Genomic DNA, 72,089 nt, shown 5'->3' on the forward strand with positions numbered 1-72,089 from the left:
CCAGAAGAACTCTGGAAAGAAGATAAGAAAAGAATAGCTACTGGGGTCCAGTTTGATGGAAGCCATTTGACAATGAATAAGGTAGCAAAAAATATTCATATCACCATTGGTGGAGGAACGTTTATCATCCACACTCTTTGGCAATCAAAAGGCCAAGGATCATATTTCTTGTTGGGAAATGATTTTATTCTCCAACAAAGATTATTCAAGATGAAGAAGCGATAGGCTTCAGAAAAGGAGAACGGGTGTTCTGGGCAGATAGGCTTACTCAAGCCAAAAGTGTAGTAGGTCCAAACTTTACTACCCAATATCAGAGATCACACCAGAATAGTGGTGATCTTACTCCCTACAAGCCCAAATTCGAACCAATACTCCAAATCAAACAACAAGAAGAATTACTTGTTGAAGATTCTTCTTCTTCTGAAGAAGAAAATAGTAAAGATGAAGAAGCTAGCTTCATCCATGAGCACAACCTCAAGCACTTCCAGAATAAGCTTGAGTCTCAGAAAATTCCTACTCTTGATAAAATCAAGAAATTGCTCGAACATAATATAGATGTCGACCCTCAGAAATTTTGGGAAAAAGACCCAGTGGTCTGTGAATTGAGATTACATGATATGAATGCTATCTGTCATGTCAAAGCCATTCCTCATTACAAAGAGGAAGATCAAAAGGAATTCAGAAAAGACATTAAAGATCTCCTGAACAAGAGATTAATTCAACCATCCACTAGCCCTCATCATGCTCCAGCTTTCTACGTGAGAAACCATGCAGAAAATATCAGGGGAAAAGCTAGAATGGTAATTGACTATAGAGATGTCAATAAGAAGACCGTTAAAGACGGTTATCAAATTGCTCAAGTAAGAGTACTGATCAACCAGCTCAGAAGAGCTAAAGTCTTCTCAAAATTCAATGCAAAGTCAGGTTTTTGGCAAGTCAAGATGCATCGAGAAAGTGTTCATCTCACTGCATTTGGAACACCACAAGGACATTACGAATGGTTAGTAATGTCCTTTGGCCTAAAACAAGCCCCTTCAATCTTCCAGAGAAAGATGGATGACATATTTAAACATGTTGCTGAATTCTGCGTCGTCTACATAGATGACATCCTTGTCTTCTCCAAAAACAGAGAAGAGAGTATGAAACACCTCTATGAGGTTGTAAAGCTGATAGTTCAACATGGAATCATCTTAGGAGAAAAGAAAATCTTATTTATCTTGGATGGTTGATTTCCTAGGAATAAACATCAAGAATGGAGTGATAAAACTCCAACCTCACATCCTTGAGAAAATCTGGAAATTCCCAGACAAAATTCCTGATGCTAAGAGTCTAGAGAGATTCTTAGGAGTCATTAATTAGGGAAGATATTTCATTCCCAAAATCTCAGGATTAACAGCAATGTTATCTCCTAAAACAAGTTCCAAAAGAAAATGGAACTTCACAGAAGATGATGAAAAAATTATAAAGCAGATAAAAGCTCTCTGCAAAAATCTCCCTCCTCTTCAACAACCAGAGGAAAATGATGAAATCATTCTCCAAACAGATGCTAGTGATAATTACTGGTCCAGTGTTGTCCTGGCAAAAACGCCTGGAACTAACATTGAAAAGATCTGTAAATTTTGTAGTGGCAAGTTCAGCTCTGCAGAACAAAATTATCCTACAGGAGAAAAAGAAATTTTGGCTGTCAAGAAAACAATTTTAAATTCTCCTGCTTTTCTTGGAAAACCCTTTACTGTACGCACCGATTGTGCTAGAGTAAAGAATTTTAAAAATTTTAAACTTGATAAAGCTGCTGATAGAGGAAGATTAGCAAACTGGCAATTATTTCTTAACCAATATGATTATAATGTTGAATTAATTGCAGGAAACAAGAACTATCTTGTAGACGCATTAACCAGAGAAATGGCAATGTTCAGCCGAAGAGATGACGACGAAGGTCGCAATCCCAGGAACACAAGATCTGGGAAAGAACATGAAACTGCTGAGGGTCCTAAAGAAAAAATCCTCAAAAGATTTCTGCTAAGTCTAAAAGGACTAGCCACAACTGATCAATCACAGGGTAAAGGATTGGCTAGCCCGTCTCAAACGGCAGACGGTAAAGGCTCATCAAGACCGTTGAAGGCTGTTGCTTTGCCAAAAAGCAAATAAACTCCAACTGGAGTTATAAATGTTTTTAATTATGAACTAAAAACCTTTGCTGATCCTGTGTTCAGAACTGGCAGGAGGCTAGCATATCACCAGAAGACAATTTTAGATAACCTCTTATTCGCCTTTCAGGAAAGAAACAGTGGCATCATGTTCCCAGCTCTGTTTGCACTAGCTGAAGAACTCCATGAAAATGCTAGACCACAGTTTGAAGAAGTTCAAGAAAATACGCAGCAGAGTGCTATCCAGAATACGAAAATCCAGTATCTTGAAGATCCTGAAAGTGCTAGAGTTCCTGTTTTAGCACTAACAAAACCAGAATGGCATGACTTTCATAATCTTATTGGAAGTCAGAATTCTGCCTCATTTCCTCCAACTCTCTTTGTCATCCCTGGACCTTATGTTGGAAGATATGTGGTCAATGTTCAAAGTGAGCATCCTCAAGAACACAAGCTTTGGCTTGTTGAAAATGGTTTTGTCCATAATCTTTGGACTAAGACCAATGATGATCTCAAGGGTTTACCACCCATCATAGTCAATACAGTCAAAAATGTTAGAAAAAACGACTGTATCCTCAGGCTGAAATTCAGATCAACTCATCCAGAATGGATTCAGAACAAAAATGGTGAAGTTGAATATATTTCTTCATATCATTATGTGAGGATTATACAGGGAAGATATCTCAAGCCTGCCTGTGTTGGATATAATGACCAGCCAAAATTCTAGCATCCCCTGGATGAAAGCAATGTCCCTAGACTACATCCAAAAGATCATCGAAGAAGATAAAGAAAATACATTCCTGGCAGCAGGAGAGAAAATCTTAATTACTGCTTACGATCACTCTGACGTGATAAGCAGTGACCTTTTTCTGTCACTAAAGAGAAATGAAATCGATTCTACATTGGCATGCTTATAGTGGATCCAAAAGCTTGAAACTGACAACCATTATAAGATGTATGCAGATACAGACGTAGAAGATAATGAAGTTAAAGCTAGGATGGATGACAACTCTCTTGTCCTAGGCCACAATTCTGAAACAGATGAAAACATGTGAAGCAGCAGGTGTAAAAAGCACTGAAAGCAACTTTGGCTTTTACTAAAGATGCTTTTGCTTTTCAGAAAAGAACAAGGTGAAAAACATTTCACCTAAAGGAATCTGCTTTTCGCCAACTGACCTCCATCATCAGGAGCACTCACGAAAGCAGAAAATAATAGAGTTGTGTTGTACATTTTTATGTTTTGAATTATAGTTTGAATTCCGCTCCCTATATAAGGAGCTTTAGTTTCAGTAGGAAGGGGAGAAAAAAAATCCCACCATCAGAAAAAATTTCATATTAGTTCTAGATCAGAAAATTGAGCAGAAGAGTCTCCTCTCAAGAGTAGCAGTGTGCTCTTTCCTTTCTGTCTAAGTGTGGAGTACTTTCTTTTCAAGTAAGTATCTGTAAATCATTCTTATGGATAGCTAAACAGCTTCTTAGCTGTTTACCTAAGAATGAGGCTCTGAAGTTTTAGTCTGTAATTATGTTTGAATAAATAATTTCAGATTGCTCATCCACCTTGTCATTATGTTTTAAATTTTAGTTCGATGTTTGAATGTTTATATCTATTTCTGCCTTTATTTCTGTACGATTTTTAGGTTTAAACTTTCATGTTCTTAGAAAAAATTGCTTAGGCTTAAGATAGAAACAAGCAGCAGTGATTCCGCCTGTTAAAGTAACCGTTAGGCAGGGAGCCGTTAGGTCAAAAACTTGGGCATGTTGAAGTCTAGTTTTTTTTTTCTCAAAAGTTTGAACAGGATTTTCTAAGAAAAAGCAAAGGTTGGATCCAAAAGTCAGCATAGGACATATTAAGCACTAGTTTAGAAAAGACTACCCCTATAGGTCTTTTCTTCTAAGATTTGTGTAAATGGGCACAATACAAACTTGTTGGTGCAAGTGGGCACAATACATGTGATTTCTGGGTAAAAGGGAATTAACCCTTTTTTTTAATCAATATGGTCCTTGCACTTTTAATTTCCATCACTGACGTCCAAATTTCAAATTTGACTTCAAACATGACGTCACAAGCTGAGTTGTCCCCGACATGAGGGCCCACATGAAGGGCAAAACAAACATTTCACAATAAAAGATTAAAAAAAAAAAATCTCTCTAACCCCAAAAACCCAGATACCTAGATTTCTTCGCAGCTCCGCTCGACGGCCACTATGAGCGCAATCCAACCCTCCTCTCCTACCTGACTTCTCACTCTCAATCCTCTTCACTAGTTTTCCGACTACACATTCTCTCTCCTCTCCCTCATATTCCAATCTCCCCAAACCCACTATCTCTGTACTCTCCAGAGCCATCCCCACCACCACCAAAACCATCAAAACCAGATTTCAATTCACCTTCGCCACCCAAATCATCAAAACCATAATTCATCGCCCAAAACCTCCGATCCAATCCTCGACTTCAATTGCTGATTCAATTGCTCTTCGGAGTTTGGTCGAAACTAACAACAGAGTTCATCGATCGAATGATTGTAGTACCCGATGCTTCAACTTGGTCATCAGCCGAATCTCGGTGAGCTAGCATGTGAATTTTCTTTTTCTTTGTTTTTCTTCTGGGAGTCAGTACTGGGTCTATCATCAACGAAGACTGGTGCGATTTTGCCGCTGCAGATCTTCGAGTTCCGGTACAGGATGATGATGCACTTGCTCCTCCGGACTGATCTCCGACTCGGCGTCATCTATAGCGACGTCGTCTCCGCCAGTGGCCACCAAGGTTGAATCCTACATGAAGGACGTGATTCGGCTGTCGAACCGGCTGGGCGGCAAGCCGGAGAAGGAGGTGCAGGACCTGAGGTGGAACATATTTCCGACGCCGTTTCATTCTTCTTCGGAAGCACTTTCGAAGGCCTGTTGGAGCACACGGCGGCGAGGTTGAAGAGGGAGAAGAAGACGCTGAGGAACAGCAAGGCGATGAGGTGTAATTGCAATGTGAACTTTGTGTAAAATATTTCAGTTTTGCTCTAGATTTTTAGATATATTCTTAATCAAGGATTTGGGATTGGTGGGTATTTTGGAATTGGGATTGGCAGAGAGCAGAGGTGGAGACAGCGTTGGGAGTTAGGTCGTTTGGTGGTGATTTGAAGGGAGACAGGAGAAGAGATGGAAGTTTTTTTTTTATGCGGATTGAAGTAGAGAGTTTTTTTTTTTTTTTTTTAAATCTTTTTATTGTGAAATGTCTGTTTTGCCCTTCCTATGGGCCCTCATGTCGGGGCCAACTCAGCTTGTGACGTCATGTTTGAAGTCAAATTTGAAATTTGGACGTCGGTAATGGAAATTAAAAGTGCAAGGACCATCATGATTAAAAAAAAAAATCAGGGACCAAACTGATGTTTGCCCCAAAGTTTGACGGAGCAAACTGAATTTAGTCATTTTTTAATTTTTACGTTTCCTTTCTTTTGGCGTTGGGGATTCTCCAGACAAATGGAATCAAGCGTTTGTTAAGTCAATAATTATGTGCCTGTGACTCTGAATAGCAGTCGGTAATCCGGTGCTTGTGACTTGAGGTTGACTACCAACTTTTATTTCAAATCGGTGTCTGTGCTTGCAACATTTTCAATTGGTTTTTGATGGAGATGCTTTCCTTGGCTTTCGTGGTTCTCATGTGCGCACATCTTCAGTGACGCGTTGTTGATCTTGGAGAGGAGAGACCGAACTTGTTACCTCATCTAATGGAGCAGTCGTTTTTTAATGTAAAGAGTAGATCCCCGTGGGATTATATGCATACGCTAATCAAAATATAAAAGCTGAAGGACTGAAGAGGGAAACCGATTACACCATGTACTATTAGTAGACTCTACTGCCAAGGGTAGATTGCTTTTCTTTTTTCTCAATCGAATTACATGTCAATTAGAGACAAAACCCTGCATGGTCCCACACCAACCTTCGCATTATAATTTCCTATAGCAGTAGGGTTATTGCCACAGACGCCCAACCTATAAGCAGATCTACCTAAGTAGGATCTATAAGTTGCTGCTGACAAAACCCAGCCCCGTCGGGAGATGCACGGCTTGAATTCGTTGTGCGAGATCGAAACAGATCCCGCAGTGCTCACCCGCCTTAGTGAACGCAGAGGGGAAGCCCCATGGATCGACGCACAACAGTGGCGGTGCTACTCTCCTCTCTCATTTTTTTTCATCAAGTACGTACGTCTACTTAACTTTTAAACAATTTTTTTTCATTAACTACGTACGTCTACTTAACATTTAAACAATTTTGTTCTTAACATTAGCAGATAATTACTCATCACAAAATAAAATGATAGGGAAATAGTACAATTTCATTTAAAAAAAAAAAAAAAAAACTAATTTAACCTCTTGGGGTGTTCCTTGGTGCATGGATGGGCCAATTTTTTGGTATTTCTATTGCAATAAACGTATACTAGCATTTCTCCACACATGCTCTGCATGTGCAAGTTTTTTTTTTTTTTTTTTTTTTTTTTTTTTTTTTTTTTTCTGAAAATAAAAAAGAAAACGGTTATTGTAGAGGAGATAATGGGAGAGAAAAGTGGGTTGTGGGTTATATTTTAATTAATTTTTTTAATAAAAATATATTTTGTAAATGTCATAACTGTCCTTATGATTTAATTAATTCTCAAAGTTTATTAATTTTTTAGGGTCATTTCTGTCAAAATTTTAAATTTTGGCTAACAAACCCTCTTCTCTTAATAATAGTATAGATGAGTAAATTAGGCTAAATGAGATACAACAAACCCTAATTTCTCAACGCGCCTCTATCTCGAACAAGACCTTTGCGAGATTATCTCATCCGGAGACACCCCATTTGAGTGTTGGCCTTTGGCCACACTGATAATATGTGGTTCTTGTTGCCAGATGGGTGATTGTTTTCTATTGCAGGCTTAGGCTTTTTGGGATTGTTAAGCTTGAAGGTTGCGACAGAAGGGTCAACGTCAGGTTCCAGTTTGCAACTCTGAGGCTATGGAGGTCGCGGGCATAGATTCAAGGGATGGGTTTTAGATTGGGGTGGGTTTTGGTTATATTCCGAACATCGGTGGTGACATCAATGAGAGTTGATGGCAATTTAAGGCACTGTGGATCCGTATCCGGTTGGATTCGAGTCTGTTCGGCACGTCGTTTCGTTTCGGGTCTCTTGGGTGGTGACGTCGAGACAGTGGTATTCCTAGATTAGTGGTGATGGTCTCAACGGTCGCGGGATGTGCGCGCGTCTGCCTTATAGAGGAGTTGGAGCTTAGGCCTAAGTTGGGCTAGCTTATGTTGGGCCTTGGGCTAGGCTTTTCCTTTTGGGCCTTAGAGCTGCTTTTAAGTTTAGTTTTTTTTTTCTTTTCCAATAAATGCCTACATTGTTTGGAAAGCTATCAGGTTTAGTCCCGGTCCAGGCACTTAGGGTGCTTTCGCTTTCTTATATTCTAGTTGGTTACTAGATTAAGTGAGATTTGATATCAAACGAATGATACTATCTTACATACAATTATGTTTCTTATCTACTTCACTTATTGCTCTAACAGTGGAAGCGTATGTAATGTGCCGTTCTGGCCTGAGAATTATGAATGACAAATGAAGATGTTCATTGTTTCAATAAAATATGAGTAAATTTGGATTGATTTATTTAATGTTTCATCACTTATGTATTTATGATAGTTTCAATACTTCAGAGCATTACAGAACACCCTCCAATAAATTATACTTTAATAGCTAAAAATTTACTATGAGAAAACATAGAAACAGAAAATATTGAACATGAACAAACCTTATGGGCTTTCCTGAGTTTCCTCTTGCTTTTGGCCGATGATGGGATTGATGGCCATAAACGGACAACCGTCTAGACTTTTCGGGTTTGAACAAAAAAAAAACATTGACCGAATAATCATTTCTTCATTGACCGAATAATCATTTCTTCATTTTTCTCTTGATATAAAAAAATATTTGATACTCAAGTATAGAATCTCTTTCCTTAATGCATGAACAATGTGAACTTTTTTGTTTTTTTTTGAAAAAAAATGTGGACCTTCTGGAACAATATTAAGCATTTTCAAATGAATAATGAGTGGGCAGTACTCTGGGTATTTTAATAAATTGTCTATCTTAATACGTTATTTAAACAAATTAATAAAGCCAGAAACAAAATTGTTCGTTGATATCTAGGATTAGCAAAATCTAACTATAATATTAGTAATTAGATACACTTGTTATGATTTTTGTCCCGATGACCACCCTTTGGTCCAATAAAATAATTAGATACATGCATTCTCCCATCTCCATAGCTCTCACTGTCAAGGAACCAATTTAATAATCACAATCAAATTCTCTCTCTGAGAAAACCCTAAGGAGGCGGCTTCCAAATTTCCCCAACAATCGTCCGGCGGCGGCCCTGGCCTAGGCTGGCCTTTTGACCACGCTGAAGCCACATGGCTTTGCTGCTAGGCGGGATTTGATTGATTGCCTGAGTAGCTCTTAGATTGGAGTGTCTGGATCACGGTTTTTTGCAGGGTTGTTCTTGGCAGCGATTCCGATGGTTGCCTCTGTATTTCGGTAGCCGTGTTGCTTGAGATCAGAGGAACTCGTTTTGACAGCGCCGGTTTGCGATTCGAAGGAGGCGAGAGTCGTGGTGTTGTTGGAACGGGCAATTTGACTTTTGGGCGCGGGATGGATCGCAGCGGCGTGGTCTGGCTGATGGGGGTCGTGACGACGTGGTCAGGACGGTGGCAAGGCAGCATGTCGATGCATCAGAGGCTTCTGGTACGGCGGTGGTTTGCTGGGGTCATGTCAAGGCTGCCTTAATGGACCGTGGTTGGGTCACTCCTCTTTGGGCTGCCCTTTGGGCTGCCCTTTGGGCTGCCCTTTGGGCTCCTATGGTGGGCTGGGGTGTTTGCCCTAGACCCATCCCTATGTTTTAGCTTTGTCTATTTACAATAAATTCCTTGTCTTTCGGAAGATCCCGGAGGGCAAGGAGAAATTTTAAGGTATTTTGTTTTTAGCCTACAGAATAATAGTTGATTCTATACATCTAGGTGCAAAGTTCTTTGGTGTACCGCAATTGAGCGCATTGACACCGAGAACTCTGTCTGCTATTATTATAGTTTAGAATTTTGTTATTCTGCTAGGCTCCTGCATAAAGGAGCGGAATTGTTTTCAAGTGTAATGACACCTATCACTAGACCTGTAAATAGACCAGATTTGGATCGGATCGACCTAAATCTAAATCCGTTTACTTAAAAAAAAATTCAATCCAAACCCGCTCCGTTAACCCGGCGGATCATGATAGCTCGATCTAAATCTGTATCCGCCGGATTAATGGAGACCCGATCCGCTAATCCGACCTGTTTATAATTGCAAATATTTTAAAATTTTAAATAGTAATATTAAATTTATTTCATGATACCTAATAAGATATTAATAAAATATTAAAACAACATGAAAAGTATTACCAAAACTAGAATTACATTATCAAAATTCTTAATGCTTCTTGGAATCTTCGGTGATGGACTGTCCCTTAGATTTCTGCAAAAAATTTGTATTTAGAAATTCTTCATATTTTATATTTTATATTTTTTTAAAATAATAATATATTAATAAAAAAAATAATATTTTATTATTACGAAAACGGGCCGGATCATTAACAGATCGGATCGACCTAAATCCGTATTTGATCCGTTAAATAAACGGGTTAACGGATTCGGATCATTAACGGATCAATGGATCAAAATTTTCAATCCAAACCCGTTCAATAGCCACGGATTTGGAGCAGATCCGGATCAATATCCGATCCATTTACAGGTCTACCTATCACCGATCTATGTATCGTGCCATTTCTGGCCTGTGTTTGCTATGAATGAAATTGTTTCTTCAAAAAAAAAAAAAATTACTAATCACCAGCTTCATTATTCAATTATTATTGAACGTATAAATACCTAAAAAATATAGTACCTGGCCGGGATTTTTTATTTTAATTTTATATTATCTCTTATAAATAAACACTTCGAGTACAAATACCACATTCATGAACCGACATTAGTTGAACGAAACAACAAGAACGATGATGCATGCAAATACAAGCTTCTTTATTCTTCATACATAATTATATAATAGTACTCTATTTACAATGCAACAGATCCAAATAGCTAGATTGATCAGCAGCAAAGCAACACACAGATTAAGACAGTAATTACTATTAAACATAGATGATGAACCAGCCTCAAGTTCCAAACACACACTGGGCACACGGACACATACACATAACATAATGGACGGACTGATAGGCTTAAATGGTGGTTGCTTTCCTAATACACGAGCTGATGCTCACGACCGTGTGTAACCAGGTCATCCAGCATCCACAGGTCCACTGAGTCCGGCTCACCGATTCCGAGTCCACTCATCACCTCATTCGACGACACTGACTCATCCAGGCCCAGGAAAGACTCCAAGCTCGAGATTTGCTCTTTCAGCTCACACTCATGGTGATCAGCAGCAGTCTCACTCTTATAGTAGAACTCATTCTGGAATGAAGGATAGTAAGGCTCCATACCCATCATAGCTGGTGCAGTCGACTCGAGAGCCATGCACCGCTTCTTGGAGGGTGGCTGGAGCTGGGCCGAAGCCGGAGCCGGAGCCGGAGCAGGAACCGGGGCAGGTTGTGGAGGGAAGTTGAGCTTGGCCTTGTCGCCGCGGATGCGCTTGGCGGCTTCATCATAGGCCCGAGCAGCTTCCTCGGGTGTGTTGAAGGTTCCGAGCCAGACTCTTACGCCTTTGTGCGGGTCGCGAATCTCGGCCGCCCATTTGCCCCATGGCCTCTGCCTTATTCCTCTGTAGATGTTCTTCCTCACTCTCTTCGTCTTCCCATCCTCTGCAACTCCTATACTTGTCTTCTTCTCCTTAATTTCACTCGACACTGCAACTGATAGACATGTCACTGATTTCGTCACAACTTAATTGCTCTGCTACCTTACAGATTTCTTGAAACAGAATAATTAATAAACACAACAACCGGTATGTTCTTCTTTTTTTTTTGTTTTTTTGATTCAACGACCCGTATTTTGTTGTCTCATTAAATTTAAATTATTATAAGAAATAAATACTTGGGTGGGTCTTATTGCAGTTTTTAAATAGTTGCATATGAAATCAATAACGATCCTAAATTAAGGAGTTTTTAAATTCTGCATTTTCTTTTTCAGCAGTTTCTTTAGAGTGTGTTTGAATGAGGGAAAAAATGATGGAATTTAATTGAAAGTGAGGATTTCATAATTTCTAAAAGCCAATTCCCTCGTTTGGCATTATCAGATTGGAAATTTTAAATTTCTCTATGAAAAAAAACGAAGGAATTCGTTATTTAAATTTCTCACTTCAATTTCCACCAAAATAGGTGTCATTTACGAATTCCTTTGCAGTATTCAATTTTTATTTCCAAAACAAGACTTTTTTCTATTTTATATTTTTATTTGTTTCAAATTTTCTTAATTTATTACACATTTCAAATCCTAAATAGATGCAACCAAACAATAGAAATTGCAATTAATGGAATTTTAGATTGATGGAGTTAAAGATTCCATCATTTATAAATTCATACGGATTTTATAATTTTCTCATCCAAACACACCGTTAGGATTTTATTTTGAAGTATGGATTTCTTTTGGATTTAGTACTCTTCGTGAGCTTGTTTTGTAATATAAGGGGTGCTTGTACCCTTCATGCTTGACCGAGTGAAGTCGTCATGATTTCGATCAATGAATTAGTCTTCCGTTGCCCTCAAAAAAAAAAAAAATAATGATCCTAAATTAATAACTTCAACTAAAAGCATGGACATACAAAAAAAAAAAAAAAAAATAATAATAATAATAATAATAATGAAGAAGAAGAAGAGAGAGAGATTTCAGAAGCACCTTGTCAAACAATAATTTCAAAGAAAAACCCAAATTTTCATATAAATCCTAGATACAGACACCCAAAATTATATAGAACTCCAAAAATATCTGAAAAAAAAAAGAAAAAAAGAAAAGAAAATAAGGATCATGCAAGCTTTTAAGTTTTAGGCAAGTCTAGGAAAATGCTATGTACCTTTGGTGACTGGATTTGGGTCCACCTTTGCCTTCTGAGAGAGCTTGTGGTGCAGAACCTGGCGGTTGTTGTTGGAAGAGTCCAAGCCAAGGAGGTCAGAGATGGTGTCAAGCTCAGACGAGAGGCCCTCAGCGGTCAGCTTCCAGCCACGCTTGGCCTCGGTGAAGTCGGAAATGATAGCACCTCCACACATGTTTCTTGTGATTCCAGCACAACAGAAACTTTTTCTAACCCAGAAAAGCTACACGATAAAAACACAACCGAGAACGAGAAGAAAGGCTCTTCTTTTCTCTGGAAGGACCGAAGGACACACTAACCACAAGAGGATCGGCATTTATAGACCGTCTGTTTCGAGTAGCTTTCAGCGTAGAGACAAAAATTGCACTGTTTCCTGGGCTTTCTTTTTCGGGTACGGCCCACCATCGGACTGCACCGGAAGGGTCGGTAAAAAAGTCGAAAGTGAAACAGAAAAAAGATAAAAAGTGAAAGGATGCTGACCGTAGGATTCAGTGGGGTGGGGTCCGCGGTAACAAGACTGGCCTGGAGGTTGATTACGTGGCGGGTGGTGACTGGGGATAGTCAAAAAACGACGTTGAACTGAGACTGTGGCGCGGAAACAGCTGGTTTTGCTGGTGCTGTAAATGTAACGGACGTCGGATGGTGCCAAAGGCCCAAAACTTTTAACGGTTGCATGGGGCTGCCTTTGCCCTAGGTCATTTCGTGTGACAATGTTACTTAATGACTCTTAAATTTTGCATTACTCAGCATCTTAGCCAGTAGGTTTTTTTCTTTTCTTTTCCATAGCTACGTCATGTCCGGGTTATCACTTATCAGTTTGATGTTCGAATTGATTGATTATGAAAAGTTCTTACGTAGGCCGTTAAAGTTATATAATGATGCAGATCTAAAAATAGTACTTTCGGAAGTGTTAAAAACGTTTTTTCTCCATTACGCAAGTGCATTCAAACTCCAGCAACACGCGATCCGTGCTTACAAAACTGATCAAATTGCATGAATATGAAAAGGTTGTAACGTTTGAATAAAGGAAGAAGCTTTTATTCATTGATATACGGTGTCACTATAATTTAATGATGTTAAGCTTTTCAATTATAATTTTTTTTAAATGACAAAAATTTGGAATTTCAAATTAACTTAAAGTATATTTGTAACAGTCTGATTGGTCGAACAAGAAAACTTATTAAACGTGAGAAAAAAAAATTTCTTTTATATTGTAACTATGTTATTTATGAACTTTATAACTAAGAATATGTGTTTTTAAATAGTAATATAGATTTACAATAGTACTTTTAGATGATCTGATTCATAATCGATCATCCATGGGTATAATAATATAATATGAATGCCACTTTTGTCCGAACTATTCATTACTTGTTACTTAAAACAAGCTACTAGGTAGCTAACGGAGGGGTTAAGAGGTATATAGCTAATAATTCGGAGTTAGCCCAATATAATGGACGGGCTTAACAGCCTCGGAAAAACAGAGCATGGACCACGAAGCCTAAAGGAAATGACAGTGTGATATTATTGATGGAGGACCATATCATCTTCATGCCAGAATTGCACAGATAGTTGGCTTTTAGGAAAGCAGCTCAAGAAAATAGGGCAAAGTTGCGAAGCAACGCTTTCTGTCCAATGGAATTTTCCTAACAAACAAATAAACAAAGAAAAACCCATCCCATACTGTTCTCAGTTCTATTTTTCACAACTTTTAAGACCAGCCAGAAGATATTTTAAAACAGAGAAATCTCGTTCTTTATGAGGCGTGGAAGAAGCAGCTGAAACTTAAATGACTGATTTCTCTTGATTTGGTTGTGCCCAGGAACTCAGACAGACTCCCCTCGGAGAAACAGTGAAGATAGTAAAGAAAAATTGTCCTCTTCATAGCAATAGAAGAAAAAAGCACGCTTCGAAATTTCAAAGAAGAAAAGTCCATTATGGTTATGCATGGGGACCAAACAAATTAAACAACCAATCGAGAACCGGGTACGTTTCGACCAAAAAAATAATTAATCGAGAAGGGGGGTTGCATTTGGGATGAAATCTGCTGTCCCCAAAAATACTGTGCCAAACCAGTCCCCATGCATTCATTGGTCCACAAAGAATAAAATATGGAACAAAAGATTAAGAAAATATTTTCTTAATCTTTATGGACCAATGAATGCATGGGGACAGGTTTGGCACAGGGTATTAGAGACAGCAGATTTCTTCCCGTTGCATTTGGGTACTGAGCTACAGCTTTTTCATCCACACGATGATTTTATCTTAGTCACTGCTGATGTCAAACGTGCACTTCTTCATGCCCTTTACTCCTTTAGTACGATATGGTACGTGCTTTCCTTCTCTTTTGAGTTTGCTGGTTTCTTTCGGATTCAGTGGGCTACTCTAGTAGATGATACGTTCCCATACTTCGACTCATACAACTTGAGTACGTGCTTGTATATATCGTTTTCTTCCTACGTACACAACTTTCCCAGGTACGTTCCAACATGTATACTGTCATCTTATGTATAAATACTAATCGGTTAGGTTGCTCAACTTGCAGTTGCACCAAGCTATAGTCGTACACGAATCAGAGAAACTACGTACAATGGAACAGGAGAGGGGGCGGGAATGGGAACAAAAGCTAAATTTAGCATTCCTCAACTTCAATTCTTGGTTCCTGCATACATACGGATGGAAACATGAAGAGATCGAACAAAGAAATGAGTCAAGATGACTTGGGTACAATTACTGTACGTCTTGTCTCCTTTCTGTTAATAATTTTCGATCAGCTAACATGGATGGATTTGGTATACTTAAGCATATACAGCATAAAGTACTAAAACAATACGTATTCGATCAATTGACATACCTGCTCTTTGTGATCATGAGATAGAACGTCTCACGGCTGCATTGACCTGCTCGATCTTTGTTAACCAGTTACTTCTACTAAATAACTGTTATTTATAGCACTCTAATCCGACATATATATATATATATATATATATATATATACAGGCCCAATCAAGAGAGGACGTCCGCACTTTAGCCGGCGCTGCAGCCCCGCTGAGGCCTCGACGGCGGCGCGAATCGGGCCGGAAGGAGGCTGGAAGCATCCCAGACGGCTTTTGGACAGCGATCGAGGTCGGAGGAGGTTGAGGTTGCAGGTTTCTGGGTAGCAACCTCACCTGCAACTGCAACCTCGTCGCCGGTGACTCCACCCGACTGCAGATTGGTTCGTCCGACCCCTGGCCTCCCTCCGGCAACTGGCGCTGCGCCGTCGTGGCCTGAGTTGGGCTGCAGCGCAGTCGTCCGCACTTTAGCGAAAGTGCGGACGTCCTCTCTCGATCCGCTCCGTGTGTGTGTGTGTGTATATATATATATATATATATATATATATATATGGATTAAAATTTGTTTAGTCCCTGTACTATGACGCTGTCATCGTTTCAGTCCCTGACATTCTCAATTAATCTAAAAAGTCCATAACGTCACAATTTTCGTCTAATCGGTACAGTCCTTCCAATTGCTCCGTTTGTAAGCTTATGTGGTGGCAAAATGTTGGCCAACTCAGCTCCACGTAAGCCTTTCCAATAGCGAAATGTCCATAATGTCCATGCCCTCTATTGTGGGTGTTTAAGCCGAACCCAGAACCTAATCCTAAAACCAACCCTAAAATTCAAATTCCAGTTTCTTGCTCTCCAATCCCGTCCCAACCCCGTAATCCAAAAGCCCAGATACGATCCCATCGAAATTCAAAAATCCAAAACCAAATCCGGTCATGGCTTCCAGACCGTCGCTGGGAATCGACTGAAGATCATAGGCCCACTCATCCTTTTTATTGCTGCGCGCAGCCACCGTGTCGGGTTCGGGTCCCACCCGCGAAGTCTCCATCGATCTCAACTCCTTCAAGCTCAACCTCCGGCTTCTCGACTCCGACAGCTTCGTATTGCTGAGACGAAGAAAATGGATGCAAGGAAAGGTCAGGTCGGGTCTGGAAATACGGTGGCGTTTTGCTTCCCGATTTGCAGCTTGAAGCCGGGTTTAGGATGAAGACGGGTCTGAGATTCGATCTGGTGGAGGAAGGATTGTGTTGAATTGATGAGACGGGAAACCCCAAACCTGGCCGACTCAGCTGATTCGGACTGAGTCCGGCCCGATTCCGAACGATTCTCACCTATTCTTTGCGTTTTTTGACAGGTTCAACCATGAAATGTGGGAAATCCAGAGCCGCGACGCCGAAACGGTTGGAAACAAAGTGAGTTTATGCTTTATTTTCGTATGTTTTGTGTGAATTTGGCTGGAAATGGATGAATTTCAGCTGTTGTTCTTCATGCTTCGATATAGATTCTCAGGTATAGATATGCTTTTCTTTTATTTAATTTCATTGTATGCAACACTAGATCTGCAGTAAATTGTTTTTGTTCTGAAAAATCTGTTATCTGTTGAGCAGCTATGGTGAAGAAGCTTATTTCCAATCCAGAGAGATTTTACGCTTTGGAGCTTCTGTTGTGGATGCGGCGTTGTTTTTGATCTGGAGGTTATGTTTCCGGTGGCTAAAGGAGGCTGGAGCTCATGGAAATCAGTTATTCGGTGTGCGTAATTGTAAATTCATGAATGGGAAGATAGCGAGGAGTTTTAGGTTTGAATTGGGTTGAACAACTGTTGTAGAGTGGGGGTGGTTCTCATCAAGATTTTGGGTTTCATGATGTGGTGTAGGATCAAGGTTACGGCAGCGCCTTTGAAGAACACAATACTGGGAGTTTGAAAGGGGGAAATGGATGGGGTTTTTGGAGTGAAAAATTCACTCACTTTGGAGTTATTTTTTGGTGAAGAATGGGGGGTATATTGGACAATTTACAGATTACGTGGCATGCAAAATGCTGAGGTGGTGTGGCTTCAAGTGCCAGATCATCAAGTTAACGGCACGAATTGACGGAATGTTAACGGGGTGTATTAATTGGATGAAAACTGCCTTGGTTCTTGCTATAGAAGTCATGCATGAAACTCTTGTACGCCATTAGAAATAGGCAGGTTTACGTCTAGAAAATGAAGTTGGTGCATATGTTGTATGTGAGATATGGACAATAATCGGACCAGTATAATGCCCAGGTTTATGAGATTTTGGAGAAGTTTAAAATATTTAGAACTTTATTTCTTGTTAGTATTACAATGTAGTATGTAATTTACATTTTATTTCTTTGCAGTCGTCATTGACATGTAGTTAGTGACACGTGATCTAAGAGCAAAAGTAAATGGTGATGAAGAAAATATGGATGAGACTCTAATGATTTTTGTAACGCCTAAAGGGAAAGAAAGCAATTTTTGTTGTGCGAGCAATGAAGCCATTTAGTAGATAAGAACAAAAGAAGATTGAACATCACGGTATTAAAATTGATAACATGCAAATTTTAAAAAACTAGGTCGGCATATCAAGATTTAGGCTTTAGCTTCCGCATGGTACCTAAAAAGCAATTATAATTGTTTGTATTTATTAATCAGTGAAACTTCTACAATTTTTTTTTTGGGGACATATTTCCATATCTATCTACTCTTTAGCATGTTGATTGTAGTTTTGATATGTTATGAGCACCACAATAAACCAAAATAATTTATGTATTAACTCATGATCATAGAGCAGGACATTTCAAGCATGCATCCTGTTGTCATTTTTTCCTGGCACATCTATCATGTAAAAATCTTGTAATATGCCTGCATATCATATAAACGGCACTGTTTCTTGTTTCTTTGGGATGTCTGTTACTCTGTTGTGATTGTTTCTTCCATTCTGGTTTGACTCCTCTTGGGGGTTGGTTGAGCATGATCATCTACCACACTTATTACCACACTTTCTTAGTTTTTTTGGGGTGATTCTAGTTGGACCTCCAAATTTGATATTTAGACCTCCAAATTTGATATTTGGACCTCCAACTTTTTTCAATTATTAATATACTTTGTCAAGTCATATGAAAAGACAAATAAGGACAAAGAGAGAAAACTGAAAAAAAAAATACTCTTCTTAAATTACCTCCCTAAATATAACATTCAATTAAATTGATTTATTATTTTTTTTTTCCAGAATTTCCTTATATTGACATATAGTTTTAAAATTTACCTAAAATAATTAAATAAAAACAATAATTTCTATACATGGCCCATCATTTAATACAAAAATAAATTCAAAACAATCTGATTTGGAATTTCCTTAAACTAAATTCATTGAGTATTATATTACTCGATCTTCCAACCCAAAACCCTTGAAATTCCTTCTTTTAGCAAATTTAAAAGGATTCCAGCAACATATATATCAAGATCGAGAACCTCTAATTAATTTTGGTGGAGGAGAGACCTACTCATAAGAGAGCAATATCATGTGATTTTGATTTATTTTTCTTCTCATGTTGAAGATAAAGATAAAAAGTGGAGTAACATATTGTTGTATCTTATATTCAAGGGTGTTTTGGTAAAAATAAGGAGGTCTACTTAGCCTTTTAAGTATTCTAAAAAGTAAATTAGAGGTGTACTAAGTATGGAATGTCCAAATAGTAAATTTGGAGGTCCAACTAGAACCACCATTTCCAAAATCGATTTATATACAAACAACAAAAGAAATTTAGGCCTCAACAAATGCATTTTTGTTTTCGATCTACGGTTGATTTTTGTTTTCAAAGTTCTTTCGAATCTCCAATTTAATTAGCAACATTTTGTTCGTCACAAATTTCAACAATATGTCCAATTTAGGTCAGAATTGCTGACAAGGGATCCATCAAGCAGTGCTTGGAGGTGAAAGACTGGGTCGAGTAGTCGAGGGTTGCTAGAGAAAACCCTAGCTAGCACAGTGACGACCTCTTTCTTCTTTAGGGATAACTACAACTTATTTCCATCATAATTTTTTTTTTAATAGAAATTGATATAATTAAGATCAATAGCCGGCATTCAGCCAATGGCTAGAGTCTAGCTACACTTACAAAAAGATAGCTGGTAAGAAAATCCGAAAACCCTAATCTAAGCTAAGCAAACTCATTACAAGTCAATGATAAGCTCGCTATAATTAGCGAACTTATAAACAAAGAAACTCCATGTCATCTAGGGCAAAACCATTCACTAGCCTCCCATTAACCAATCATGCAATTGTGGTACAAACAGAAAGTCACTTCCTAGCCAACAAATAGGAGTACCTCCTTATCCATAAGCCGCTAGAAATACACCAATCACATCCAAGATAATTACCAACTTTCGAAGAAGTCATGATCCGAATAGATTGGCATTTGAAGACCATAAGTAGCCCTAAACATACCCAAGTAGGTCTGAAACTCTTGGGCCGGGCCTGCCCAAGTCACTAAGTAATAAGTGAGAGTGGCAAGGCACCCTCCTTGATAGCCCATGAACTAGGCCCAGCTAGCCCAAGCTCAGAGTCAAACCCAAAACCCCAGGCCCAACTCCAAGCCCAGGAAACTGCTATGAGCAACAACACCGCTGTTGCAAGTTTTGACGACCGTCTTCTCCAGAGGGCCATACTTGCCCTTATGTATCCAAGCAAACCGGTCCACCCGCAAGATCAGACTAGCTGGAAACCAGTAGAATCAGAACGCACGACCCCGATTTGCCTCCTAAGTTGACCTCGCCGATCAACTTTACTCTGAATACCTGGATCGCTGTCGACTTTAGTGCTTCAAACGAAACCCCGATTCACAGCTGGCCACACCAAGGAGGTTTAAGCCCAACCCTGTCTCCAAGGAACCTGTTGTCACTACTGCACCATATCCGATTCGAAGATGCACATGCACGGGGAAGCCGCCAAAGTCACCAGCCGGAAAAAAACGGCTCTAATCTTGACTGCTGCCGCTGCCACAATACCCGCGACGACTTGAAACCTCGTCGCACTAGCTCTGTCGGTCTGGCAAAGCCGCAATGGTCGCCGCCGCTTATTTCCATTATAATATTTTATGTCAATCAAAATAAAGTTGAAAACTTATTTCCATCATAATATTCCAACACCATTTTTTTTTTCTTTTGAAAAGGGGTTTGGAACCCAGCCTCTGGGAGGCTCATCCCAACACCATTCTTATTTCCAAATGCTTGTGCTATTTTTCAATGGTAAAGAAATATGTATTGATCATCAAAGAATAATAAGGTATCATTACATTACATGATTACATATGTGTGGATCTTCTTTCTACCATTTCAATCCACGTCGTCCCGGTTGGCCTCTTCAAGGCGGTGGAGTTTGTGATCTCTAAGGTCAAAGATCTGATGAACTAGCATGGCCCCGGCGTGGCTCCATTTGGCCCATGACCTTCGGCCTCGCTTGCTGCCCCATGACCTTCAGCCTCGCTTGCTGTTCGGTCGAGATACACCGGAGCTGCCTGCTACGATTGGACCTCTTACTATTTTAGGGTTTTGTATTGAATCCCAAATCTGTGTGTGAGATTGGGAGTCATTTGGAAAATTATATTTTGTCTAGGTTGAGCTCAATTTAATTAAACATGGTCATTGCCTCTGGTTTTAGAACTACAACAGTCTGGCGATGGAGGAATTCAGAAGGAAGTGGAGGTGGTATGTAAATGATATGTCTTGCTCACTCCGAAAGAATGGGTTATCCTGACAGTCAGGTGGGTAGAGGAAGATGAAGAAGGTAAGCAAAGAGATAAAGAAAAAGAAGAATTAAAAAATAATTGAAAAAAATATAGATTGAGAAAAAATGGATCTCACGGAGCTGCATTGGCATGGTACGGATTATCAGATCAGCTACTTAATGGAACTTTTGGACGGAGAGTTAACGGAATGAACATTTTCTGTGAGAATTGACAAAATAAGGACAATTCTGTTTAATTTAGAATGTGAGAGACTAAACTATTTTATGGAGCAAAGTACATGAAGTAACAAATATTTAATCCTTAAAACAAAACAAGGATGGAGATTTGGCTTGCAGATAGCTCCTAACAAGACTACAAAGCAACGTTTTATCATAAGTACCTTTTGTAGGAAAATACTCGGATACTTTTCTATTTGATACTTATTTGATTCAATAACATGATTACAAGAAGCTTATATTGACATCTTAAGAACTTTCAAGAGCCTGAAAAAAAAAAAAACTTTCAAGAGCCTGACTTTTCAACTTCTAATTACTCTGACATTAAACAAACAACCCTCTACCTACCTATTGAAAACTAAAAAATTATAATAGTAGTAACTGATTATTTTGCAACTCAAAAGACAATAACTGACAACAAACTCATTCTAGGAAAACCAAGAGCCACAAATCTTTATGCACTACCAAACTGAATGTGACCCCTTGAATTAGCAATGTCTTACTAAAGAAAGAATTGACAATTGACTCTTTTACCACGCGAATCAAACACGTTCAAGCCAAAACTAGCTACTGAAAAAGAAAAAGCCACGTTACATTCCACCACAAGGCCAAAAAGCAAAACCTGAACTTTAATTGGTCTATAAGGGCAAGTTCACCCGTTGGGTGACCAGGTCACCCACTATTCACTACTTTTTAGTGTTAATTTCGTGCCCTGGGTCACGAGCACAGTGTATTTCGTGCCCTGGGTCACCCGGTACAGTGTTCTGGGTCACCATGGTGACCTGCACAGTGTATTTCGTGCCCTGGGTCACGAGCACAGTGTATTTCGTGACCCAGAGAATGAAAATATACACTAAAAAGCAGTGAATAGTAGGTGACCCGGTGACCCAACGGGTGAACTTGCTCTAAGAAGAGATGGTCAGTATGCGAACTCCAGCAACTAATGGATTAAAGGCTCTCTTTGTTCATTCACTTACCATAGGAATTAAACCTAGGATCTACCATTCTACTGATTTGCAACAAAATCATGGGCATTGCACTAGTGTCCTTCTGTGCTAACATTCCCTTACCTTACTTCTCGAAATCTAATTGCTAATTAAGGAAAATCCTGCTTACTCGAGTGGATTATAACATTTTGCAGTTATTGCAACTTTAGGCCAACAACAACAACATCTACAAAAGGATCCAATCACCATAATCGCATTCATTTCACAATATAGGAAAGTAAACCAATCAAGGAAACTTATAAAATATATTGATTACAAGAAAGCGAGCTCGAATACGATAATAAACGGACAGGTCTGAACACAACACAAAGCACAAATGAGCCTGCTTAAAATGGGATTGTAACATCCCGTATTTTCACTTACCCGTTTATTAGTCATTTGGACGGTAAACGACAACTACTCTCACTTTTTACTCATATTCGGTATTTTAGTGGCCCTAAAAGTTGACTTTTTGATCGGGCCAAAATTTGAGAAAACTTCCTTCTTGAAAGTCGTAGAGGACGTTAAACCGAGTCCGTGGACATGTGATACACCTAAATCGGAGTTCGTATGCAAAAGTTATGAGTGAATTACGAAAATTACTGTTCATGGTAAATTTTTGATATATATGGAAAGTTACCCGGGTAGGTTTCCAAAACCGGAAACCCACCCCTCTTTCTCTCTCCTCTCCCCCGACTCTCCCCCTTTCTCCTTCGGGTTTTCTTCCTCCCCCCGATTCCTCACCGTCCGGCCATCAACCGGCGAGCAACCGGCCACCACAGGAGCGCCTCCTTCCTCCCTGCATCCTACCGGCCTTGGGTTGTGGCGATTTGGCCCAGAAACCTCGAATTGAGGCAATATCGTTCCCGGCTACAGTTTGGAGTTTCGCCGATTTCCGGCGATTCCGGCCACCTCCGGTCACCAGACGGACATCGAAGGCCGGGTTTTTGACAAGGATCATTTCCCCTAAGGTCTTGCAGTCCGATTTGCAGTGTAGAGGGAGAATTGATCGAAACCCAATTCTAGGGTTCTTGGAATTCTGGGTTTTCTTCACCGGTTCGATTCGATCATTTAAAGGTAAAATTGTGAGATGTTGTAGTTGAATGAATGGTTGGGTTTGTTGAGTAGAAGCTACTGTCCAAATTTGGTGGCCATCAGAGGTGGTGGCCGCCGGCGCGTGGGCCCCACTCGCCGCCACTGTGGGTGGCGCGTGGTGGCGCGTAGGGCTGACATTTAATTCCAATTTTTAGCCCATTAAATCCTATTAATTGTGTAGAGCTTGTATGTGAAATTTGGTAATTTTTGGAGAAACTTAGAATTATTTATGGATTTTGAAATTTAAGGTTTCGATTATCGAATTACGAGAATCCGACCGTCGGATATCTCTCGGTTCTGCCTTGGAACCTTTAAATTAACGAATTGGTATTAGTGGTATAATTTGGGCTAAGTCCGAGGAGAATTGGGAGGTGAAATTATGAGGAGTAGATTTTAGGAATTGTATTAAATTATTGAATAATTATTCACGGAATATAATTGTGTACAGGACGACGTACCGAGCTATTGCTCGATGACGGAACACGAATGCGTGATCGTCGGAATAGTACTGTGAGTGGACTTTTATTTTTAAATATTGATGCATGCATTTATTTTCTTAAATAATGCTCCAGTTTTATTCATATTACATTTTGAGCAAATGAATTAATTTTCGGAATTTGATTTCGATTTATATCGTGGTTTTGCTTTCAATAATGAGTTCAAAGGTTGGTTATGATTTATAATGTTATTTGACGAATTACTTGTTTCTGAGGTAATTTCCGGAATTAAGTATATTTCTAATCGCCGATTTAAGCTTCTGGAAGATTTTCAAGATGAGTTTCGATGGAGTTGGATTTTTCTCATTTATTTTTCGACTTTCGGTTTTGGCATTGGGAGTGCCTAATTAATGATTTTGGATTTGGTTTGTTTCTTGGAGATATTGAGAGATTTTTGTTGGAAATGGGATTTGCTTTTACTAATTTCCGGTTTTGGTTACGGATTTGAGAATATTTTGGCGTGTGGGACACGCCGTCGATTTATTCCTATTTCTCACTTATCCATTTTGAGATTGAGAGTAATCTTGGCGTGCGGGGTCACGTCGTTGAATACATGGTTTCTATCTCGTGTGAAATGTGGGGAAGCTACATGGATTTACTGGTTTTCGATGATTTTCTCCTCACCATACGCGGGTCATGTGATTAGGTCTCCTCCTCACCGACTTTGTGTTGGTGAGTGGCAGTTGAGGTAGCTTATTCTCCTCCTCACTTACTTTGTGTTGGTGAGTGGCAGTAGAGGTGATTTATTCTCCTCCTCACGTGGGTGGCAGTCGAGGTTATTTGGTCTCCTCCTCGCACAATCTATGTGTGAGTGGAAGTTGAGGTTATTAGTTCTCCTCCTCGCACAATCTATGTGTGAGTGGCAGTCGAGGATAGGTAGAGCCTGGGAGGCTCCATTACCCGTATGGTGATATCTCTTCCCCATATCCTATCATTTCTCGACTAGCGGGGCCTAGACTGATTTCCGTGTAACCAGCGGGGTTGGTCTTATCCTGTTGAGTATTGGAGTTTCGATCTTTTTTCTCAGTCGTTTCTGACTAGCGGGGCTAGTCGGTTTTTCTTGAGCGGAGCTTCTCGTGATTTGTTTTCTAAATCATTGCATGCATCGAGAGTTTTTAAGGAAATAAATGGGAAAAGTATAAAATCTCTTTCGTTTAGAATTGTTTATTTTTGTCCACTCACACTAACGTGTTTCCAATACTTTTCCCCTGGGCCCTTCGGTTTCAAATGCCCAGTTTGCAGGCGAATTAGTTGAGGTCGGGCGTACACGAAATTGAGGCATAGTCAGCAGCATGGCTTCCGCATCTGCCTTTGAATTAGGTTTTCCTCATATACCTTCCTGTTTGAATTGCTCTGATTACTTATGGGATTTATGTTATTCAAGTTGAGATATGTGTTTTGTGAATTGGAGATTGATGTTGATTTGGGGAGCAGGGTGGCTCCAGGAGCATAAGGATATATGATTTGATTGAGAAGTGTAAATGTTTTCCTACAGGTTTGGGTAGCCCATTTTAGGGGAAGTTCCGCCAAATTTTTGGCAGAATTTCTTCTAAGGTGGGCCCCGCAGGGTCACTTCGGATTTCAGGGTGAAATCCGGGGCGGGTCCTGTCTGGGATGGTCGGCTCATTTGCTACTTCTAAACTTTGGTGTGGGTTTCACACTTATCCGGTTATCCCTAACAAGCTTCATGTCATTTTTGCCTTGCAAGCCCATCCATCATGAGCAAGTTGTCTATGCACACCACACAAACTACCTTTATTTTTGCTATGAAAGTCATGTTCTTCCATGAGAATAAGTATCACAGGTGTTCAGTAGAAGTAAGTTAGTGCATGCGTCCATCAAAATACCCCCTATTCGAAGCATTTTGCCGTCACTGAGATATTGGAGGATATGAAATTTTATGACATATATAGTAACCAATATATATTAGCACTAAGTTAGTACATGCATCCATCAAAATACCCCCTATTCGAAGCATTTTGCCGTCACTGAGATATTGGAGGATAGGATATGAAATTTTATGACATATATAGTAACCAATATATATTAGCACTAAGTTAGTACATGCATCCATCAAAATACCCCCTATTCGAAGCATTTTGCCGTCACTGAGATATTGGAGGAGATGAAATTCATGACATATATAGTAACCAATATATATTAGCACACAATGAAAGGAAGTAGATAGTAAATAAGATTGTTATATGAGCAAGGAACAATAAAAAAGATGCAGATGCATATGTAGAGGCAGAGATAGATAAGAATAAAGAATCAATAATGAAGTAATGAATGTGTTTAAATGATCTAAATATTTCACATTTCAATTAAAATTAGTTGGTCCATCAGCAGGAGCCCCAGAAGCAATTAAGAATAGAAAGACATTTACAAGCATATAAAACCAGAAAATACAAGTTGATGTCTTAGAAGGTTATTTTAATTACGGTTATGACAATCATTTTTATTGATAAGCTCTTAATGTCGCTTGATCGATTGCGAGAGAGCGTCTGGATTGTAGAGAGTGAGAAAGATATTGAATTTGAATAAGAGAGTGTGAGAGTGTAAAACTGTATGAGATAGTTCAGAGGTAATAATAAATTTTGTATCAACTTTAGGTTTAGTGTTCTTTAGACCCTCTCAACTTGTAGGAAAATATTTTAAGATTTTTATTTTAGGTTTAGTGTTCTTTAAACACTCTCAACTTGTAAAAACACTATTGACAAAGGAAAAAGAAGGTTCAGCCTTCTCTCTAAACCCTACAGGCCGGCTTTTTTCCGACTGCGAGTTTCGTGCTCGTCCGGTGGCACCCGGGCGTCGGGGCTGCCCTTCGGGCTGTGCTGACGTCTTGGGATCTGCTGCCGGACGGGTTTCTATTGCCTGTGGGTCTTCGTCGAAGGGATGCAGGGCTGGGCTTGGCGGCTGGTATCGACTGGGCTAGGGGGAGGTGGTGGTCGTGCAACCAGGGAGGGAGATCGATCCATGAGGCGGGTTTTTGGATCGACGGCGCCACGGGTTTTCTCGTCGGTGGTGTGTGGTGCTCAGACCTGTGATTGGGATTTGATTTTCTCTGTGCTGGCGTCGGTCGTGGCGGTGAGGCCGTGGTGGTTTTGGGTCGTGCACAGTGAGCGATTGTGATCGTGGCGACTCGGGTCGTGGCGACAGACGGGGGACGGAGATCTGCCTGACTGTGTCGTACGGCGGGGATGGGATGGACAGGTGGACTGGGCCGGATCAGTTTGTTGGGCCCTGCGTGGATCTCCTTTGCTGGCTGCCCTATTTGGGTTTTTAGTTTTGGGCTGGGGTTTCTACCCTAGTCCAATAGCTTCTAATTTGGGCTACGGTTTAGGCTCTTGGCCCAAACCTATGTTTTTAGCTTTTGTCTAATTACAATAAGTTTCTTGTATTAGGAACCTAACGAGTGTAGTTTGGCTTGTCTATTCGCTATGTTTCCATAGCTTTTAGGCTCGCTTTTAAAGTGAGCGATTAGTTCGAATATAGTTGGTCTATCCTATGTACTACTGTGGCTCCTCCACGAAACCTTGATCTGGCCATTGTTATGTGTCAGCGGGTGAGTATGTAATGGCCTTCTTGGCATGCGCTATTATCAATGAAATTACCATTATTAAAAAAAAAACACTCTCAACTTGTAGGAAAATATTTTAAGATTTTTATAGAAGGGACATTTTTACTGATTTAGTCTTTGATTCTCAAATTGAAGACTTTTTTTTTTTGGGAATGGAAGACTGATCCATTGATATAAATCATACGACCTCACTCAGTCAAGCATGAAGGGTACAAACACCCCACATATTACACTCACTGCTCAAGTAGTGCACTGACTGCACATTAAAAAATGACTACTAGTCTAGACTACTACGCCTTGAACACCAAAAAGTCAGTACATCCGCCTAAGACCCTCATGGTGTACATCAGTACTGACCCTTGGGCACATTGTAACGTCCTAATGAAACAAGGTATATAGGGCCAAGGCCCACTGCACCCACCCGTAAAAGATGGAGCATTATTAGACAAAAACAAATAATAACAAATAATGAAATTGGGCCCAAAACAAAGCCCAGACCCAAAAGCACCAAACCCTAGCCAAACTCCAAGCTGTAGCAGCCACACACCTCCACCACGGTTACGAGACTCTAGCCACCGCCACAAGTGGCTGTCGGCGACCATCCACTCCTCCATTGTCGCCAGCATGCTGACAAGAAGCACCACCTCCCACAAAACACCTTCTCCCCGCATGGTTCCGAAGCACCCATATCAGATCGGAAAACTTCGATCCAAAGGAGCCCGTCGAAACCCCACCTCACACTATCCTGCCAGTCGCTGCCGATCAAGGGGACGGGATGCCGGTACCACCAGTTTGCTCCCGCCAGAGCCTCTAAACGATCAGAAGACGCAGAACCACCACAAGGCTTGCAAGCTTGTCAAGGTTTAAGCCACACTGCCGTAGCAACAGGCTGAGAAACAACCATCAAGAAAACGTCCCCGCCCGGCTGCACTCACCGACCAGACTAAAGCCTGGCACGGCACGGAAGCCGCCGGACAAGAGCCTCCAAGCTTACCCAAGGAAACCCTAGCTGCCCTCTTCTTTCTAGAGAGAGAGAGAGAGAGAGAGAGAGAGTCCCTCAGTTCTGCCTTTTTTGTTCTTCAAATTGAAGACTATTTGTTATCATCCATCCTTGAAAATTATAGACTTAATCAGCCTATTGAAGACTAATTTTCCTTTATCAAATCCTACAGAATAACATAGCTAATGAAAATTCATATCAATACCTATGGCGCCTCATAATATTACATAAGGCACACGAAGTTGAGAAAATATCAACAACAAAAACTTATGTCCTCATTAATATCTCATGTCTAACAAGCCAGCAGACATGGCTTTGATCAAAAGATTGACAAACACAGAACAACAAGAGCTGCTTTCCCACACATTAGGGAAATAAAGTACAGTGTAATTCAATCTCTATATTCCAACGCCACTCTCAAGTCCGAAGTAACAAAGAATCATTTCCAGTCATAAGCAATAGAAGAACCAAGATTACCACATACAAGTGAACAATCCAACATGGCAAGTATTCAAGTAAAAACGCTATCATTCCCCATAAATCTATGATGGTAAGAAGGGAAGGGGTATCAACCGAAATGAATTAAAGCTAGCATTATGAGATTTTGGAAATCCTCTAGTCTGCCAACTGTGTCAGGCGGTGAATGGTGCCTCTTGCAACCCTGTTACCAGGATCAATCTTCAGAACACTCCTCAAATCTTCTGCTCCAAGTTTGTACTTTTCCATACCTTCATACAAGAGTGCACGCTGTACGAGAACAGATACATTTACATCATCTTGTTCTAGAACCTGCACAAGACGAACATTCTGTGACCTCTCCCTTCTATAGAGAAACAAAGGACATGAAAAGCCATAATTTGATTTAATTAAGCTCATCAACACTGTAAAAGAACCACACATGTGTGCACTGCTGAGCTGACTACTCTGAATGTGACACTTTGAAGTAGCAATGTCTTACCAAAGAAAGAATTGGCAATAATTCTTTAACTAAACGAATCAAACATGTTCAGGCCAATAGCTAGAGAAAACGGAAATGCCATTTTAGTAGGGGGAAACTTTACATTCCACCACAAGGCCAAAACAGCAAAACTTGGACTTTATTGGTCTATAAGAAGAGATGGTTATTATGCAAACTCCAGCAACTAATGGACTAAGGCTCTCTTTGTTCTCTACTTTTTTTTGTTTTTTCACTACCAGAGGAATTAAACCTAGGATCTGATTCAAACCTGCAGCAAAATCACGGGCATTGCAATTGTGTCCTTTCGTGCTAAGTTGCTAACATTACATTACCTTACTTCTCTGATCTAATTGCCAGTTAAGGAAAAGACAGCTTACTCAAGTAGATTAGACCATTTTGCAGTGATATAACTTTAGGCAAACAAAATCAACAAAAAATCTGAACACCATAATCACAATCATTTATGGGAAAGTAAACTATTTGATGACTTCTAAAATGCATAAACCTCTTGAAGGAAAGCTATCAAGATACCTTTGTGCAGTCTGCCACCGCTTTCTTGTACTCTCCTACTTCTTTGTAACATGAAGCTCTGCTCGACAATACGTCTGAAAGGGCAGACCTATCAGCTGCTTTCTCAAGAAGCACTACAGCCCAAGATAGCCACTTAATAGCATCTGGATACTGCCCTTGCTTGTAATTATCCATTCCCTTACTCTTTGCTGCAGAAGCAGATACCCCAGCTGGAGGAGGTGGAAGGCCCTCAAGCTCAGTTGTGGAACCACCCATATCATCTACTCCACCTCCAAACTCCGTCCCCCAATCATCAATTCCAGAGGATTGCTGTACTCCAACTCCATTACTCGCTGCTGCAATACCAGCCCCAGAAGCCGAGGATGTGGGAAAGAACATGTCAAGCGGATCACTGCTAGTAGACTGAACAGGATTCTGCTTAGCCGGGGTCCCAAAATCACCAAAGCCCGAAAATGAATCCGACCCCATAAAACTGTTACCATTTGAGGAGAAGCCGCTAGCGGGAGATGCAGATGCCGCAGTAGTGGTACTTGGTTTTGGAGCATTCTGAAAATCCCCAAATGGATCATCAGCAACACTACTCTTATTGCTGCCTTTACTCGCCGTGTTAATCCCACCCGATGGTTTCGATGCAAGATCAACCAAAGAACCAAATGGGTCTTTCTTAGAACCAATTCCACTACCTCCACCAACACCAACACCACCAGCACTGCCCATATTTCGCAGCGACGGGCCTCCGAGGCTCGGACTCTTAGTAGTATTAGCATTAACCCCACTACTGATCTTACTACTATTATTAAACCCACTAGAGAAACCCCCAGAACTTGCAGAACCACCCCAATTTATACCACTCTGGACAGAACTAGTACCGGCGGTGGTTTTGGGCAACGAATCAGCCACATTCCCCATCGAAAACGAGCTCATATTCGAAGCAGGAGTTGCATTCTTTAAAGGAACATTGCTGCTACTATTAACCTTACCGCCCATAGCAGAGCTGACCAAATCGCCGAACAGATTGGGGTTCTTGTTGACGACCCCAATCGGAGTGGCCGAAACCGATGAGCCGGTGGAGGCCCAACTCTTGCCGAAGATATCTCCGACCATGGAAGTCGGGCCGTTGAGAGGCGGCTGGGCCGGAGCGGGCTGGTGGGTCCATGAGGTGGTCTTGTTGGGCTGCCAGGCGGGTTTGGACGGCTGCGGGGCGGTGGAGAAGGAGGAAGTTTTGTTCTTTTGGTCGTTGAGGGATCTGGGTCGGTTGGATCCGAGACCCAGATCGAAATCGAAGTTGGAATTCATGGTGTTTTGGTTTGGGATCAGAAAAGAAATCAAGAACAAAACTTTGAATGAGATCGGGATCGGATGAGAGTACCTGAGATCTGAGAAAGCAGAGGATGTAGATCACAGAGGGAGAGAGAGGTGCCTAATTGACGAGGGAGTCGGAACGAAACACGCAGCAGCTTTTGATTGTCATAATATGGTGGCACGGTGGTGCCAATTATACTTATACATCTGTTTTTTGTATTATTCCAGTGCCCATTGTCACCTTTCTATTTTGGGTCGGATCAATTGGGAAAACAATTTTTGTTTTTCTTACCAAGTTACCTAGTTACATGGATGCTGTTAAAAGGAGCTATTTGTTACAACCTCTCACTTACGGACATGAGATTTATTTCACTTAACCAAATAGTCGCAACATAATCAACTAGGACCTCCCGTTTACGAATGAGGAGATTCATGTCTCTAAACTAAATAGTCATGAGTAACACAACCTGATTTGAAAGAGGGATATTATTCTATGCAATATCAACGATTATCAAAGTAATGCCATTGTGTGTGGTAGATCACTTCAAGTCCCCTACTTGCATATTCACATTTAAATGAGGGGGCATAAACATCTTGAATAAGCATCATGAAACTGTAAAATTGATTAGCAACTCAAACCTCTGAAGTTCATAACTCAAAACAGTCGCAACCCATGTACAAAGTTTTGTGCCACATTCTTGCAATTCAATAGTACCTCTTAGTCTACCTAGGTCCATCATTATCTCTATCCAAAGAGAAGGTGAAACAAAATACCTAGTGCCTTACGATCCGATCCTACCTAGATGAATGAAGCACGAAGAAGAAGACCTTCGTAACTTGAGAACCAGACCGTGCTATGAAATGCTAAGCTACACAGCTGAGCTACATATTATAATCCCAAATCTTTTATCTTACTACTACTGCCCTTCCATGTCCTTTAAAAGAAATTGGAATCTCGTATATTTCGTGGACCTTGCACCTACTAGAAAATGAAACGAGTGCCTTTTCACATCTACCAACCCCAAGAAACAAGGAGCATATCCTCCAATTTTACCAACGCCGATCAGATGGAAACTTCTCATCTAAAACAACTCACCAAGTATCTTGCAGATCCTCTTCCCCAACAACTAAGACTCACCACACTGCCTGCTGCTGAAGAGCTCAATTCAAACATACATTTATATGGAAGATTAATGAATGGAAAGAAAGCAAGGCAGCAGGTTCAGACTAAGCAATAGAATGTTAGATAATCGAAAAATCAACTTGATAGATCATCAATCATCATAGAGTAGTTCCAAGACTCGGTGATTTTTCAATGCATAACTCAACATAAATAAACATGAACAAAATGACACAAATATTCACAAGTCTTATTTTCATAGTGATGATAGTGATATGCATAAGTCTGTCATGAAATATGGTTCAGGTGTAAATACACCAACATTCATCAGTAGAAATAAGACAGGGAATTCTGAGACTAGATTTTGAATTCTTAAACATCCCTTTTGTTGAACTCTTCTTGAGATGGTTGCTGCACAGGCCCTCTCTGATCCTGAACCATGTTCTGTCTTTGCACCGGCTGTCTTCTTTCAACTTGCATTGTTTCCCGGCGCCTATCATGTCGTGGGCGAGGCCTGTTTCGACTGTTGTTTTGCCTCTCAGTGTACCTATACTGGGGCCTAGGGATGACTTTCCCATCGATATATAGATCCCCTAAAATCCGTCAAAGAAACAAAACTTAAGATTCATGAAAAAGAACCAAAATTTGCAAAGCTATTATTATATTCAAACTAAAATCTTCTCAATGCTTTTCAAGTTGTAGACAATACCAACCTCCATAATCTTTGTTGGGCACATCAAGGTACGAATCCGGCAAAACCCAGAGAACACCCGGCAGCTCTATTTAAACAGAACAGAATATGCAATGAGAAATCAAAGCTAATTGTATACCACTCACACAAATTCGAGAGACTGATAAACAGCAGAATTCGAAACCAATACAAGTCAAAAACACCCAACATACAATGCAATTCTAACAAATAGTCATAATTCATACAAAGAACTATACATGAAATCTTAAACCCTAAACTATCACATTGCGAATGAATCAATCAAACACTCAAATTCCATACAAGGAACCATACAATGTTAGCTCCAGAAAAAAAAAAAAAAAAAAAAAAAAATCTAAAATTCAAGCATATTCCCAGACCTTAAACCCTAATCCAAGCACACAGAACCCAGCAACCATTACCTTTAACCTTGAGAGAAAGCTCTTCAGAAATCAAAGCCCCAAATCCAGTATACGTCGACGTCGAAACCGAGTATATCTTCTTCTTGGCCTCCTCCTCACTACAACAACAAATCCCCTAATATCAAAATCAACAAAATTCAAAACCGATAAAAACCCGAATTAAAGAAAACGGGTCAAAAACCGAACCTTCCGACGACCGAAGCTAGGGTTTTGACGTAGCTGTTGATCATCTCCTCCTCCGAGGGCTTTGGGTCGTTGAACTCGAGGATGATGAGCCAGTGCTCGTAGTCGCAGCCGTCGAGGAGGATGGTCTCCTTGGGCGGGCGGTTGTTCCAGTTGGGAGTGGCGTCGTTGAGGGGCGAGTAACCCGACCCGGAATGCTTGGAGCGGGTCGGGAGGTGAACCGGGTCGGGAACGAGCTGGGGTTGTTGGTTGTTGAGAAGAGCGAAGGCGAAGCGAGAGCGGGAAGAGAACGAGGGGTTTGAACGAGTGGAAGTTGAGGTTAGGGTTCGCGTGAGGGCGGAGGCTAATGTGCGCCGGGAGGCGGAGTACGCCATTTTCGCTAGTCTCTGGGGTGGGTGCTCTCTGTTGGCCTTGCTGAAATTCGAGACTGAACGAGTTAGCGAGTGACGGTGATTTCCACGACGTCGTTTGAGATAACCCCTTAAACCCGAGCAGTTACGACCTGTCGTTTGGTCACATAAGTCCTCGCTAAATTTCTTTTTTTGGTCAACTTCCTTGTTTTTATGGGTACAGTGGAAGCAGAACTGCAGAAGGCCCAGAAGGAAAAAGAAAAACCTAACTATGTAGCTGTTATAACAGATCTGGGATGTCAATGTCATCCAAAACTATTTGATTGACAAAGATAGGAGGGTTTGGTAAATGCAGAAGGCTAAAATCCATCTATGTGCTTCTCTTTGCTTAGCAATCAGCCACCATGTTCCTCTCTCTATGAACATGATAGATAGAGTAAGAATCAAAGGACAATAAAAGAGTTTTGCAGCTTGAAAATAAGGTATTAAGAGGGTGTAAACCAGTATCATTGCTATTAAGGAGGTTGGCCAGCACTTCAGAATTAAATTCAGTCATAATTGTTTTCTTTTGGTTAACTTATTGCGATGGCTATATTTTGGTGATTTGGTCCTTGCTAATTGTCTTTATTGCAATGGCTAACTTGAACTCATAATATTTTTGCGACATATCATGTTGGATTGTATTTGTGTCATGTTATATTTGAGATTTTAAGCCATGAGTAAATACTTTAAATTCGGCAATGCAATAACTTATGAAAATAAAAATTAAGAATCCCCTACAATAAAATAACAAATTAATAAACTGCGAGGGCAATATTCACCCACTTACGTCAAACTATCACAAGACACCATTTTTATTTTTTATTTTTTTTGCTCAATAAGACACCAACTTAAGCGCATTCTAATAATTGAGAGAAAACTCTCTAGGGTTTGAGAGAAAGCCGCCCTTATGGGTGGTCGTTTTTGCAACTTTCTCCATCTCTGATGGAGAACTATGTCGGCACATCCCTTGGTGCCGTATACCTTGAGTGCGGTGCAAACCGTCTCTTCTTTTCTTCCAATTTGCTTTTCAAAAGTGTGGTCTAATACTCCTCTTGCGGCGGTAGATTGCGATGTTTTCCCTCTCTCTTAGGTCATCACAACTTGGGATTCAAGGCTGAGTTCGAGCTGGGTAAGTGGGCGGCGACCTTCCGATGGGATATCGGAGGTTTTGGGTCGGATCCGGATCTGGGATCCAGGGACTATGCGGACTTCGAATTTTGGCCGTGACTTCTTGGAATCTATGAGAGTAGGGATGTGGGAGGGGCTCGAGATGGGCAGGTTTTCGACCCAGATCGGAGTGCAGTTGCCGGAACGGCCGCGGGTGTCGGAATTGCTTTCTGGTCCCCAGATCGGACCAGAGGGAGTTCGCGACCAGAGACTTCATGTCAGAGACCGACGGCGGTGCAGCAGTCCGTGGGTGGTGGAGCTTGGAGTCGTGTGGACGAAACCGGGACGGGAGATTTCCAGCGTTGCGGATCTAGAAGGGTGGTCGGACGTCGGGTTGAAGCCAGGGTGCCCAGATCAGATTATGTTGGGCCTTGGCTTTTGTCCAGTTTGACCGGTCAGCCTTGATCTTGGATTCAGGCCGGATTTGGATCCGCATTTGGGACCCAGGTCGTCATCAAATCCGGATCTTGGATCCGAGACAGCTGCTCATTTTGATCTGGTATTTGTTCTGGTTCTTGGGAGTTCGATTGCTAATTTACGAGTTTCTGACACCCTCGGTTACTTTCGAACTCTCGGTGAGCGAATCACCTCTCCTAGGTGATCATATCACCGGTTATGGCTACGGTTACATTTACTATTACATTTACACTGCTCTCGTGACATATGCAGTGCAGCGATGTCGTTCGGCATCAAGTCACATGGTTACTTTTCATTCTAGATGCATATGTGCATCTTGTTATCTTTTATTGTTTTCCTACATTATAGATGCGTCTGTGCATCTTGTTATGTTTTTTTATTTTTCTTTCGATGTTTTTTGCATCGCTCCATGTACTTCTCAGTTTCACTTAATATAGTTTGTCGTCTTTCCCTTAAAAAAAAAAACTTAAGCACATTCTGAACTTGGTTTCCCTCATGAAAAATAAGTGACGGATGACTAGTACCTAATTTATCTTAGCTTTATAGATGAGATTAATTAATTCATATCTTGTGATGCTCTGGTCAAATATCTACTGAGTACTGACCCTTTGTCCAAATATCTGATACTAGGTAATCTGATCAGAGCTGCTACGTGCCCACTTGATCTTAGAGGAAACACAAAAGAATGTAAAAGGTGAAACAATATTGGGCTTCCACTATTATAAAGCTTTTCATTTCATTTATCCTTTTGTGTTTCCAGTTCATGTTACACTACAAGAGAAAATGTCATCAGCGACAACCCAAAGTTGTCGTAAAAAGTCTAAATTTCTCGCTGAATTGAAAATGCGACGACTTTGGGTTGTCGCAACTAGTTGTCGCCTTATGTGTTTTACTGATTGTCAAAAGTGACGAAATTACATGGTTGTCGTTTTTTCAATATGCGCTGTAATCGGTTCCTCGCATATAAGAAATTGTGAGAGACACAAGTGTGTTACCAAAAACTATATGTGAGACTTTATATTTGTTAATATTTGTAATATACGAGACTTCGCTTACGTCGCATATTCCATTTGCGAGGCTTGTATATTAGTCGTATTTTCAATATGCGACGCAATTCATTCCTCGCATATGACATCTTGCGAGACACGCAAGTGTGTTACAGAATGCTATATGCTAGACTTTATATTTGTTACAATTTTTAATATATGAGGCCTCGTTTACGTTGCATATTTCATCTGTGAGGCTTATATGTTTGATCAAAAATTTATACGTGAGACTTTTTTTTGTTGCAAAAAATAACTGCAAGGTTTTATTTTTGTTGCATATATTAATATGTGACACATACGTATTTATTGTAGAAATTTATATGCGAGACTTCTTGTCTGTCGCATATAATGTCGTCGAGGAACCAATTACCTCGCATAATGAGAAAACGACAACTGCGTAATTTCGTCGCTTTTGACAATCAGTAAAACACATTAAGCGACAATCGGTTGCGACAACCAAAAGACGTCACATTTTCAATTAAGCGAGAAATTTAGACTTTTTACGACAACTTTGACTTTTGTATGCGAGGTTTCATATCGTTGCAAAATATAATTGCGAGGCTTTGTTTATGTTGCATCTAATAATTTGCAATGCATATATTATTGTTTATTACATTAGTTCTTCTTAAAGAAGTAGTATATCTACAGTGAGCAAAAAAGGATTTATTGGTAGAAAAAAAAATTATCATTGATAATAATAAGAATACAAGAGTAAGAGAAGGGGACATAAAGCCTAAACTTCTCCTCGTAGAAGAGAAAACAAAAGAACAAAAATGCAACTACTAAATTAATACAAGAACTATATCAAAGCTAGCCCCTATGAATATCAAAAATCACTTGGGCACCAAAGAGATAAGCAGCATTCAACAACCGAAAAAGAAGCAAACGAAACTAGTAGATCGAAAGCCACATCAGCATATTGCTTGATAAGAAAAGAAAATAACTCATGCTTCTAACTAAAAACTGAACTGTACGTCTTGAAGTAGCTACTAAACTGCAACAAATAAAAACCAAGTAGTAGCAATTAAACCAAAGGAAAAACAGTTAATATGAAAGTAGCAGAGTACGTACCATTCTAAGGGAGGACTGGAGGAGGCTATTTTCAAGTGTTGCCCATATACAAAACTACCAATTGCAATGATTAAAGAAGAAATCAATATAAAAAAACAAAAAAAAACAGTTGCAATCATATATATATGTAGTTCAAATATTGCCACCCATACTAGACATGAAAAAGAACAATAAGCATGTATACAGAAGGAGTACGAATTGCAATACCTCACCTACAACTGAATTGACTCTTCTTGAATGGCTCTTTTACTTCAAAGCAATCCACTCTGAACAAAATATTACGATATAAAGTTCAAGACATAATTAAGGAATCTTAATATAATAGGTCTATATAAAATGCAAGAAAAGATTTGTATTTTATCAAAAGACACAGGCAAATATTATCCTTTTATTTCATTGTACATGATGGATTTCTTTGTTTGAGTACGGAGAAAGATTACTCCCTTAACACCCAAAAAAATGAATGCAACGCGCTTGATCAAAAATATATAAGAAGAAAATATTATGTAGAAACACCAAGGAGTACAAATAGAAAGATGGTGTACCTTAGGCTTGCTGCTGCTAAAATAAAGTAGAACAAAATAGAAAGATTAATAACAAACATCATAATTATTGCCATTTCAATGCTTCTTGACAAACTCTACGATCCTAGAAATTAGAAATTAAACTCTAAGTTTAGAAACACGTGCCTGGCTTCATTTCTGCCGCGAGAAAAAAAGCATGAACCATTCCGAGAGACTCAAAACTGCACACCCTGGTTAGCCTTCTTCACTCATAATATTCCACCTGAGCGTCCTTAAAGATGTCCCAACGAAAATAAGCACCAAAAACACATAAGAAGAAATATGATATCACTAAAAATAATAGTTCTAAGATCTAATTGAATAAGTAGGGAACTAATTAGCTGTCAATTCTCACTGCTCTTTGATCGTCTTCTTCTTTTTTCTTTCTTTAGCCTATTTTCAGCCGCGGCTTATTGCTCTTCTCCTGTCCCTTTTTTTTTTCTCTCGTTTCCCCTCTTCACCTAAACTTAACCCACTAAAGACTCTTATTAACCCTAATCTTATATGAATCTTAGCCATCCATCTAAAACAAACAATTTCAGCCATATAAATTGGTGTCGGCCTAAACAAAAGGAAAATAATAACTCTGATAAAAAAAAAAGGAAAATAATTATGTAAAAAAATAATATCAATTAATAAAAAAAGGAAAATAGATAGCAACTATATAAATAGTGTAGCAGCTAGCTAGTAGCAAACCTATTACCAATAATAACGATACACTAAATTCACTATATGTGTGTCTATATATATATGGTTCTTCTATTAATATATATATATTTTTTTGTCATTTTAAGAAATCATTTGTGGGACTCATATTTCGATCACGTATTGGTAAATTGATTATTCAATTTTTAGGTTTCTATGAGTAGATTACTTCTGCACACTTTCAGCCAAATTGATAATTGTTAAGGTGACAAACTAGATTGAATCAGTAGACGTACCGAATATGTCTAACCTTAACCTTTCATATTCACTTATGGTAAATTAGTGGATCCCATAAGCTATCCCTTAAAATGGCAAAAGAACAAAAAAAAAAAAAAAAAGGATCCCTTAGTAGAGACGACTCAAGAGGTGCAATAGCTATGAGGACAATGAATAAGAACTCAAGAGGCACTTGAACGGAGACGATTCAAGAGGTCTCATAGATTGAACCTAAGATAAGAGGTCTCTTAGATTGAACTCAATAGGTGACTAGAATGAGTCAACAAGATTGAAGACCAAAGATATCCCGACGCAAAAAGACAAAAGAGTCATCTTGAAACTAATGTGCTAGTCTCAAAGGGATCATTATGCATAAACTAAATCAAATTTGAGATTTTTCAGTTATCAGTGATTCAAAGAAACAGATGGTTAATCTTAGTATTCTCAATTAAGCGAAAACACATATAAGTAGTCACGTAATTGTTTTTATGTCAGAAAGCTTGAGTTGTATAACAAATATCCGAGAAAGTTCAAGTAGTCGCATACACAATAAGCGACAACACATAGACTTGTTGTCTAATTTGGTATTCTGTGAGGAATTTTCACTTGTCACATAAGCATAAAGAGACAATCAGTAGAAGCTGTCATTTAATTGGTCTTTTGCGTGAAATTTAAAGTTGTCGCGTTTAATTGTATGCGAGGAATTTCAAGTTGTCACAAAAACATAAAGTGACAACCCGTAGAGGTCGTAGCCTAATTGGTCTTTTGTGAGAAAATTAAAGCTGTCACATAAACATTAAGCGACAACTTGTAGAAGTCGTCGCCTAATTGGTTTTTAGTGAGGAAGTTCAAGTTGTCACATAATCATCAAGCGACAACATGTAGAAGTCGTCGCCTAATTGGTCTTTTGCAAGAAAATTAAAGTTGTCACATTAACATTAACCGACAACTCGTAAAAGTTGTCGCCTAATTGATTTTCAGCGAGGAAGTTTAGGTTGTCACATAATCATCAAGCGACAACCTGTAAAAGTCGTCACCTTATAGGTTTTTTGCGAGAAAATTAAAGTTGTCACATAAACATTAACCGACAACTAGTAGAAGTTGTCGCCTAATTAGCTTTTAGTGAAGAAATTCAAATTGTCACATAAACATTAAGCGACAACCTATTAAAGTTGTCGCCAAATTGATTTTCAGCGAGGAAGGTAAGGTTGTTACATAATCATTTACCGACAACTCACAGAAGTGGTCACTGAATCAGTCTTCAGTGACAAAAATCTAGTTGTCACTGAAAGATTAAACGACAATCCGCAGAAATCGTTGCATAATTAATCTTTTGTGAGGAAGTTAAAGTTGTCACACAAACATTAACCGGTAGTTAGTAAAAATTGTCACCTAATTGACATTTTGCGAGGAATTGGGTGTCGCATAATGTCAAATGGGCAACAACTGTCAATTTGTCGCAAATACCTACTTTATGCGACAAATTGGTTGTCACGGATGGGATTATGTGCGGCAACTTAAATTTCCTCGTATTTGCCACGTTTTTGCGACGATTTTTGGGTTGTCACAATGAAATTCCTCGCTTTTGCTATTTTCTCTTGTAGTGTTATAAATGTCTAAATGGTGCGAGAAGCAGGGACGTAGCCACGTGATGGGCTGCTTGGGCTACAGCCCAACCTAAAATATTTCTAATCCTTTACATAGTATAAGTGTGCTCCTTGAGCAATCCTCCTATTTTGGTTTGGTTGGTAAAGTGTCAAGCATTTTGACTCTTTCTAAATTGTAGACCTGGGTTCGAATCTCCTAGGGTTGTTTTCTTTGTTATTAACCTTCTTTTTCCCTTTTTGGCATCATTTTCTTCTCTTTAGTTCCTTTTTTTTTTTCTCTCTTCTTCTCTCTCTCTTTCTCTATCTCTCTCTCTCTCCCCCCATTTTCTCCTCCCATTTCCCCCCCCCTTCTGTTGTTACAACTTTTGTATTAATTTTTCCTATTAGTATTTTTTTTTTAAATTTCTTCTCTCAAAGGCAAATTTTGTCTGTTTTTCTTTGCTCTTTCCACATTTTGTTCTCCTTTTTTTTTCTTTACTTAAAAAATTCTCTATCAGTTTTTCTTCTAAAATTTTTGTGGCAAAATCTAGGGCTGGGCGCGGTCCGGTCCGGTCCTGGATTTTTGTGGACCCGAGACCGAACCCGACTAATCGGTCTCGGTTCGGGCTTGAGTATTGACAGTTCTAAAACCGACTGCAACCCGAACCGGTTATATTCGGTCCGGAATTTCGGTCTGTCGGTCCTGTGACACATGAATACAACAGATTGAAAGCTAGCCCAGATTTCCAGCTTATGCCTTCTAGGAAATGGCCTTTTTCCTGTTTTCCAACATCTTCTTATGGCAATGCAACAGAATCACAATGAAATACATAATTACATTATTAGTTTATTACACAACACATTACATGATTATCCATACAAATTACAATGCAACATTGCAACTGAACTCAGAATAGCCATAGTGCAGAACAACAAAACAGCCATAACTTGACTCACAGTCACATCATTTCATAATCCAAAGTTCCAAACTCAGAAGTGACAAGTACTCCCAAACTGAGAAGGCAAATTACTACAAATTATAACTGAGAGAAAAAAAAATAGAACAAATTGAAATTGTCCAATTGAATTTAAATCAAATAACGACAGGAAGAATTGCAGTTCAATCAAACAAAGTTTTCAAGAACTGCAGAAGCCATGCTCCAAGCCTCAAACAGATGACATCTTTCCAACAGCAACAATGCAGCAATTGGTCAAGCCTCCAACAGAAATTCTGCATATTGGACTTTAACAGAAATTCTGCACATTGCATTTCAACAGAAATCGATCACATTATCACAATGCTGCTATCATTTGGATTACAACATAAATTCAGCAAAATATTGCTATCATTTGGATTTCAACATATTGATAGTTTGATACATTTTCAGTGAACAGAAATTCATACAAATCTCATCACCAATGAAAAAACAACTTGAACAATTCATAGCCTTTCCATCAACAACTTATCAAATCATGAAAATTGCACATAGAAGATAATCTATTACATAACATAATTCAAGTTGCTCAATTTGTTCCATATTACATCACAATTATATCAATGTAGCACAAATGCACAATAGCACATTGCTGCAGACAAGTCAACACAGTTCACAAAAAACACATTGCATCAGTCCATTAGACAAGTCAACACATTGCACTGATTGCAGTTCAACATCAAAATTGACAAAACACATTGCATCATAAATAAATAAATGTAAAAACCAACTAAAAAACATAGTAAGTAACCTGCAAGATGAAGTATTTGAAGCCCCTGCTGCATCAAGCAGTCAAGATGAAGTATTTGAAGCCCCTGCTGCATCACAATCAATTGTTATCTTTGCAGCCTTTGAGAGCTTTCCTGCACGAGCCTTTTCACTTGAGGCAGTATCCTCAAGTTGATGTTCTGCACCAAAATTGTATCACAATTATTTCACTTTAATGCAGGCAAAAAAATTTTACTTTACAAGTAATGTACTGAAAGTTTGAAACAATCACGCACCTTTTTCCATTTTTTCATAGAATTCAAACTCTTCGGTAGTTGGAAAGTACTCGATCTCGGATATACTGGTAGCATTGATCCAATTTTGCATGCATATTAGGGCTTCCACAGTTCTTGGAGTCATTGAACTTCTATAGGGATCAATTACCCTACCTCTAGTACTAAAGGCACTTTCAGAGGCCACTGTACTAACTTGGACAGCAAGCACATCTTTGGCCACAAGTTGCAGATTTGGGTACTTCACTCCATTAAGCCTCCACCACATCAAAATGTCCCAATCCTCTTCTTCAGGTGGATCTTCGATTGGATCAAGACAATATCTATCCACTTCATGTTGCACAACCACCTCTTCTGATTCCCTCAACTCGGTTTTCCATTTCTTCAACATGTCAGCCCTCTTGCCACTCAACGTCCTTGTACTAGAGCTGATGCTTCCAGTTTTTCCACTAGTAATGCCACTCTCTGAACTTGTTTTACCTTTCTGAGGTCCATTTGAAGATGCATACAAGTCAGTAAGCTGCACAACTAACTCCTTCAGTTCCTCCGATGCCTTCTTAACTTGTGAACCATCATATCCAAGCATATCTCGACAAGTACTGCCAAAATTCCTAAGCTTATACCTAGGATCCAGCACGAGAGCTACCAAAAGAAGCTGGTTCATGTCCTCCAGCTTGGCAAAGTACTTCGTAAACTTGGCTTTCATCTTCACAGCCATCTGATGAAGGGTTCTGTGTGCTTCATGCTCAAACTCTTCTTCATCTCTATCAAACAAGTCCTCTATTTCAGCTTGAATGCTTACAATGTCATGGAATGCTCGATGTGAGGTAGGCTTGTTTGATGCACTAACCCTCAAGGTTACCTCATAGAAGACTTTTAAGAACTGCACAAATATTCCAGCTTTCTCCCAATCACGTTCATTTGGTGGTCCAATCCTCTTTTTGGTCTTCGGGTCGACAACTACAAAACCATCTTCAAGCTCCCCATCATTTTCTTCAGGTTCAGGCTCATCAAAATAGCTCTCGTACTTGCTGTCCTCTTCATCAGCCATCCTATAAAAGGCTTTCTTCAGCTCTAAGGCAGTCTCCAACATGATAAATGTTGAATTCCATCTAGTTGGGACATCTAAAACACATATTTTCTTGGATTCCAACTTCTCTTTCTCAACACACTTCTTGAACACCTCAAGCCTCGATGAACTACTTCGAACATACTTGACTGCATTCCCAATCGAACCCACTGACCTATCTAACATTGTGAGTCCTGATCTCACAATGAGATTGAGGATGTGAGCCAAACACCTCACATGCAGAAACTTCCCACCTAAAACCGGCTTCTTCGACCAATCCACCATTTTCTTCCTCACATATTCAATTGCATGCTTATTAGCCGCAGCATTATCGACACTAATTGTCAAAACCGTCTCAATACCCCATTGAATCAAGCATGATTCAATAAGCTTCCCTATGCTATTGCCCGAATGATTACTAATTACACAAAAGTTGAGAATTCTCTTGTGCATCTTCCATCCATAATCTATAAAATGTGCAGTTAGCACCATGTAGTTTATGTTTTGCACTGATGTCCATGTATCAGTGGTTAAACACACACTATGACTCTGCAATTCCTTCCTCAGCTCCACCTTTTTTGCATCATACATCTTCAAAAACAATTTCACTATTGTTCTCCTAGATGGAATCTCCCACTTTGGGACAGCCACTGAACAAAAATGCCTAAAACCCTTCCTTTCAATTGCGCTAAATGGCAATTCATCCATCACAATCATCTCAACTGCAGCTATCCTACACCGATCCTGCGACCACAGTTTAACAGCTAGACTAGGTTCACCACTGACACTTACACTCCCATCACTACCCAATAGTGTCTGCCCTTTCTCTATGTCAGCCCTACCCGGATACTTCTTACAGACATCTTGAATGTGTCTCCTAAGAGAACTCGTCCCATTTTCATATGGATCACAAGCCAAATCGGTTGAACAATACTTACATTGGGCACGAGTGACAGTTCGAACTTGCTGCATCTTCCCATCAACTGTTTCGAACACAGGCTTCTCAATCCTGTCAAAGTATAGCCAAACATCGGATCGAAACTTTCCAGGCTTGTCACCCTTCTTCCTTTTCCCCTTCCCTTTCGGGTCAACAGGTGGTAGAGCTGTTGAACTTGCCGGATTGGACTGACTTGCTTCCGCTGTTGAACTTGCCGGAACTAAAGCATTTCTGGCGCCCCCCGAAGCCATGCTTGTTGCTGACTTTGCTGTTGTATCAGGTGAGGCCATGCTTGGCAGATTTTGGGGAAGAATTGAAGAAATTGGAGACTGAATCAGATTGGAGAGGGAATCGAAACCACAAGAGAGAAGATGGAATCGAACAAACACTGGATAGAAGGAAGAAAATCACGAAATTGGGGAAGAAATTGGGGAAGAGTAGTTTGGGGTTTTGGGTGCTAGGGATTTGACTCGGGGATGAAACGAAGAATGGAGAGGGAATCAAAACCACAAGAGAGAAGAGGGAATCGAACAAACACTGGATAAGTGGATAGAAGGAAGAAAATCACGAAATTGGGGAAGAAATTGGGGAAGAGTAGTTTGGGGCTTTGGGTGCTAGGGATTTGACTCGGGGATGAACCGAAGAAATGAGGTCGAAACTGACTGAGGTCGTGTTTAGACTTAGGTTTAGGACTAACTAATGACCAATTAAAGACTGACACGTATAGAGGGTGTTATAGTCGGGCCGGTTCGGGTTACCCGAGATTAGAAGTATTAGAAACCGAGACCGGCCCGTTCTCATAGGTTTCGGTTCGGTCTTAGCCCGGACCGGCCGTAAGAAATGGCTGCAAAGACCGACCCGACTTATCGGTTTCTCGGGTTTTCGGATCGGTCCCTCGGGTTTTCGGCCTCAAATGCCCAGCCCTAGCAAAATCTATCGGATTATTATCGACAAAGAAAAAAATTCTTCTAAACAAGCTTTAAATTAGCCTAACCAAAATCTAGATCCTGGCTACGTCCCTGGCGAGAAGGGCTGAGAGTTGAGATTTATACACTTTTATCAGCACTAACAAAAAAACAAGAGAGCAGAATTAGTTTGTGCATGCATGTTCATAGAAGCCAAAGAATAATGTTTATATCAAGGAAGCAAAGCTGATGGCAGGCTGTGCGTGATGGCCTTCTCTTATCTGCAGTCTCCTGCTCGTTCAGTTTATCTGTGCTAGTTCTTGACCCAGATGACCGAAGTTCTAACAATGGCAAACTAGTAGTAGTCTAACTAGTTTTTAGAGCCTTAAATCATCTCTCTGGCTGCAAAAACAACTAGGCCAATGTCAATGAGGGTCACTCATTGGTATATAGTGGACTACAACATATGTGGCTAACTAGCAAGAACATACAATAATGCAGCAGTGACACTGGGGTGTGCCCTTCCGTTTACTTTTGATCAATGTCACTAGTCCATAGCCTACAAAAGTGACTGGGAAATTTGAACTAAATTTGGCAGGGTGCGCCATCCCGAGTGGTAGTGGAATGCATATATAGGAGATGCGCGTGAACCCTAGTAACAAGCTACTATATTGGATCTGGCAAGTCGTGATGATACTAAATATTTGCTAGTCATCCCCAAGTATTCAACAGTCAATATTGTTATGATATAAGAGAGGCTGTGCCCAACTAGAATCTAGCCAAGAATGCTACCCAGGCTCTCCATTTAGCTATAGAGAGGATTACAATTCCAGGCCACGAATGCTACCCTTTACAAGGAAGTTATTGGGTGTCTGAGTTTTATTTATTGGTTTTGTGTAGCTGAGACTAATGTCAAGAAGCTGGATGTTCACGCAAAGGAACACGGAGCTGCACACCAGTATCACTGCAAACTTGTTGTTATAAGTTCCCCAAATGTTCTTCTTCTTCTTGTAAATGTCACTCAGCTTCACTAGAGATGCTTGACAAGCATAAACAACGAAACATCATTAGGGTTTTGGAGGCCAAAATTCCTTTGCAACCGCCAACCAGTAGTGTGCTACTTACTGATCTAGATTGGTGCAAGTACCATGAGTACAATATTCTTGGTCTATTATACAATAGGCTTTGAGACATTAAAATGTCCTCAGACACCAAATTAAACGCCTTGTTTACCGTAGATCCAGACCATGTCTTGACTCCAACGCCATTCTCAGTGCCATTAATTGATAGTGCAGTTTCTTACACTGATCCCAACTACATGCATGTTTCTCATTTTGGTACTTGCCGAGGCTCCCCGCACTGCAATAAGTAGAAAGACATTAAGTTTTTCTTGTCAGAATGTTAAATTAGGAAAATTCTATAATACATATCCGTATTTCATACACACATTTATAAATGTGACAACAAATTTGTTGTCAAAGTGGTAATGTTGAGTCTTATTTTATGTAATCTTAGTTCTAATAATGGTAATGACACCATTTACGACCTTGTTACAAGTTTTTGAACAAATTTATTGTCAATGTTGTAATTTTTGTTTATCTATAAATAGTGTAAATGAATATGGTAACTTTGTTCTCAATGTTGTAATTTTGATTCAAATAATTGTAATTTTTGTTCAAATAGATGTAAAATGAGTATATGGTAAACATCACAGTACCATAGATTGTCTCGTTAAATTATTGCTAATCAGAACCATTAATCAGCTAGAATCAATTGTAGATGTATGAACCTGATCCATAGTTTAGCGACATAAACAATGCTGGATATCTAGTAAGAGAACACATGCATTGAGCCATAGACAACTACTCAATTATATATAGGCATGGATGCCTGATTGATACCGTGTCCCGGACCACAAGTAATGTTAGAAATTGAAACATTGATCGATGCTGCCTTCTCCGATAGAAATACAATCGTCAACAACTCCGATGGTCGAAGAAGTAATGTTGATGTTGCTGGACAGAGTGACAGACTAACATGGATGCCGTCAGTGTATGTACGTTGGGACTATCCCACGGAGCAGTAATGTCAACATTATAGATGCTCAACATGGAAGGCTTTACTATTTGACTGACCAATGCTGCTTATCGTCCCATATGACACATTGTTGAGTTTCAGTGACTGCATTAGTTAAACCACACTCACATATATACATACATGACCCAAATTAGATAGAAAATGTGTTTGATACAGTGATACAAGTTAGAACTTACAGTAGGGAAGTTTTGGCTGTACTTTTCCTTTTTGTGGCAGGTGGCCTTAGGCCAAGTTTCTGAACCTTGGGCCATCGAAATTTCCTGATCCTGTGAGAGTGAACCTATTCAAATGTTTGAACACAATCCAATCATGAGAGTGGAAGGTAGTGACATTGCTAAGAGCCTTCAGAGTCCCTCTGATCGATCTCTACCCTTATTGGGTGATTATTATGGCAAGGGCCATCAAATAAGATTGGACCAACAAAGAATGTCCCATTTGGAATGAACAAGTGGGATTTCCAGCCTGCAAGGTACATGCATCTTCCCATGCGGCTAAGAAATACGAAAAATTAGAAGGAAGATGGGTTATAAAGAACCAAATTCGAATAAAATTCCTGGGTAATATGCTAACTAAGCCTACATTTCAACATTTGTAATTTGTTTCCTATCGATCACTGGTCCTTTAAAGATATGTGTCGGTTTTTCATTAAGATTTATATCGCAACATACACACACATTCCACCACTAACCATTTAATCTATCTCGCACATAATGAGATCAAAGAAAACTATATATAACTGACACATATAATTATTTTTCTGGTCTATTCTATTTTTAATTTTTTTTGACTCAAATCTGTTGACTTGTTGATATAAGAACAGTGGACAAGTGGACAACAAACCAAGGTATATATTAGTGGTGACCCCATCAGCAAGCGCTCCATAGTCAGTGACATCGTATATTACTCCTGCTTCTGGAGGTTCTTTATCAAATGGTTGAGGGGGCTCAGCTGGGACAGAATCTGGGAGAGGCATCGGATCCAGTATATGTGACTCGGCTTCAAATTCTTGAGCCTGCAGGTGTAGTACTGAAGCACAGATATGCCATGACAAGACCCGCCCCGAATTCCACCCTGGAATCCGAAGTGGCCCTGCGGGACCCACCTTTAAAGGAGATTTACCAAAAATTTCGGCATAACCTCCCTTAAAAAATGGATAACCCAAAATCCTGCGGAAAACAAAATTCACTTCTAATAATCCAACCACAAACTCCTGGAGCCACCCTGCTCCCAAATTCCACAATCCCATCTCAAAGCTAACAACATCACACATAATTTCCGAAAGGTATAAGTTACTACAATCACCAAAGTTAGGTCATAGACCTCAAATATAATTCATACAAGTTTGGGTCACATATCCCTTAGTAATCAGAGCATTCTAGAAATATAAGTTTAACATAGAGTACAGTAGGCTAAATGAATAACCTACAAAATATGATGACGGAAGCGGATGCGGTCACTATGGCTCACTCCCGAACGCCGAGCAGCAACACTGAAAACTGGGCATTTGAAACCGAAGGGCCCAGGGGAAAGTACATAAAAACGTTAGCGTGAGTGGACAAAAATTAACAAATATAAACCAAATGGATTTTATACCTTCCCACATTTTTCGATATATATATATAAAATCCGGATGCATGCAACATTTATAAAACACTTAAGAAAATAATTCGAAAAACATTGAACTCCAGAAAACCGACTAGCCCCGCTAGTCACGACAGTAGAGTAAAAGATTGAAATTTCAATACTCGAAAATATAAGTCCAGCCCCGCTGGTTAAGAAAACTCAGACTAGTCCCCGCTAGTCAAAAATAGTATAAGTAGGGGAAGATGATAGCCATACGAATAAGCCACGCAGGCTTGGTTGGGTGATAGCCTCCCAGGCTAAAGAACTCCCATAACTCCCGTAATATACCCTTACGCCACTAAGTGTAGCGATAGGATACTGGGCTACAGAATTACTGTCACAGAGACAGTAACCTGCGCCACAAAGGCGGAAGGGCTACGGTGATCCCATCACCGCGCCACAAAGGCGGAAAATCAATGCTAGCATGATAAAATCACCCCTCAGTATGGCACAGGGAAACATAACCGAAAATCCAGTAAATCCAAAATACATAAAGCTTCCCCCAACTCTCACAAATGAATTTCCAACGACGTGTCCCACACGCCAAGAATATCTCAAATCAATAGCAAAAATGCGAGAAATAATAATAAATCATAATCTCCATAATTCGAAACAAAACCAATTCCAAAATCATCATCAAGGCATTCCCAATGCCAAAATCCGAAAGTCGATAAATAAATAAGAAAGATCAATAAATTAACGGCGTGTCCCACACCAAAAATAAACTCATATTCAAAAAATAAATAAGAAATAATTCCATCGAAATCCCATTTCGAAAATCTTTTAGAAATCTCAAATCGATTAATGAAATTAAATATGAAACTCCGGAAATCAACATAAATCACAAACTCGAATCCGAGCATAACGAATTAATATCCGAAATTCATGACCGAGGTAAATCATAATCCATCTCAGAAAATCATTATTGAAAGCCAATCCATGAGATAAACCAATAATCAAATTCCGGAAACAAATAATATGCTTGAAAAGTAATATGATAATTAAATAAAGAATTAATTCAAGAAATAAACGCATGCATCATTATTTAAAACAAAAGTCCACTCACAATATATGCTCAATCCTGACGTCGCTCGGTATTTTCCTCGTATGGAGACTCCTCTCGTCCTGTACGAATAACATTCATAAATATATATTTACAGGACGGAAATTAACTTTATGATAATTAGAAATTGAAATTCAAAACGTCCCCCTTCAAAATCCAACTTCTCAATTCACATCGAATCCATCCGTAATTCTCCAATAATATTCATTCATCGATATATAAATTCTAAAGTGAATTCGAAAGAATTTCGGCGATCGAATTCACGTGAATCAATAATCAACAATTCATGCTCAATCGTAACTTCCTCCAATTTCCATCAAACTTCATGTATAAGCTTCCAATATCATTAAAGAATTTATGGAACTAAAACGGTAATTAAAATGTAGTTCTACGCGCCACCACGCGCTACCTACAGTGGCGGCGCGTGGGGACCACGCGCCGGCGGCGACCTTCTCCGATGACCACCAAATTCCGGCAACAACATCATCTCAACAGACCCAAACAACTTCTCAACTACAACATTGATCAATTTTACCTCTAAGTGGCCGAATCGAGCCGGTGAAGGAAAGCCCCGAAGCTTCAAGAACCCTAGAAATGAAAAATCGTCAATTCAACCTCTACAATGCAAATTGGAACGAACTACCTTAGGGGAAATGATCACCATCAAAAACCAAACCTTCGATGGGAATATGGCGGCCGGAGGTGGCCGGAATGGCTGGAAACCGGCGAAATCCCAAAACTGCAGCCGGAGCAATCTTGCTTCGATCCGGACTTCCACGGCCAAAACTCCACAATCCAAGGTCACTAATGTCAAGATCGGGTTGAGGCGCTCCTGTGGTGACCGGTTGCACGCCGGTTGGTGGCCGGAAAGTGAAGAATCGAAGGGGAAGAGGAGAACCCGAAGGGAAAGGGGAAGAATCGGGGGAGAGGAGAGAGAAGGAGGGGTGGGTTTCCGGTTTTGGAAACCTACCCGGGTAACTTTCCATTTTTATTCAATTTTTACCATGAACAGTAACTTCCGCATTTTAAGCTATAACTTTCACATACGAACTCCGATTTTTACGTACCACATATGCACGCGCTCGGTTTAACGTCCTCTACAACTTTCATGAAGGAAATTTTCTCAAATTAATAACTCATAAAAAGTCAATTTTTAACCCCCTCCTAAACGTTAAAATTTAAAATCGTGAACGGTAACCAATAAGAATTTCGTGTAACTCGGTAAAAAGACATATCAGGTGTGGGGTGTAACAATTCACCCCCCCTAAAAAAATTTCGCCCTCGAAATTTACGTACCTGTCAGAACAGATGGGGGTACTGTCGTCTCATTAGATCCTCCGGTTCCCAAGTAGCTTCTTCCACTAGATGATTACTCCACAGTACTTTAACTGAAGGTATTGTTTTGTTTCTAAGAACCTGCTCTCTTCTGTCGAGTATCTGGATCGGTTCCTCCTCATAAGTTAGATCCTCCTTCAATCGAATAGGTTGTTCTTCTAAGACATGAGAAGGATCAGCAATATACTTGCGGAGCAGGGACACGTGGAAGACATCATGAATCTTTGATAACCTCGGAGGTAGTATTAACTTATAAGCAACTGGGCCAACTCGCTCTTTTATCTGAAAAGGTCCAATATATCGAGGACTGAGCTTCCCCCGCTTTCCAAATCTTACAACGCCCTTCCAAGGGGACAATTTCAAGAATACCCAATCACCTTTTTGAAACTCCAAGTCTTTCCTGCGGTTATCCGCATAACTCTTCTGCCTACTTTGAGCTGTCCTGAGTTTCTCTTTGATCAACTTAACTTTTTCGGTGGTAATCCGCACAATCTCTGGGCCTATGAGCTTCCTTTCTCCCACTTCATTCCAGCACAAGGGAGTACGGCACTGTCTTCCATAGAGAGCTTCGTAAGGAGCCATGTCAATACTAGAATGATAACTATTATTGTAAGCGAACTCAATCAATGCCAGATGACTATCCCAACTCCCTCTGAATTGCATAACACAGGATCTCAACATGTCCTCCAAAGTTTGGATAGTTCTCTCTGATTGTCCATCAGTCTGTGGATGAAAAGCAGTGCTAAAACTCAATCCGGTACCCAAAGCCTCATGTAGACTCTTCCAAAATTTTGATGTGAAACGAGGATCTCGATCAGAGACAATGGAAACGGGTGGTCCATGAAGTTTCACGATTTCATTTACATAAAGTTCCGCCAGCTTGTTCATCCCATAAGTCTTGTTAACAGGTAAGAAATGAGCAGACTTGGTGAGTCGATCCACAATCACCCATATACTATCATGACCATCGCGAGTTCGTGGAAGACCTGAAACAAAATCCATGGTGATGTGCTCCCACTTCCACTCCGGAATAGGCAACGGCTGTAGCAATCCTGAAGGTTTCTGTCTTTCTGCTTTTACCTGTTGGCATATCAAGCACCTACTCACATACTTTGCAATTTCCCTTTTCATATTCCGCCACCAATAATATGGTTTTAAAGTTCGATACATTTTTGTCCCGCCAGGATGCATAGCGTAAGCAGAACTATGAGCCTCCTCCAAAATTTCTCGTTTAATATCCGGAAGATTAGGTACACATATTCTATTCTCAAACATTAAGGCTCCATCTCCTCTAAGAATAAAGTCCGTTCTAGTGCCATCACTCACTGCTTCTTTTAATTGTCTTAAATATTCATCTTCATCTTGTGCCTCCCGCACCTTATCAATGAGATTCGGCCTCACATGGAAGCTAGCTAACAATGCTCCAGACCCTTCTTCAATCGCCAAATTAACTCCTGTAGATCGCAATTCATAAAGTAAAGGGACTCGAACTGCCTTCAAATGGGCTAAAGAGCTAGAGGGCTTTCGGCTAAGTGCATCAGCTACCACATTGGCTCTTCCTGGATGGTACTCAATAGTGCAATCATAGTCCTTAATCAACTCTAACCACCTCCTTTGTCTCAAATTTAAGTCCCTTTGGTTAAGCAGGTACTGGAGACTCTTGTGATCCGTAAAAATCTGGCATCGTGCTCCATAAAGGTAATGTCTCCATAGCTTAAGTGCCAAAACTACAGCAGCAAGCTCAAGGTCATGAGTCGGGTAGTTCATTTCGTGAGGTTTCAGCTGCCTAGATGCATAGGCAATCACATTTCCATGCTGCATCAACACACAACCTAAGCCTTGTCTTGAGGCATCACTGTAAATTACATACTCCCCGCTATCATCAGGCAATGCTAGAACCGGGGCACAAGTTAAACGTCTTTTGAGTTCTTGGAAACTTTGCTCACACTCATCCGACCAAACAAATTTAGCACCTTTCCTGGTCAATTTAGTGAGGGGGGCTGCAAGCTTAGAGAAATCCTGCACGAACCGTCGATAATAACCGGCTAAACCCAAGAAACTACGAATCTCTGTCACGGTGGTGGGTCTTCCCCAATTCAAAACCGCTTCCACCTTTTGAGGATCCACACTAATACCTTCGGCTGACACCACATGGCCCAAGAATCCTATGCTGTTAAGCCAGAATTCGCACTTACTCAACTTAGCATAAAGTCTAGCCTCCCTCAAAGTCCGAAGTACAATCTTCAAATGCTTAATATGAAGCTCATCACTCTTGGAGTAAACCAGAATGTCATCAATAAACACGATCACGAAACGGTCCAAGTATTGGCGAAATACTCGATTCATGAGATCCATAAAGGCTGCAGGAGCATTGGTTAATCCAAAAGGCATCACCACAAACTCATAATGACCATAGCGTGATCGGAAAGCAGTTTTGGGTACATCAGACTCTCTTATCCGTAACTGGTGATAACCTGTCCTCAAATCAATCTTAGAAAAGACTTTGGCACCCCGCAATTGATCAAATAAATCATCAATTCGTGGTAATGGGTACTTGTTCTTCACTGTGACTTTATTCAATTTTCTATAATCAATACACAATCTCAAGGTGCCATCCTTCTTCTTAACAAAAAGCACCGGAGCACCCCAAGGGGACACACTTGGCCGAATGAAACCTTTATCCAACAATTCCTGTAACTGGGTCTTCAACTCCTTTAGCTCGGCTGGGGCCATTCTATAAGGTGCCTGATATATAGGTGTAGTACCAGGGAGCAATTCAATGGTAAAGTCTATTTCTCTTGCTGGAGGCAAACCAGGTAGTTCATCAGGAAACACATCTGGAAACTTCCTGACCACCGGAATATCCTCAATATTCAACACCTCCCTCTTGGTATCCACAATGTGTGCCAAGTAAGCCTGACAACCTTTATTCAAAAGTTTTTCAGCTGTAATGGCCGAAATCAGGCAAGAGGAGAGAATGTTCCGCTCACCACGGAAAGTGATTTCCGGTTTTCCAGGACTTTGAAACACTACTTCTTTACGGAAACAATCAACCAATGCACCATGTGTCTCCAGAAAGTCCATCCCCAAAATCACATCAAACTCAACAAGATCTAGAGGAATTAGGTTAGCCTCCAGGCAAAAACCATCAACCATTACCCCACAATTATTAAAAACCCATTCTATCTTAAGTGCTTCTCCCGCAGGTAAAGAAACATACCACTCGCCTATAAGGAGTGATGACGGCACATTTGCAAAACATGCGAATCTACTTGACATAAAAGAGTGCGTCGCACCGGGATCAATTAAGGTTAAAGCAGGTTGATTAAAAATAAACAACGTACCAACGATAACTTTCGGTGAATCACGGCCCTCCTGCTGGGTCATGGCGTGCAGTCTAGCATGTGTCACAGGACGACCTCGCTGAGTCCTGCCCTGCTGAGAACTAGCTCGGCCTACCGAGCTGGTGCGGACACCGCTAGTCGATCCGCTAGCAGAGGACTGACCAACAGTCTGAGTGGGGATAGATCTGGCTCCCTGAGCCAAAAGAGGGCAGTCTCTCCTGAAGTGGTCCTGCTGACCACACATAAAACATCCCACTGTCTGATGCTGCCCAAACTGAGCTGACTGGCTAGTCGAAGCCCCACTCGAACCACCATGATAACTCCTGGACCTCTCAAGCTGCCCAGACTGTCGTCCACTAAACTGACCCTGAGAGAACCTCCTGCTGAAACGTCCCCTGGTTCTATTACGGGACCTCGAACTCGAACCACTGCTCTTTCCACTACCAACCGAAGAACCAGAACCAGATGTGGAAGTAGCCCTCTTAGATGGACCCTGGCTAGGGCCACCAGGATCCCTAGGGTGAAATCCAGCAGGTGAGTCCGACTCAATGTCCATGGCATAAGATACTGCCTCACCAAAACTCTTGTACGGTGTGCCTAACATCTTATCCTTAAACTTTCCTCCAAGTCCCTGGACAAATCTACGAATCTTACTTTGCTCCGTACGAACCAAATCCGGCACATGGTGAGCCAAGGAGAGAAACTCCTGCTCAAACTCTAACACTGACTGATCCCCTCTCTTCTTCAAATTCAAAAACTGGTCCTGCATCCGATTAAGGTGGGCATCACTAAAGTACCGTCCATAGAAATGGGCCTTGAACATATCCCATGTCATCGGGCCAGCATTTGCAGGATCATTGACCACACCAGTCCACCAATGCCAGGCGGTATCCTCAAGGAACTGTACTGCCAAATTCACTTTCCTGTCCTCTGGAAGGTCCATCTGGGAGAAAACTCTCTCCATCCTGTCAAGCCACCGCTGAGCCTCAACAGGTGAGGCGGCAGAAGCAAAAGTCTGGGCCCCATGCTTCCTAGCACGTTCCACCGAGTAGTCGGTACGTGACCCGGGGAGCGCTGCAGCAATCTGTCGAAAGAACTGCCCAAAAGTATCCGCAAACCTCCTAGGCATCTGTTCATCATCCTCAATAGGAGGAGTTTCCCTACGTGCTCGGCGATTACGAGCCATAGTGCCTGAAGAAAGAATATTAAGAAGTTCAAGGATCAGTACAACAAAGTATCTACTTTACATGCATAATAACACACTAGTACCGAAGAGCACACGATGGGGATCCGCCGCGGTCGGGCCATCACTCGGGAGGTACTAGGCGTCATTAGGCATATAAAGTAGCAAGGAAGTAAGGAAGTCTACAGAATCTAGAAACCTAGTGCTCTGATACCAACTGACAAGACCCGCCCCGAATTCCACCCTGGAATCCGAAGTGGCCCTGCGGGACCCACCTTTAAAGGAGATTTACCAAAAATTTCGGCATAACCTCCCTTAAAAAATGGATAACCCAAAATCCTGCGGAAAACAAAATTCACTTCTAATAATCCAACCACAAACTCCTGGAGCCACCCTGCTCCCAAATTCCACAATCCCATCTCAAAGCTAACAACATCACACATAATTTCCGAAAGGTATAAGTTACTACAATCACCAAAGTTAGGTCATAGACCTCAAATATAATTCATACAAGTTTGGGTCACATATCCCTTAGTAATCAGAGCATTCTAGAAATATAAGTTTAACATAGAGTACAGTAGGCTAAATGAATAACCTACAAAATATGATGACGGAAGCGGATGCGGTCACTATGGCTCACTCCCGAACGCCGAGCAGCAACACTGAAAACTGGGCATTTGAAACCGAAGGGCCCAGGGGAAAGTACATAAAAACGTTAGCGTGAGTGGACAAAAATTAACAAATATAAACCAAATGGATTTTATACCTTCCCACATTTTTCGATATATATATATAAAATCCGGATGCATGCAACATTTATAAAACACTTAAGAAAATAATTCGAAAAACATTGAACTCCAGAAAACCGACTAGCCCCGCTAGTCACGACAGTAGAGTAAAAGATTGAAATTTCAATACTCGAAAATATAAGTCCAGCCCCGCTGGTTAAGAAAACTCAGACTAGTCCCCGCTAGTCAAAAATAGTATAAGTAGGGGAAGATGATAGCCATACGAATAAGCCACGCAGGCTTGGTTGGGTGATAGCCTCCCAGGCTAAAGAACTCCCATAACTCCCGTAATATACCCTTACGCCACTAAGTGTAGCGATAGGATACTGGGCTACAGAATTACTGTCACAGAGACAGTAACCTGCGCCACAAAGGCGGAAGGGCTACGGTGATCCCATCACCGCGCCACAAAGGCGGAAAATCAATGCTAGCATGATAAAATCACCCCTCAGTATGGCACAGGGAAACATAACCGAAAATCCAGTAAATCCAAAATACATAAAGCTTCCCCCAACTCTCACAAATGAATTTCCAACGACGTGTCCCACACGCCAAGAATATCTCAAATCAATAGCAAAAATGCGAGAAATAATAATAAATCATAATCTCCATAATTCGAAACAAAACCAATTCCAAAATCATCATCAAGGCATTCCCAATGCCAAAATCCGAAAGTCGATAAATAAATAAGAAAGATCAATAAATTAACGGCGTGTCCCACACCAAAAATAAACTCATATTCAAAAAATAAATAAGAAATAATTCCATCGAAATCCCATTTCGAAAATCTTTTAGAAATCTCAAATCGATTAATGAAATTAAATATGAAACTCCGGAAATCAACATAAATCACAAACTCGAATCCGAGCATAACGAATTAATATCCGAAATTCATGACCGAGGTAAATCATAATCCATCTCAGAAAATCATTATTGAAAGCCAATCCATGAGATAAACCAATAATCAAATTCCGGAAACAAATAATATGCTTGAAAAGTAATATGATAATTAAATAAAGAATTAATTCAAGAAATAAACGCATGCATCATTATTTAAAACAAAAGTCCACTCACAATATATGCTCAATCCTGACGTCGCTCGGTATTTTCCTCGTATGGAGACTCCTCTCGTCCTGTACGAATAACATTCATAAATATATATTTACAGGACGGAAATTAACTTTATGATAATTAGAAATTGAAATTCAAAACGTCCCCCTTCAAAATCCAACTTCTCAATTCACATCGAATCCATCCGTAATTCTCCAATAATATTCATTCATCGATATATAAATTCTAAAGTGAATTCGAAAGAATTTCGGCGATCGAATTCACGTGAATCAATAATCAACAATTCATGCTCAATCGTAACTTCCTCCAATTTCCATCAAACTTCATGTATAAGCTTCCAATATCATTAAAGAATTTATGGAACTAAAACGGTAATTAAAATGTAGTTCTACGCGCCACCACGCGCTACCTACAGTGGCGGCGCGTGGGGACCACGCGCCGGCGGCGACCTTCTCCGATGACCACCAAATTCCGGCAACAACATCATCTCAACAGACCCAAACAACTTCTCAACTACAACATTGATCAATTTTACCTCTAAGTGGCCGAATCGAGCCGGTGAAGGAAAGCCCCGAAGCTTCAAGAACCCTAGAAATGAAAAATCGTCAATTCAACCTCTACAATGCAAATTGGAACGAACTACCTTAGGGGAAATGATCACCATCAAAAACCAAACCTTCGATGGGAATATGGCGGCCGGAGGTGGCCGGAATGGCTGGAAACCGGCGAAATCCCAAAACTGCAGCCGGAGCAATCTTGCTTCGATCCGGACTTCCACGGCCAAAACTCCACAATCCAAGGTCACTAATGTCAAGATCGGGTTGAGGCGCTCCTGTGGTGACCGGTTGCACGCCGGTTGGTGGCCGGAAAGTGAAGAATCGAAGGGGAAGAGGAGAACCCGAAGGGAAAGGGGAAGAATCGGGGGAGAGGAGAGAGAAGGAGGGGTGGGTTTCCGGTTTTGGAAACCTACCCGGGTAACTTTCCATTTTTATTCAATTTTTACCATGAACAGTAACTTCCGCATTTTAAGCTATAACTTTCACATACGAACTCCGATTTTTACGTACCACATATGCACGCGCTCGGTTTAACGTCCTCTACAACTTTCATGAAGGAAATTTTCTCAAATTAATAACTCATAAAAAGTCAATTTTTAACCCCCTCCTAAACGTTAAAATTTAAAATCGTGAACGGTAACCAATAAGAATTTCGTGTAACTCGGTAAAAAGACATATCAGGTGTGGGGTGTAACATGCCACTTAGGAAAAGGCAGAAAAGCCATATAAACAGCTGCAACAACAGGATGCTTATTATATACTGCCATTTCCCTCATTTTTTCTGAAACTAGCTAAGATCATGAGGGAAAACTCTCTGGGTAGCTCTATCACTCAAATATTGTGCCTTCCTAATGTTTGAGAGTTATAATCTGAAGAAGCTTCAAGTAACTTAGCCTCACTCCTGCACTTAATTTAGAGATAAAATTTGCTGGACGTTTAGCATTGTATATGGGAGGAGTTTTCTTTCAAGTAATTATACATAACTGCTAATTTGGCCATTCTATTAATGCTGTCTTTTAATTAGCTGTAATAATGAACTAATCGAGTGCCCACTGATGTGGGATCACACTAGCTAAGCGGTACCTTTTAAGATGATGTTTGAAGTCAATGGCACCTTGACTGTGTTCTGTGGGTTAAACAAGGATTGAAAAATTGATAATATCCTTGAAATTTCCTCAATATTTCTGTTTTTTTAGGGTCTCGATATATTTTTGACTTAAAGTATTTTGACTAAAATTGAAGCCAAATTTTGACGAGGTTGGGGTTCGAACCTGATACCTCATGAAAACTAGCCATTGTCATTATCCAATCCGACCAAACTGTATAACATCTAAAAAGGAAAACTTTAAAAATTTATAGGGTCATGTATCGTGCTTTGAGTCTTTTCTCTCCATGCTTGTTAGGGCTGGGCGTTTGAGGCAGAAAACCCGAGGAACCGATCCGGAAGCCCGAGAAACTGACGGTTCGGGTCGGGCTTTGCTGCGTCTTTTTACGGTCCAGGCTAAGACCGAACCGAAAACCTTGTTAACGGGCCGGTCTCGGTTTCTATTATCTCTAAGTTCGGGTAACCCGAACCGGCCCGATACCTACACCATGTATACTTGTCAGCCTTTCATTGGCCTTTAATTATCTCATTCAGACTAACCCTCGAGTCAAACACGAGTACACGACCTCAGCCTTTAGTCCTTCACATTTTGACATTTTGTTGTTTTGCTTCATTCAGTCGAACACTAACCCAGAACCCTCGCCCCCAAATTTCTTCCCCAATGGCTCAATCAGTCGATCAGTGAATCAGGTCGATCAAGCATTGAAGCCTCAAGCCTCTGTCCCAATTTCTTCTTTCTTCCCTCAATCAGTCAATCGACTCAATCACTCAATCCTTTCCCGATCAGTCTCGACTCACTCTCCCGATCTCTTAGTTCGTTGCAAAGCATGGCGTCAACTGATACAAGCATGGCTTCGGGGGGCACCCCAAATGCTATAATTCCGGCTGCTGATACAAGTCAGTCTAATCCAGCAAGTTCAACAGCTCTACCACCTATTGACCAGAAAGCGAAGGGGAAGAGGAAGAAGGTTGAGAAGGCTGGAAAGTTTCGATCCGATGTTTGGCTGCACTTTGAGAGGATTGAGAAGCCTGTGTTCGAAACAGTTGATGGGAAGATGCAGCAGGTTCAAACTATCACTCGTGCCCAATGTAAGTACTGCTCAACCGATTTGGCTTGTGATTTATATGAAAATGGGACTAGTTCTCTTAGGAGACACATTCATGATGTCTGTAAGAAGTATCCGGGTAGGGCTGACATAGAGAAAGGGCAGACGCTATTGGGTAGTGAAGGGAGTGTAAGTGTTGGTGGTGAACCGAGTCTAGCTGTTAAATTGTGGTCGCAGGATCGATGTAGGGTTGCTGCAGTTGAGATGATTGTGATGGATGAATTGCCATTTAGTGCAATTGAAAGGAAGGGTTTAGGCATTTTTGTTCAGTGGTTGTCCCAAAGTGGGAGATTCCATCTAGGAGAACAATAGTGAAACTGTTTTTGAAGATGTATGATGCAAAAAAACTGGAGTTGAGGAAGGAATTGATGAGCCATAGTGTGTGTCTAACCACTGATACTTGGACATAAGTGCAAAACATAAACTACATGGTGCTAACTGCACATTTTATAGATTATGGATGGAGGATGCACAAAAGAATTCTCAACTTTTGTGTAATTAGTAATCATTCGGGCAATAGTATAGGGAAGCTTATCGAAACATGCTTGATTCAATGGGGTATCGAGAGGGTTTTGACAATTAGTGTCGATAATGCCGCAGCTAATAAGCATGCAATTGATTATGTGAGGAAGAAAATGGGGAATTGGTCGAAGCAGCCAGTTTTAGGGGGTAAGTTTCTGCATGTGAGGTGTTTGGCTCACATCCTCAATCTCATTGTGAGATCAGGACTCACAATGTTAGATAGGTCAGTGGGTTCAATTCAGAATGCAGTTAAGTTTGTTAGGAGCAGTTCATCCAAGCTTGAATTGTTCAAGAAGTGTGTTGAGAAAGAGAAGCTGGAATCTAAGAAAATTTGTGTCTTAGATGTCCCAACTAGGTGGAATTCAACATTTATTATGTTGGAGACTTCCATAGAGCTTAAGAAAGCCTTTAATAGGATGGCTGACGAAGAGGACAGCAAGTACAACAGCTATTTCGATGAACCTGAACCTGAAGACACTGATGGGGAAGAGGATGGTTTTATGGTGGTTGATCCAAAGTCCAGAAAGATGATTGGACCACCAAATGACCATGATTGGGAGAAAGCTGCAATTTTTGTGCAGTTCTTGAAGGTCTTCTATGAGGTAACCTTGAGGGTTAGTGCAACAAACATGCCTACCTCACATCGAGCATTCCATGACATTGTTAGCATTAAAGCTGAGATAGAGGACTTGTTCGATAGAGATGAGGAATATTTTGAGCATGAGGCACACAAAACCCTTTATCAGATGGCTGTGAAGATGAAAGCCAAGTTTACGAAGTACTTTGCAAAGATGGAGGACATGAACCAGCTTCTTTTGGTAGCTTTGGTGCTGGATCCTAGGTATAAGCTTAGTACTTGTCGAGATATGCTTGGATATGATGGTTCGCAAGTTAAGAAGGCATCAGAAGAATTGAAAGAGTTAGTTGTGCAGCTTACTGACTTGTATGCATCTTCAAATGGACCTCAGAAAGGTAAAACAAGTTCAGGGAGTGGCATTACTAGTGGAAGGAGTGGAAGCAGCAGCTCTAGTACAAGGACCTTGAGTGGCAAGAGGGCTGACATGTTAAAGAAATGGAAAACAGAGTTGAGGGAATCGGAAGAGGTGGTTGTGCAACATGAAGTGGATAGATATTGTCTTGATCCAATTGAAGATCCTCCTGAAGAAGAGGATTGGGATATTTTGATGTGGTGGAAACTTAATGGAGTGAAGTACCCAAATCTGCAACTTGTCGCCAAAGATGTGCTTGATGTCCAAGTTAGTACTGTGGCTTCTGAGAGTGCCTTTAGTACTAGAGGTAGGGTAATTGATCCCTATAGAAGTTCAATGACTCCAAGAACTGTGGAAGCACTCATATGCATGCAAAATTGGATCAATTCTACTAGCATATCCGAGATTGAGTACTTTCCAACTACCGAAGAGTTCAAATTCTATGAAAAAATGGAAAGAGGTGTGTGATTTGTTCTATTTTAGTTTTGTACTTGTGAACTGTATTTTTTTTTTAGCTTTTACATTTGAAACAGTAGGTGAACTAACTGTGAGTACTTTTGGTGCAGAACATCAACTTGAGGATACTGCCTCAAGTGAAAAGGGTCGTGCGGGAAGACTCTTAAAGGCTGCAAAGATAACAATCGATATTGATGCAGCAGTGGATTCAAATATTTCATCTTGAATGCTTGATGGCTTGATGCAGGTTACTTAATATAAGCTATGTGAGTATGTGTTGTGTACTTGTGTTCTGTTGTATTGGTGTGTTTCAGTTTTTGACTTGTTTGTGTTTTTGTAAAGTGTGGGACTGCATTGTGATGTGATAGTGTGTTAGTGTGCAACAAAAATTTCTGATGCAATGAGTTATGTGTTAGTGTGTTACTTAATTTAAATTTCTGATGCAATGTGTTATGTGTTAGTGTTCTGTTGTGGACTTGTGGTTGACATTTTGAAGTGATAGTGAGTTATGCATGTTTTGTTGTGTTATGGAACTGATTTGATATTTTTGCAGACTGTTGGAGGCTTAGATTGATCAGCAAGAGAGTGATGCTGCTGCTGCAATGATGCTGCTGCTGCAATGTTCATATTCATCTTCAATTGCTTTGATTGCTTCTCAATTTCTCCTATTCATCTTAGATTGCTAATTTGCTCGTCATCTTCAGTTGGACAATTTGTTGATTTTGTTCTATTCTTTTTAAGTTCAAACTGTGAGTACTTTGCAAAACCATTTGTTAGTTAAGTTGTGGCTATTATGCACTTGTGCTATTCTGGAAACAGTGGAAATGTGGAATGCATTAATCATTAAAATGCATTATGTTGCATTGTATTTGATTATTTGTGGAATTTGTAATGCTTGATAGTTGATTCATTGTACTGTGGTCATTCTCTTCATTCTATAAGTTATGATTTATGTTGTATGATCATTGTGCTGCATTTTTATCTGATTCATATGAAAACAGGAAAGCTAGTGTAAACTGGGAAAGCTGGAATTCTGGAAATCTGTCAAATCTGTGTTCTAGGACCTATAGCCTGAAAACCCGGACCGAATGTTACGGATCGGGTTATAGTCGGTCTGAGGTGGGAAAATAATGTGAACCGAACCGAGACCGATTACTCGGGTTCAGTCTCGGGTTCCCCTAAAACTAAGACCGGACCGGACCGCGCCCAGCCCTAATGCTTATAAATCTTCTGATTATCTAATTTGCTAACTAGTAAACATTTGACTCTATTAAAAAAAAAACTTTTCTATGTATTTCTATGGACTATTTTCTACTTCTTTTCCTGTTTGTTTGAAGACCGATATTCATTTTAACATATCTATTTAATTGTAAAATATTGAGAATTAACTCTCCAATCTCCTATTTAAGTCATTTTGAGATTTCTCATGTAGAATTTTATTTATTTGTCATGTAAGTGTATCTTATTATAATCTAAATTACTACAATCATTATACAATTAAGTTTAACAAACATTTTTTTTGAAATACTATAGATAACTGATCTTGTAAACATTTCATGAAAATTCATTAATGATTTCCATGTTACTTTCTAAATTTCCATCATTTTTTCTAAATTTCCATCATTTTTTTTCAAAAATTTACTTAGGCCATCGAAATATTTATTTTTTGGACTGTTGATATTCGATATTTTAGTCCTTGGGGTTAAATATAGGTGCAGCACTTCTTGTTCCAGTAATCATTAAGACTATTGGCCTTTGGTTTACTAATACTCTCTGTTTTTTGTCCAAATTGCTCAACTTCTTTGGAAGCGATCTCATGTTATTTGATGCCCCCCATCACCAAATATTTGTCAACTCAATTAACATCACCCGTGATATATCATATATCAGAAATCATAATGTCTTCTCATCGATCTTGGTGTGTGATATAAAAGACATGATGTTTTCCGTTTAGGAATGTTTTCTTTTTGAGTTTTTTCAAACCAACTTGAAATTAACCTACCAATTTCCAATCGCGACTTAAAAAAAAAAAAAAAAAAAAAACCCCCACCTAAAATTATTTATCATTTTCTTTCTTCAAGTCTATTTTCTTATAAAATTAACACTCGTCTTTTTTGATACATAAGGAGTGCAATTTGTGTGTACGTTGATGATCTTCATTGATAGGTGGTATGTACTATATATCGTCTTCTTTTTTGTGGAGTTTCATACAATAGGTTACCTACTCGGTTCTCCTTTTTGTCAAGTTTGTACTTGTGTTGACAAATTTTTTTTTTTGATTGAAATGGTAATTTATTAACTCAATAAGGTTACATCAAGATGGGGATACGCTGTTCTCTAAATGAGAACCCCCAACATCAACCAACCTAGTTACCATCAACTAAATCATGGAGCCACATAGGGCCCTGATCCTTGCAATACATAGCTTGAGCTAATGACAACGCAGATCTAGCAAGCTTGTGAGCTACTAGATTAAAACGCTTCTTCACGTGCTTCCAAGATACTAACTCAAACTCTCTAATTGTCGATCTGACTGCATCAAGTACACCTCCAATTTCACTCAGATCCCAGCTATGGCAAACCAATCCATTCAAACCGTTCAGAGCATCCTCTTTCACCTCAACACTACTAACCCCCAATTGCCTACAGTACATCAACCCTTGCTATAAGGCAAGAGCTTCCGTTGCTGTAGGGTTAAGAGGACATGGCAAAGGCAAGGATAGAGCACCCATCAACCTTCCTGTCGTGCTTAACAGAACAGCCCCCAGACCAACCATCCCATTCTCCTTGTCCACATCTCCATTAAAAAACAAAAACGTAACAGAATTACTACTAACCTGGTTTGCAGTAACCACCTTGCTGGTCAAACATACTTGATTTGATGTGGAGCCTCTCAAAGTTCTAGAAAATTTCACTTGCCAATCCGAACACTTCTGAACAATCTGCAAAGGATCAAACTCTTGCTTCCCATGCAGGACATCGTTCCTGTTCTTCTAGATCCACCAACTAACATATGCAAATAACTCCATTTCCTTACTTGTACCCGCATCTACCACTCGGATAACTAGATCACTAAAGGACTGTTCCCTCCAACTGTTCACAACACCTCCTAGCCATGTATGCTTCCAAACCTTTCTTACTTTCTGGCAATCCCACAAGCAATGAATTACATACTCCGTTGAGCAACCACATCTATTACAAACATCAGAGGAGCCCACTTTGCATTTAATCAAACACTCAGCACAAGGCAAAAATGCATGCATGGCAAGCTCTCCACAGAAAAATCTTGACTTTGTTAGGAATCACAAGACCCCAAATGATACTCCAGACATTGTTGGAGTTAGATACATCATTCTCACCACTATAGCCTGCGCTCATGCCAATTTGTTTTAATTCCATACCCAACCAGTAACCTGACTTCACAGTATAATACCCATCATTGGTGTAGTGCCAGATTGCAACATCTCTCCCACTTATTTCACATAGAGGAATTGACAGAATTTTCTCCACATCCACCAGTAGAAAATTGGTTCGAATAAAGTTAACATTCCACATACCTGGCCTTTCCATCAGTTGATACACAGTGGCCTCTCTATTTAAAAAGCATGGTGTAACGACATGAAAAGTCCAAGGAGAGGGCAACCACTTATCCTCCCAGATTTTTGTTGATTCTCCATTCCCAATCCACCAACAAATACCTGCACAAAGTAACTCCTTCCCCCATACAATACTCCTTCAAATAAACGAAGGTTTTGGACCAACCTGCGCCTCTGCCCAATTACCCGCAGTAACATATTTGACTTGTAACACACGATTCATTAAAGACTTAGGGTGAAGCACAATCCTCCAAAGGGTATTTGCCAGCAGAGCTTGATTAAAACATTCAATATCCCTAAAACCCAAGCCTTCTGCCATTTTATTTCTACATAGATTATCCTATTTGCACCAATGAATATCCTTCTTCCCGCTCCCCCCCCTCCCCCGATCCCCACCAATATCTTGGTCACCTTGAATGGCCACCTTGAAATAATAAGTTCGGCAAACCCCATTTGACAACCTGAATACGAACACAGTATAAGAGGGGATGGCTTGTGCGACGGCTTTGATTAACATCGTTTTTCCTGCCTTAGACAACAACTTTGATTGCCAGCCCTGCAAATGATGATCAAGACGCTCATGTATCTTCTTAAACATTTCTTTTCTCCCACCACCATTGGCAGTCCCAAGTACCTTTCATGAAATAGAACCACCGGCACCCTAAGCATATCAATAATAGAACTCTCTTGAGACAGTAAGATACCTGACCCAAAAGCACTTGCAGACTTCTGGAAATTAATTTTCTGCCCTACCGCACTTTCATAGAGAAGAAGACATTGCTTTAGATGTGTGACCTCATGGATGTCAGCTTTGCCAAACAAAAGGCTATCAACCGCAAATAACAGGTGTGAAATTGCTAGAGCCCCTTGAGCCACACTAGCCCCATGAATGTAACCATCACGATTAATTAGCTTGTTAGAACAAACCAGTAAACCCAACACAACAAAAATAGGTAGGTGAAAGTGAATCACCTTGCTTCAACCCTCTTGACGGTTTGATCATCCCCTTTGCATTCCCATTCCACAAAATACTGAAAGAAACATATTCTACACACCTCATAACCAGGGACACCCACCTTTCACTGAAGCCCAATCTAATCATAATATTCTGAAGAAAAATTCATTCTACTCTGTCATAAGCCTTGCTGATGTCAAGTTTAAGCACACAAAAAGGATCCTCCCCGATTTGCCTGCTTCTAATAGAATGGACCAATTCAAATGCCGTAATCACATTATCATGGATGCATCTCCCAGGTACAAACGCACTCTGATAGCTGGAAATCACCTCCAGTAACAAAGCCTTCATTTAGTTGACTATGGCTTTAGATAGTAGCTTATAGAGAACATTACATAAACTAATTGGTCGACAATTAGTAACATGCTATGGGTTATCTACTTTTGGGATAAGAGCCAACAAAGTATGATTTAAATCCCCAACACTTGTACTTTCATTCAAAATTTGCAAACATATTTTACTAACATCATTCCCCACCACTTCCCAATACGTCTGAAAAAATCTAGCAGAAAACCCATCTTCCCCTGGTGACTTATCGGGCCCCATCTGTTTCAAAGCTTCTTCAATTTCTAACATGGTAAAAGGCATGTCAAGTTTAGCATTCATAACCTCTGTAACTTTCCGCATAACTGCATCTAGAACTAGGTCCATATGATGACAACTCTCAAAAGTAAACAACTGTGTGAAAGTCATTAAAAGCTCTCTGAATGCCCTCCTCTGACTCCTGCCATACCGCCTCACCATTGTTATTCCCTAATACTCGGTTTTTCCTCCCTCTCCCTTTTGCATAACCATGAAAAAATTTAGTATTCCGATCACCTTCCTGAAGCCATGTAACTATAGGCCGCTGCGCTTCCAAATCGACTCTTCCATCTCCATTAGCTTATTCAATTCTCTAACGATTTCACTCCTTTTAGCTTGCACCCCCATATCCTAGCTATCAAAGGGCAAGGCCTCCAAATCCTTATTTAATTGCGGTATTTTTCATGGGATGTGCCCCACTTTGTTTGGATTCCAATTCTGTAATGCTTGAGCGACATTAACCAGATTAGCTCTCACAGAATCCACACTATTACTCCCCTGCCAATGGTCCAACACCACCTGCCTAGTCTCAATCTCCTTTGCCCAGAAGGCCTCGAATTGAAATCTTCTTACCCCCTCCTTTGTCCTGACAAACCCCTTTATAATCCATCCGTCATCAATAACAATGGGAGATGATCAGATGTCCCTACATCAATATAAGCTTCATGAAAATGAGGGAACAATTCAGCAGCCTCCAAATTGACAAAGCACCTGTCAAGTCTCAACTAAAGATCCCGGCCTCCACCTAAACAATGGACCCAAAACCTCAACCTCCTGCAGTCCGCATTCATCCACAACCTCACGAAACTTCTGAATCTGGGCCTCAGGCCTCTCACTACTTCCATCAGAACTATTAAGCAACTCATTGAAATCCCCAAAGATGATCCATGCATGGTCCCTCAACCGTTACAGCAATTCAACACAATAAATCCCAAGAGAAATGTCTAAGGTGAGTATCAAGATTCCATAAAAACCAGTAACTCAAATAACTTTCCCATTTGATGTAGGACGAGATTTTAGCCAATTTCAACAAAAAATCTCAAAAAGAAAGAAGCGTATTCACATTAAGAAGAATAATTTGAATATTGGAAATTGGTATTCAAATAGGCTTCTTAATGATGGAATTAATCATAAATTACTCTTTTGGATATATCGGGATTCTCGAGCAAAATCTTGATTGGGATTGCAAGCGTAATATTCTTTAGTATCTAGGATTCTATTTCTGATTTTTATTTAATCATGTTTAATTAGGTTTAGTAGTTTTAGTCTACAATAAATTGTTCTTTATGTTTTCTAGTTGTATTAGGTTTATGCTATGTACCATATATAAGGCATCTCTTAGATTGTAATTTTCATATTCAAGTTATCAATAAAAAAACCAAGTATTAGAGAAGTTTCTCTATGTTTCTTACGGCTGTGCCCGTAATTGCTAGTGGATTCTAGCTCATCTTATATGACTTTCGACGCTTAACGGAGCCTCTTACTATTGTGTTCACGCTTCCCGCATCATTTGGTATCAGAGCGGGTATCGCCCGCTCCTTAGCAGACGACGGTCCAAGGGAGAAGTTCACTACCACCAACCTCAACGACGCTGGTCGTAGAGTATCTATCAAAGAAAGTTTCGTTGAAGAGGAACATGCCAAGGGATTTGCCCTAGGACAACCTCATCAATCCAAAAAAAAAAAACATGGAACGTTGGATATTCACAACGCCGGATTACGACAACTTCCGAACTGCATGTATCATCAACAACAAGGTATGCTCGGTAATAATTGCCAGTGGTCTACGAGATAACTTTGTAGCAAACAAAATTGTGGATTATTTTCAATTACCGACAGTGAAGCTGAGTGATCCATACTGGATTCCATTTGGGGAGGATGAATATGCACAAGTAACAGAGGTTTGTAAAGTTCTTGTCTCTATGAGAAAATTTTATAAAGAAGAGATTACTTGTCATGTGATTGACATGGACGACACTGATGTGCTTTTTGGAAGGCCATGGCATGAAAGCGTCAAAGGTGGTTGTTGCAAAGACAACACATATTTATTTAGGTGGGATGTGCACAAAATTAAAATCAAGCCTAGAAGGAAGAACATCAAGAATGACCATCCTGAGGTGTGTGAAAAGGAACATGAAGAAGCCACTTTGAAGATTGAACAGAAACTCATTAAGGACAAGGAAGCTGATTCATTCATCACATCGATATCCATGTCATGCATGCCTAATTGTGTTCAAGATCAACCCAAGGATAAGTCAATGCCCATTCTTTTTCAAGTGGAGGAGTTCAAGTTTCAAGATGCTTATTCTAAACTTGTCTACGGTATTGGATTCATGGTGATACCTTTTAATTTCGAGAATTTTGAAGTTGATGGCTTATCATGTTTTATTCCTACTAATGATCGAGCTGCATACAAGAGGAACTCGAGGTCGAGTTTTTTTTCAAGTGGAGGAGACTGATGTAAGACGAGATTTTAGCTAATTTCAACAAAAAATCTCGAAAAGAAAGAAGCATCTTCACATTAAAAAGAATAATTTGAATATTGGAAATTGGTATTCAAATAGGCTTCTTAATGATGGAATTAATCATAAATTACTATTTTGGATATATCGGGATTCTCGAGCAAAATCTTGATTGGGATTCCAAGCGTAATATTCTTTAGTATCTAGGATTCTATTACCGATTTTTATTTAATCAGGTTTAATTAGGTTTCCTAGTTTTAGTTTACAATAAATTGTTCTTTATGTTTTTTTTTTTTTTTCTCTATTTTATTTTTTTGGATTGATGAGGTTGTCCTAGGGCGAATCCCTTGGCATGTTCCTCTTCAATGAAACTTTCTTTGATAGATACTCTACGACCAGCGTCGTTGAAGTTGGTGGTAGTGAACTTCTCCCTTGGATCGTCGTCTGCTAAGAAGCAGGCGATACCCGCTCTGATATAAAATGACGCGGGAAGCGTGAACACGATAGTAAGAGGCTCCGTCAAGCGTCGAAAACCATATGAGATGAGCTAGAATCCACTAGCAATTACGGGCACAGCCGTAAGAAACATAGAGAAACTTCTCTAATATTTGGTTTTTTATTGATAACTTGAATGAAAATTACAATTTAAGAGGTGCCTTATATAGGGCACATAGTATAAGAAGTCTATTTGAATACCAGTTTTCAATATTCAAATTATTGTTCTTGATGTGAAGACGCTTCTTTCGTTTCGAGATTCTTTGTTGAAATTGGCTAAATTCTCGCCTTACATCACTACTAGTACTTCGTTTCAAGTGGAGGAGACTGATGTAGGACGAGATTTTTGTCAATTTCAACAAAAAATCTGGAAAAGAAATAAGCGTCTTCACATTAAGAAGAATAATTTGAATATTGAAAATTGGTATTCAAATAGGCTTCTTAATGATGGAATTAATCATAAATTACTCTTTTGGATATATCGGGATTCTCGAGCAAAATCTTGATTGGTATTGCAAGCGTAATATTCTTTAGTATCTAGGATTCTATTTCTGATTTTTATTTAATCAGGTTTAATTAGGTTTAGTAGTTTTAGTCTACAATAAATTGTTCTTTATGTTTTCTAGTTGTATTAGGTTTATGTTATGTACCATATATAAGGCATCTCTTAGATTGTAATTTTCATTCAAGTTATCAATAAAAAAACCAAGCATTAGAGAAGTTTCTCTATGTTTCTTACGGCTGTGCCCGTAATTGCTAGTGGATTCTAGCTCATCTTATATGACTTTCGACGCTTAACGGAGCCTCTTACTATTGTGTTCACGCTTCCCGCATCACCATTACACAAAACTTCAACATCAATACACCCCTGTGACGAACCTATTGGTCTCACCAACAACTGACTCTTCCAACACAAAGCTAGCCCCCTACTACTTCGAGCCACTTTCCCTACCACATTGCATCCACTAAACCCCAAATTGAAACAAATATCAGCCATATCCTCCTTTTCCTTTTTGGTTTCCATCAAGAAAACCAAATCAGGGTCTTTTGCTCGAAGAAATTTCTTCAAGGCTCGGAACATGTGCGGGTTCCCCAATCCCCGCACATTCCAACTTACTCCGATCATTTCTCGTGATGGGCCCAATTATCGGAGCCCATCATGGTTTTATCCTTGATAACAAACATCAACAAATCAGAATTTTGAGATGAAGCTAACC

At 40.0% G+C, this 72,089-nt stretch overlaps 3 protein-coding genes and 1 long non-coding RNA gene across 5 annotated transcripts; all 4 read right to left on the reverse strand.

Moving 5' to 3' along the window:
- Nucleotides 1-10,208: 10,208 nt before the first annotated feature.
- Nucleotides 10,209-12,536, reverse strand: LOC133710357 (ethylene-responsive transcription factor RAP2-3). 2 transcript variants are annotated; one of them, XM_062136405.1, is made up of 2 exons: nucleotides 12,220-12,536; nucleotides 10,209-11,056 (listed from the first exon to the last, which is right to left on the reverse strand). In XM_062136405.1, the coding sequence occupies exons 1-2, from the start codon at nucleotides 12,410-12,412 to the stop codon at nucleotides 10,449-10,451; spliced, it is 801 nt and encodes a 266-aa protein (XP_061992389.1). In that variant the 5' UTR covers nucleotides 12,413-12,536; the 3' UTR covers nucleotides 10,209-10,448. The 2 variants fall into 2 exon arrangements, with proteins under 2 accessions (XP_061992389.1, XP_061992388.1); XM_062136404.1 differs by having other exon boundaries at nucleotides 10,209-11,062.
- A 15,904-nt stretch (nucleotides 12,537-28,440) lies between these two features.
- On the reverse strand, nucleotides 28,441-31,160 carry LOC133709395 (uncharacterized). Its single transcript, XM_062135124.1, has 2 exons — nucleotides 29,679-31,160; nucleotides 28,441-28,978 (listed from the first exon to the last, which is right to left on the reverse strand). Exons 1-2 carry the CDS (start codon nucleotides 30,972-30,974, stop codon nucleotides 28,805-28,807), a joined length of 1,470 nt encoding a protein of 489 aa, XP_061991108.1. The 5' UTR covers nucleotides 30,975-31,160; the 3' UTR covers nucleotides 28,441-28,804.
- A 1,169-nt stretch (nucleotides 31,161-32,329) lies between these two features.
- LOC133709952 (multiple organellar RNA editing factor 3, mitochondrial) lies at nucleotides 32,330-33,883 on the reverse strand. Its single transcript, XM_062135914.1, has 4 exons — nucleotides 33,418-33,883; nucleotides 33,232-33,329; nucleotides 32,814-32,879; nucleotides 32,330-32,693 (listed from the first exon to the last, which is right to left on the reverse strand). The coding sequence occupies exons 1-4, from the start codon at nucleotides 33,786-33,788 to the stop codon at nucleotides 32,473-32,475; spliced, it is 756 nt and encodes a 251-aa protein (XP_061991898.1). The 5' UTR covers nucleotides 33,789-33,883; the 3' UTR covers nucleotides 32,330-32,472.
- Nucleotides 33,884-48,831: 14,948 nt separating this feature from the next.
- LOC133709385 (uncharacterized) lies at nucleotides 48,832-50,338 on the reverse strand. Its single transcript, XR_009846278.1, has 2 exons — nucleotides 50,271-50,338; nucleotides 48,832-49,077 (listed from the first exon to the last, which is right to left on the reverse strand). It is a non-coding gene; the product is annotated as an uncharacterized LOC133709385 (long non-coding RNA).
- Nucleotides 50,339-72,089: the final 21,751 nt, after the last annotated feature.

Source organism: Rosa rugosa, chromosome 5, assembly GCF_958449725.1.
Source record: "Rosa rugosa chromosome 5, drRosRugo1.1, whole genome shotgun sequence".
Taxonomy (NCBI): domain Eukaryota; kingdom Viridiplantae; phylum Streptophyta; class Magnoliopsida; order Rosales; family Rosaceae; genus Rosa; species Rosa rugosa.

Coding starts and splice junctions, on each gene's coding strand:
- LOC133709395 (XM_062135124.1), bottom strand. CDS start 30,974: ATGAATTCCAACTTCGATTTCGATCTGGGTCTCGGATCCAACCGACCC. Junction 28,979..29,678: donor CGGTGGCAGACTGCACAAAG/GTATCTTGATAG, acceptor CGTCTTGTGCAG/GTTCTAGAACAAGATGATGT.
- LOC133710357 (XM_062136404.1), bottom strand. CDS start 12,412: ATGTGTGGAGGTGCTATCATTTCCGACTTCACCGAGGCCAAGCGTGGC. Junction 11,063..12,219: donor CCCAAATCCAGTCACCAAAG/GTACATAGCATT, acceptor CATGTCTATCAG/TTGCAGTGTCGAGTGAAATT.
- LOC133709952 (XM_062135914.1), bottom strand. CDS start 33,788: ATGGCGTACTCCGCCTCCCGGCGCACATTAGCCTCCGCCCTCACGCGA. Junction 32,880..33,231: donor GCTTTCTCTCAAGGTTAAAG/GTAATGGTTGCT, acceptor CTGTTTAAATAG/AGCTGCCGGGTGTTCTCTGG. Junction 32,694..32,813: donor GCCCAACAAAGATTATGGAG/GTTGGTATTGTC, acceptor GACGGATTTTAG/GGGATCTATATATCGATGGG.